Here is a 72089-nt window from a genome sequence, read left to right on the forward strand (position 1 = left end):
ATAATTAGACAAAGTGAAATCATTACCAAAACAAATAGATCAGTGAAACACATGGTCTTTCTAAACAAAATACACAGTAAAGTGGGTACCACATATCAATGGGAAATGACGAATGGTTAGTAAGAGTTGAAAACCTTACTATAATTTTTTAAAAACTGGATCTTTACCTAAAGCCACATTCAAGGTAGACTTCAATGGAGGGAAAAAGAACTAAATGAAAAAAGGAGAAAATACAGGAAAATATCTCAGGAAAGGAAGGAATATAGTAAGCAGAACTTCATATGCAAAACTAGTGATGACTTTTAGCATATCACAATTAAATATTCATGTCCTGTGAAAGATACTGTGATCCAAGTTAACAGATAGATGACAGACACCAACAAATTATTTTCAGTGTCTTAAATTAATAATGTACTAATAATCTACACTATGTGAAAACTTCTCTTTAACAACAAAAAAAAAGAACAGAAAAATTTACAAAACACTCTAATGGGAAAATTGCGGAATATGTGGCTTAGAAATACATGTAGAGATGCTCATATTTATTAATTATGGAAATACAATAAAAAATCAGAAGCTAGGTGATTCTAGGTATTTCAGGTATGTGGGCTTAGGAAACCTCAGGTACTTGTAGTAGAAAAGTAAAACAGTTCTGAAGAGTGACTAACAAGTCAGCTATGCCACCTAGTAAGTCTACTTTATGAACTCTCAAAATACATGTCCCAGGCACTAAGAACTGATATATGGAAGAGAATTATCACCACAGCATAGCCAGAGAGTACCTAGTCATACTGGGCATATTCACAATGGCACAGAAGCAATGAGCTAGAAAGACATAAAGCAGCATGAAAAAATAGAATACTGGTATATGGTACAATGAGTGATGGCCAGTTCAAGTCAGCAAAATGTTTAGAGCTGAAGTCTCTATGAATAGCTCATTTTGCAAGAAAGAAAAAAACATCTTGGGAGAAGGCACAGGAGGCAGTAAAAGAAAAAAGACCTAAGTACAAATGAGTTCTGGGACACTGACTTCAGATTTTTTTGTTAAAGAAATACAAAACTCTGTCCCTGTCCTGAGTTTCCTCAAGTGCCAATCTCTGAGGTACTTGAAATGGGTGGGGCCAATGGGGAAAGGAGTAGAATAAAGAAAAGGGGGGGAGGGGAATACAGACCAGAATCCAATGTATATCCTACAAAATTAAGCAGAGTGAATGAAGGAGTGCGTAGGGGAGGGATGGGTGGGAATGTTGAAAGAGGTGACATTGATCAAGATAATAGTGTATTCATAAAATTTTTAAAATGACAACCCCTATGTATAACTACTTAAAGATGATATAAAAAAGGATAGAAAGGGTAATACAGGAGAATATAAAATCATTTCCTAAAACAGGAACCACACAGAGATAGTTAGATGATTTATAATGCCCACCTGGCAGGGGTTGGCCAGAAACATACATTCTTCTTTCCACATAAGTTGATGGGGACAGACTTCTAACATCCTCAAATAGGGTCCTGTCCTTGCCTCCCAAAGGAATTCATCTTTAAAATATATGCAGTGCCTATCAACAGGTAAATATATAAATAAAAGGTGATATGTACAGTTCAGCCATAAGGATTTTTGTCATTTACAGAATATTGGATGGAACTGGAAATCATTATGTCAAGTGAAATAAACAAAATCCAGAAAGACAAACACCACAGGTTGTCTCTTATATGTGGAAGCTATATCTAAAAAGAAAAAAAATTGCATGAATATACATGGGAGAGTACCTGTTGGGGAACCAGTAGGAAGTAGGAGGGGAAAAGTAGAGAATATGATTTTTAAAAAGTACACTGTACATATGTATGAAAAAGTCACAATCAAATTAATTTTTAATTGCAAGAAAGATAAAAAGAGAGGTAAAGATATGGGGATACAACAGAGTAACAGAGGGAGTGAATGTGATCAAAGTATATGCATATGTGGCAATGTCACAACAAAACACCCCACACTTTATAACTAATATGAGGTAAAAAAAAATGTGGAAACAAAGTTCCAACTAATGAAAACTGTATACTAACCCTTTGATTTGGAGGGAAAGGTGACATGATAAAACAGAGAAGGGCATGTTACTTTGCCTCTTCCCCTTTTCTATCATCACTTTCCTTAACATGTACCTAGTTACATATTTTATTTTTATCTTTCTATATTTCATATAAATGTAGAGCACAGGAGAAATAAATAATAATTCTATTTTTTATTTATATTTTGGAGGTATTGAGGTTTGAACTCAGGGCTTCACATTTGCTAGGAAGTCACTCTATTTCTTGAGCCATGCCTCTAGTCCTGCATTTTTACTAATTATTTTGGAGAAGGAGTCTAGTGAACTTTTCTGCTGGACTGGCCTCAATCATGAGCTTCCAGAACTCAGGCTCTTGAGTAGCTCAGTAGCAATTATATTAGTTCTACTTCTATTGCAAGTAATAGAAAAACTCAAACTTTATTAAAGCCAAAGTGAAAACTATCGGCTTAGAATACTAAAAGGTATTAGGGTGTATCATATTCTATCTGAAGCTCGAAACATAGCATCAAGGTTGAGTATGTCTCTAAGTCTCCTGGCTCTGCTTCCTTCTCTATTGCTTCTATATTCAGATAGACTTTTGAAATAGAGTTGTGGTATGATTGCTTGTCTCAAGCTGGGAGGTGGTGGCGCGGAGAGACAGGGGAAGAATTCTGTCTCTTTGCTGATGGTTCCCTTAAGAATCCTGAACTTCCACTCTGTCTTAGACATGATGTATTCCCACCTACCCTTGCCCACTAATCTCATAGCAAATCTCTTCATTTTTAGTCAAAGGTAGATCCCTTGCCCCACACCAACCACATAGTAAAAATAGGTAATCAGTAAGCATCAAATGAACAGCAGGGACTGTTGCTGCAAGAAAAGGAATGTGTGTGATGGAAGTAAGCAATACTTGTACCAAAAGTAATTTTCACCATTTTTGTGGAATGTATATTTTTGTCATTTACTGTTCCCCTAAAGTTACACTTTTCCTGAAATAAGAGGAAACCTGCTTTCTGGTCTTCTAGAGTTAGCAAAAAATATTGCACTTTACAGGATCTTCAAAAACTTCACAATCCCTCATGAAAAAAAAAAAGTCCTTGAAAAAGTAAAGGGCGTGTATTTCTTGCTTTTCTCTCTCAGGAGAAACATACAAACACATATGCAAAAGTTTGATCAAGCCCAGAGTGCCTATATTGGGTTTAACAATTCTGTAAGAGTTCATAGTTGTGCAATACTAATAATTATCATTTATTGAATATCTGCCACAATGCCAGGCAAAGTGCCAGACCATTGACATACAATTCATTTAATACCCTCAAGATCCATGCAAAGTAGATACTATTACCCTCCCTTTACAGATGAAGAAACACACAGATTAAGAAATTGGATCTGTTACAGAGCTGACTGGAGGAGCCAGTAGTCAAGGCAAGCCTAGGGGTTTATGAGACTATGCTGTCACCGCTGTACCATGGTGGATATTGTGACCTTGGCATTAATTAAGGGAACAATATTCCGTAGTCTTATTTGAATCCAAACCCTTCATGTATTTTATCTTAAAAGTTTTTATAATTATGGATTTTATGAAGAAAATGACATGATCACTAAAGGACTACTAAATCCATACCATGCAAATCATTTTCTATGAATTATTTTAAATATATGTATGTATATCTGTACATTTGAAATGCCAGAAAGTACTTTGCAATAATAATTAACTGAAAGCCTGATAACAAAAATGATAGAATGCTGTAAAGTGGGAGAGTCTGGAAAATAAATGACTCAATAAAATTTGAGAGCAAAACCAAATTAAAATAAAACAATTAAAAACCTTGACTCAAATATTTTGTCACAGAAGGGTAGAGAAATCATCCTGGGTAAAAAAGACAAAGACAAAGTACCAGGCACTGGACTTGACACATCAGCTTGATAAACCACACTGTGAGGTGGCACAGAAAGTTATTTGAGCCATCCTTGTTGGACAAATTTTTGAAACAAATTCTCTAATAGTCTGTGAAAAATCCTAGTTTATGGGATGCTGATATAGTAGATACACCTATTGGTAGGATGTGGTGCTGTCCACCTGTACCTCAAAGAGATCACCACCGTTACAAAACTCTATGAACTCAACACAAAGAGCATCATTAGCCTTACCAAGTCACATCTGAAAGACTTTGAAGCCTTGGATCTCAGTAGATTAGAGTTCTGAATGATTGTTTTTACCTTTGTAATAGGCAGAAATTATAAGTGATATGCCCGTATAACTCCAAAGTGGTTCTGAACTCATCTAGTTCCTAGATTATTAGACTGCACAGTCCTTCTAGCCCACAGCTAAGCCATATAGACTATTTGAGCCTTCCTCTGACTGCATCTGTGTGAGATTGGTGTAAGGTAGTCAAAATCTAGTGCTGAGATATGCCAATAATTGTGGAAATTATTCATCAAAAATTTGTTTACCTACAAGGTATAGTCAGCAAATTATAATAGATAAGTAAGCAAGAGGTGTGTGCTAGGGAGTAATAAAGTCCAGGTTGAGGAAAAAGAAGTGCAAAGCCGGGTGCTGGTGGCTCAAACCTACAATCCTAGCTACTCAGGAGGCTGAGGTCTAAGAATCCCAGTTCAAGGCTAGCCCAGGCAGGAAAAGTCTGCAAGACTTTAGCTCCACTTCCCTACCAGAAAATTGGAAGTGGCTCGGTGGCTCAAAGTGGTAGAGTGCTAGCCTTGAGCAACAAGAGCTCAGTAACAATGCCCAGGCCTCAAGTTTAAGCCCTATGACTGAATTTTAAAAAGCAAGTGCAGGTCCTCCCTGAGTTTAAGAAAGGAATTCTGGGGCTGGGGATATAGCCTAGTGGCAAGAGTGCCTGCCTCGGATACACGAGGCCCTAGGTTCGATTCCCCAGCACCACATATACAGAAAACGGCCAGAAGTGGCGCTGTGGCTCAAGAGGCAGAGTGCTAGCCTTGAGCGGGAAGAAGCCAGGGACAGTGCTCAGGCACTGAGTCCAAGGCCCAGGACTGGCAAAAAAAAAAAAAAAAAGAAAGGAATTCTGTCAGAACAGTTTTTGAGGGGAAAAAAAGTCACCTCCCTATAATAAAAAGGATTGGTATTGGAGTATCTTTCACAAAGGTTTAATTTACTCTCCTTTAAGTGCTGAATTTGCTCATTACCTGTACTTGGTCTATGTGTTTTCCATTGCTCCACTGGTACAGAAGACAATGCTAAATGAATTTCATTGGTTATATTTGAAGTATTACAAAAGGCAGCTTGCTTTTTTAATCTATGCATCTTCAGGAAATTTGAAGAAGAAATTATATTCCTTGATGTAAAAAGGAACTGTTGTATGAGTTTGGAAACTCTGCACCTGTATATATATAATGCTTTTAGCAATAAAGCAGCATGAGCTGAGAACGCACTGAAAAAAAAATTTTTAAGATAAAAAAAAATTTTTTAAAGCAAGTGCAGAATAGATATGTATATCTTCAGGTACTACACTAGTAGTGAGGGTCTCCTTGACCCAATATAAGTGAGTGAATTCCCTAAGCAAAAGGAAGTTAAAGATAGAAGCTATAGCTGGACACTAGTGGCTCATGTCTGTAAGCCTAGCTATTCAAGAGGCTGAGAAATGGAGGGTTGTAGTTTGAAGCCATCCCTGGCAGAAATGTCTCAGAGACTCCTTCTATAATTAACCCTGGGCTAGAGTCATAGCTCAGGTGGTAGAGCTCCAGCTGAGCAAGCTGAGCCAGTATTAGGCTCCTGAGTTCAAACTTCAATATAGGCAATAATTAATAATAATAATAATAATAATAATAATAATAATACAAGTTACCTAAGACTCAAGAATAAACATCAGGTCACCTATGCATCTTATCTGGCTTTAATCCCTCTCAATTATGATAACAAAGTCTATGTATCTCTATCTGGTTCCCTGTCCTTCAGTTACTGATGATAGGAATTCTTTTTCTCTTCATTCATTTCTCTATCCAAAATTAAAACATTGGCCTGAACTCACTGATATGATACTGTTTATATCAACTCAATATCTGCTCATTTAAATCTCCTGTTCCATCATGGAATTGTATCCACCTGCTAGATTCTATTTTATTGAGTTGACCCTCTGTAATCTGCCCCAAGTTTCCTAACAGGACTGTAATGTATTTTCTCTTCTTCACTCTCTCTCAACACCCACTATACACCCAATATGTCACCAAGATCTACTGGAAATGTCTCCTCCCTTCAGACCACTGTCAGCTTGAGACATCACTATCTCCTCTTTTTTTTTTTTACTTAAATTTGTCTGTGTCCAGTTCATTCCACTATCCACACTCCCAGCAGTTATTCATTTTACTGAAAAGAATGCCTCCTATTACTTTTCCACTTTTAAAAAAATCCTTCAACTGCCACCCAATATAAATAAGGCAATATCAGTATATGATACACATGGTTTGTCATGGCTCTTTCATCTTCCTCTGTTCTTTCCCATACAATCCAATAAATGCAATCCTTGAAGGTCAGATCAAATATCACCTCCTACTGATCTGTCTAGAAGATAGAGAAGAGCTTATGCATCTATCTCATACTATTCACAGATACCTTTATGATAACAGTATTTACTTATCTGCTTTTCCTCATTAGATCATGAACTCTTCAAGGAAAGGGAGCATGCCTTCTTGATTTATATCCCTGTGACAAGCATGGTGATTAGCAAGTAATTAGTTGGCAACATATGTTTGTTGAATGAATGATCCTTAATATTGTGACTTATTTTAATGTGAATGACCTTCAGTTATTCATGGAAATTCTCCCTCCAGAATATATTCTTATCTGTCTATTTATTCACCTATACTATCCCTATATATAAAAGGAAAGAGTGAGAAAAGAGAGTAGGAATATATTTTAAATTCCAACCTCTCTTGACTCTCCACATTCTTCTGTAATTACTCGCCTCTGTAAGGCCCTTTCTGAACATTTAACATTTTTGAATCTTTGGTCAGAAATGACTATAATGCCTGTGTCCTAGTTTGATCCTAAATTCTTTTTTCCAGTTTTCTGTTACTGCATTACTGACACCAATCTTCACTGTTTCTATGGGACAGCCACCTCAGGAATCTTACAATCCCTCTTTTTTCTTATCATTCAAGAACCAAGTCAGAAAGGCCTTTTTCCTTAACTATATTGGGTTACCAGTTGCTTTCTAATTCGTGTCTCTTCTGAACTTTTCCTTTAACTATTAGAAAAAAATTCACATCACACAATTATTGCATAGATTAACACCCCCTTTATACTCAACAAGACCACTAGCCATCTTTGTAGTTATGCTTGAAGCACTTTATAAAATACTATGACTTACTCAGGAGGTGGAGATCAGAAAGGTGGTACGAGGTCTGCTCCAGGAAAAATATGAGGTTGTATTTGAAAAATAAAAACTAAAGCCAAAAAGGAGCTGCGAACATGGCTCAGGTAGTAGAATGCCTGTCTCCCAAGCATGAAGCTCTGAGTTCAAACCCAAACACTACCAAAATAAATAAAATAAAATACCATGACTTCTGGGAAAACAGGCTTAGTGATATAAACACTTAAGATTAATCTTTGAATATTGTTTTCTCTCTGTCTTTGACTCTTACTCTTATATTCTGGGGGGGGGCGGGAAGATGTTTGTGTCTCAAATGGATTCTGTATCTGTACTAGCTAGAATAATATGTGACTCAGAGCATTGCCACCGCCACCACCATTACAAACTTGCTGCTTTCAATGATATTTAATTTCCAACTTATTAGCCATTCTAATTTCCTCTTTTCCATGCCTCAGTGAGTATCTAGGGATTGATTATTGAACATGTAAAAAGAAAAACCTGAGAATGATGGGAAATGTCTGTAATCCCAGCTCTCAGTGTGGGAAGGCATGGTAGGAGGATTGCAAGTTTGAGGTAAAGTTAGACTACATAGCAAGACCCTATCTGTTGTGAGGTGAGCACCAGGAGGAGGAGGGAAGGTGAATGAAGAGGGTAAAGCAGGGTGAACATGGTCAACATACTTTATATACACACATAAGAACAGAACAATGAAACCTACTGTAACTGCTTTAGGAGGGAAGAGGGGGGTGGAGAAAGTGATAGAGGTTATAGATTTGACAAAAATACATTGCACACATGTATAGAAATGTCACAATGAAACTCCTTTGTCGGAACCAGGGAAGAGAAAGGGAATACCAAAATTGAGAGACTAAGGATAAAAAGACAAACCATTGCAATAGCAATACTTGCAAAACCAATTAGTGTAAACCCACCATACAACTCATGGGGGGGGGGAGAATACTGGGGAGGGGGGAGATGGGAGAAAATGAGGGAGGAGGTGACAAGTTGAATAAGAAATGTACTTGGCTTACATATGAAACTGTAACCCTTCTGTACTTCACTTTGACAATAAAGAAAAAATTAAACAAACAAATAAATGATTGAGAAAATAAATAATGATATAAAATGTCTTGTACTTGTCCAGAAAAGGCTTTTTCTCATACATACTCACACACAGAGAGGGGGTACAGAAGGGAATGAAAAGAGAGGTCAAAAGGAGGAGGAGGAAGAGGGCTGAGAAGAAGCTAAAGAAAGCATATCTGAGAGCACAGATGGAAATGACATTTTTGCCCTGGATCAACATCATTTTCATCCCCCATTGTTCTGAAAAATTCAAGCACCACATAAAGCTGTTCTCACCAGTTACTGCTCTGCCAATGTACAGCTAAGCAGAAACAACAGCTTCAACTACTCCAAAGAACCAGAGAGAATATTCAACCTGGAAAAATTCTAACCCCAAAAGAGCACCTCCCAGGAGATGACTACAGCTCCTATAGGAAATCACTTAACCACAAATTCCAACTCCCCTTCACTCCTACAGCCTCAGTCACACATCTCACAGGGCTGATCCCATGAATCGTGACAACCTGACCCACATCAACAGCCCAGAGGCCATATGGCAACATAATGCCTTTCCAGCCCAGTGGGCAGGAAAAGGGAGGGACAACCACTGAATGATTGTGATTGAAATCCTGTAATTTATGATTTGTCAATATATCCTGCCTTTCATGGAGTTCTCTCTATCCTTTACCAAATCCTAGAAGCTACAATGCATAACCTCAGACACTTGAAACACCTTTGGAACCATTTCATTGCATGGTAATGAGAAGAAGAAGGAGAAGGAAAAAGAGAAGGGGGAGGGGGAGGGGAGGGGAGGGGAGGGGAAGGAGGGGGGAGGAGGGGAAGGGGGAGGAGGAGGAGGAGGAGAAGGAGGAGGAGGAGGAGGAGGAGGAGGAGGAGGAGGAGGAGGAGGAGGAGGAGGAGGAGGAGGAGGAGGAGGAGGAGGAGGAGGAGGAGGAGGAGGAGGAGGAGGAGGAGGAGGAGGAGGAGGAGGAGGAGGAGGAGGAGGAGGAGGAAAAGAAGAAGGAGGAGGTGGAGAAGAAGGAGGAGGAGGAGAAGGAGAAGGAGAAGAAGGTCTCTCTGGGTTATGTTAGGCTTATGGGGGAAATCTTTTGCAATTCTGAAGGTTAAAAAGCTAGCATGAGGGCTGGGGATATAGCCTAGTGGCAAGAGTGCCTGCCTCGGATACATGAGGCCCTAGGTTCGATTCCCCAGCACCACATATACAGAAAACGGCCAGAAGCGGCGCTGTGGCTCAAGTGGCAGAGTGCTAGCCTTGAGCGGGAAGAAGCCAGGGGTGCTCAGGCCCTGAGTCCAAGGCCCACGACTGGCCAAAAAAAAAAAAAGCTAGCATGAAAAGAAGACCCACTGTGCTGGCATGAAATAAGGCATAGAGACCCAAATACTATCATATTGCTCATACCTATAGCCTACCTTAATAGCCATTATCCCTGTAGTTGTTAAGCTACATGAATCAAACAGCTATAAACCAAGCAAGCAAAGAAATTTGCTTGAAGCATAGGATGATAGCTCCTAAATTGACAAAGAGATTTGTCAGACATGCATCTAACATCCCTACACTTAACCTCCCTCAAGAACATCCATATCTCATGCTCAATTTCCAGTAAGTGATATAACCTGGTGTAATATAGGTAGGATTTGGGACGAAAAGTTCTAAGTTGAAGGCTTGCAACTTTACTTTTTATTTACCAATTAGGCAACCTTGTCCTCTTAGTCCTCAACTACAGCATGAAGATGCTCAACTACTTGGTTGCCAAGGTCCAATCCGGTTCAGAATTCTCTAGACAGACATAGGGCACTACTATCTCCAAAGATAATTACTGTCATTTTTGGAAAATTCAGACTTTACAAAGTTCTTCCCTAAACAAACACAAAATAAGCCTCCCTATAGTTTCGATGGGTTCTACCTTCTCTGGGATTATATAGCTTGAATATAATTGCTTTTCTATACAATGGCCAGCCACATAACTGACAACAGATATTGTATCACTCCTCTATCTTCCATTCGTCCATCCATCTCACTGTTCTGTTTACCACCATGCAGCCAATCATCCCATTTAGTTTACTCAGAGCTCATATCATGTTGTCCTGAAAAGCAATTATCAGAACTGAAAAAAGAGATACAGAAACAATCTCATAAATGAAGAACATCACCATGGGTTTTGTTCCAGTTAATACACCTCTTTTAATGTAGCCTAAAATGGTTAGCACATTCTGAGCTATGGAATCACTGCAATTGCTAAAATGCCACGTAGTTACTCATAGTTTCCAAACTGTCCCTGTTAATTTAGAACAAAGTCATAATTTATTTTTGTTGCAGTATAGTTCATTTCATTACACTTAAACCACTCATGCAACATGTTAAAGTCTTCTTGGATCCTTATTCTTAAAAATATTTGCTACCCATCCATATTTTCATTCAAGTTAATAATAAAGTATAATTACCATAACACAATCAAGAAAGTAGTCCTGGAGTAGGCAACTGGAAGCCTCCATATTCATATGAATCTACAAGATTTAGGGCTTTTAACCATTAAAATATCAAATCCCAAACTGCCCTTCCTTACCAGTCTCTGCAATCCACATTCCTCAGCTCATGATCAAGTTTTTGTTATTAGTGGTGGTAGTAGTGTTACTTCAGTGATTTCCACAGTTTACCCAGGACTCCAATTTTGAAAAAAATAAACTTACTATTTTGAAAAAATAGGCCAGTCATGGTGACTCATGTCTTCAATATTAAATATTCAGGAGTCTGAGATCAGAGAGATTACAGTTTGAGGGCTGACTAGGCAAAAGTTTTCTAGACTGCATCTCAACAGAAAAAGCTAGGAATGGTGGTAGGTGCCTGTTATCCTAACTAATAGGAAGCAGAAATAGGAGGATTATAGTCCAGGCCAACTTGGGCAAAAAGGGAGAACCTATAGCCAAAGCAAAAAGGGCTGTAGACACTGTTCAAGTAGTAGAGTGCCTGCCTACCATACATGGTCCTGAGTTCAAAATCATAGTATGAGTGGAAAAAAAGGCTAATCAGAAAAAGGAGAAATTTTCATAGCCAAAGTAAAATGGTATAATGAAATTATATGGAAAGAGGAGTATGAATGACCTGAGATTCAATCCTAGTTGCTCACTTTATCACTATCAGTTCTTTCATCTCTTAAAGAGAGACAATGACCTCATAGGATTGCTCTGTGTATTAGAGTAATGCATGCAAAATCTTAGCACATTATCAGTACATAGTGACTACACAATGTAGATTACTATTATGATTGCAGCATGGTAAAGACAAAAACACACTAATTAATGACACAAAAGAAGAAAAGGGAAAATAAAGATCTGTGTTGTATATTAACTGATGTTATGAAAAGAAAGACTTGATAATCTAATGAGGTTAGGAATGAGGACATTAAATTTTTAAAACTCAGGCATATTTTTATCTTTTGGGATCTAATCAAGATTGTCAACTCCCTTACCTTTCTTATTTGCTCAGGTGCCAGGTACTGTTATAGAACACAGGGATTTAAAAAAAAAACTCATTAAGACCCAGTTAGTGCCAAGGTAAAAAGAAGCCAAAATTGGGTGAGCAGGGAAATAGACACATAAATAGATAAGTAAAATAAGATAGCAGCATTTCTGTAAAAGAGGTATATATTCACAATGTGTGAGGGAACAACCTAGCTGGAGATGTCAGGTAAGGCTTTGTACGATGATTCAGGAGGGTCTCAAAAATGAAGAGAAGTTAAGGACAAAAAACTCTCTAAATTATAAAGATAGCATGTGGAGACATGGATTCTTCCTAGAATAATGAGGGTTTTAGAGTGACTTGTCTATAACATTTTGGAAATAAGAGCAACAGACAGAAAGATATGGATTTGTGTGTATTATAAAGAGATAGTATTTCAAGTAAAGAAAGCTGGAATTCTTTAAGCAAGAATAAGCTAACAGAGACAATGACCTAATAAGGTTGGAAGATGAATTCAGGAATCTAATAAAAGAGGCTAGTTATAATATTTTTTTGTAAATACCTACTTAAAAGTTAATGTAGTCTGGAACTAAAACTATAGTGCTAGAGATACAGGATAGACCTACATAAAGAACATAAGTCTGGTAAGAACTGATGTTATGTCAGCATGAGGAGTAAAGAAAGGGAAAAATGAAAAATGTCTTTTTCTAACTTGAGGTGCTCAACTAATGGGGATGTCAGGAACCAATATTGAGTACTTCTAGGGAAGAGTACATCACATCACATAGCACAAAAATGAGTTCTGTTTTAAACAATATTGGCTTAGGTAATGAAAGGACAAGTTACAAATGCATTCTGTTTGACAATGTGAATATCAAGGGAGAGACCAAGAATAAGAGTCTCCCATATATTTTCAGGAATAGAAAATCCACAGTTCAAGGGGAAGACTGTATAGAACGTCTCTGGTGCCCCAATGTAGTAACTTGAAAAACAAGGTAAAACTTGATTAATGATTCTTGCTTGATTCATTCATACTCCTAGTGATCACTACTTCTAGCTCTACTTTGGAAAGTCAAAATTAAATTTGCTTATCTTCTCTCTACTTATTATAATTTCTAGATACACACTCGTCTCATGGAAAATCCTCCCATTATCCAGAGAAGGAATTGACAGACAAAAAAAAAACTCCATAAAGGTCAGTACTTGTGATATCTTCCTGGTATATGCTGATCTTTTTAGCTCCTTATAAATGTGCATGGTCTATTCTCCTAGATACAAGGTTTTGGAAGTGGATTTATTAACAGATATTTATTGAGCACCACTCAGGTTGAAATGAGAGCTGCAAAAAAGCTGGTACAGATCTTACACACAAAGAACTTGCAATAGCCAAACAGACCCTTGAGTAAAGTTTCTAATATACTGAGTTTATGTTCATCTAAATCTGTAGCTGAATAAAACAGATGAGTACGTGAGCAAGTTGGGAAGTAAACACATGTCACTAGAGGTGAAGATATGGGTGGACCTGGGTTTGGTTAGGAATGAATCAGACCATCCCACAGATGGTGGCTCCTCCCTGAATGGACTTGATATAAAAAGGCCTTTAGCTCAGACTTCAGTACCTTGCAAGCTCCTTCAGCTGCATTTTATTTGCTCTTCCTGAGAACAAGGTAAGAAGGAATATGTCTACTTTTGCCTATACAGTGTTAAGCAAAGTAGGAATATGGATAGGTGCATTATTTTCTAAGACAGAAAGTTCCAAATGTGGGATTTTCCATTTATTTGTAAGGACATCATCACTAAAGCTATCATTTCTATATAGAAAGAAAACAGGACATAATTTTTTTCCACAAAGCTACTCAATACTCTCTATTGTTAAATTACCCATTTATTCTTTCAACAAGTACTTATTAACTTTTTTCTATTTGCAAGCATTGGTCTTAACACTGATTTTACACTAGTGAACTCCATAAATGCTTAGAAGCTTATGTTTAGTAGGAGGAGACATTTAATAATAAATGAGGAAGATAATTTCTAAGAATGACAAAAATAATGCTGAAAACAAGAAAGCGATGTAGTAGAAATGATGGGAGACAGAGAGTATTTTTGCATTAGATGGCCAAGAAAGCCCTCTCTAGAAAATCATGTTTCTTTTTCTCTGCGTTTTAAATCTATGTCCTTTTATCTGTGTGCTTTTAACTGTGTTTGCTACCCATGTGTCTTGCCTTTATATCACACTGACTTATCGCCAGGTCCAATCAATCCTGCCTAAACAACATGCCAAAGTCAGTCTCATCTGTTTCCCTCTCTACAATGAGCATGCTAGCTGTAACTCTAATCTCTAAACTCTGGATCTGATGTTACATAAAATGATTCAGTTTGTTTATCTATTTTTGAATGATAAATAGTTGGATTACTTTTATCCAAGGATCTAGAGTAAGGAATGGGGCTATGAGCAGTTTTGCATAAATTTGGTTACATACATGTACATATTTCTGTTGGAAATAACCTGAGTAAACTGCAGGGTCTAACATACTGCTGGGCAATTTCCTGAAGAGCTTCTTGCAAGCTTATACCCCTTCTAGCAGTATATCAAAGATCTCAAATCTCTGTAATTGGTGATATCAAAGTTCCTTTTTCCTTCTTTTCAGACATTCAGAAATGTGGTCTAACACCGCCATTCCAATTTACACCTTCCCTAGTGACTAACAAGGTTGAAGCTTTGGATACATTTACTGATCATTTGATACTTTTTCTGAAATTGTTGTAGGAGAGACCTATTTTTCTTATGGGTTTTATTGGTTAAGTGGGTTGTAAATATTCTATTCTGGGACTTTTCCTATCTTTAATGACATCTTTAAATAATCACACATTCTTATCTTCAGTGAAGTTTAACTTATTAATCTTTTTTTATATGATTTGCAAATTTTTTTGAGACAGGATCTCACTCTGAAGGTAGGCCAGCCTTGAATTCATACTCCTCCTGCCTCAACTGAGATTAGAGGCATGTCTTGAAACTCCTACTTCTTCTACTGAGGTTATGCTGCTTTCATAGATGAATGTTTCCTATGTTTCATTTCTCTAAAACAATCTGTGATGGATGGCAGTATTGTTTCTTTCTTAGACAGTCAATAGGATTCTCCAGTAAAGCCATTTTGCCAGAAGCTTTTCTCCCATTGGAAATGTACTCATTTAAGAGTCAATTTCCTCAATAAAAATTGAACTGTTTAGGTTTTCTATTGGTGATTGGTTCAGTATGGGTAAACGCTTTTTATAGAAAGGTGTCCATTTCATCTAAATGTTCAAACTGATTGCAACATTTAATCTTTTCATGCTGGTTCTGAGCTTGAACTTGGGGCCTGAGCACTATCCCAGAGCTTCTTAGGCTCAAGATTAGTTTTCTACCACTTGAGCCACAGCGCCACTTCTGGCCTTTTCTGAGTAGTTTATTGGAGATGAGAGTCTCACAGACTTTCTTGCCCAGGCTGTCTTCAAACCATGCTCCTTAGATCTCAGCCTCCTGAGTAGCTAGGATTACAGGTGTTAGCCACCATGGCCGGCTGCAACATTTTAAAAAAAATTGGCTCTTGTACTGGGGCTTGAACTAAGGGCCAGAGCACTGTCCCTGAGCTTTCTTGCTCAAGGCAAGCTACCACTCCACTTCTGGCTTTTTTTTTTTTTAACTTTTGGTAGGTGCTTGGAGACAACAGTCTCATAGACTTTCTGCCAAGGCTAGGTTTAAACCAGTATCCTCAAATCTCAGACTCCTGAGTAGCTAGGATTACAGACATGAGTCACCAACACTGGCCTGCAACTTTTTTTTTATTCTTTGTAATGGTTGTTCCATATAAAGCAATGTTTCCTTTTACTGATATTGGTTTCTTATACTTTTGCTCCTCCATTGTTTTCTTGATTAATTTTGTGAAGGTTATCCATTTTATTAGATTTTTTCAAAGGCTGAGTCTTGGTTTTATTGATTTTTCTAGTTATTTCTGGTGTCACTATTATTTCCATCATAACATTTCCTTGGGGCTTAATTTTTTGTTCTTTTTCAGATTCTTGAGATAAATGCTTAAGTTAATGGTTCATTCAACCCCCCTTTTAAAAAAATGTATGATATGCATTTAACCTCAAATCATCTCTAGGCCTGGAATTATTAAATACTACAAGTTTTATCAGTTCATATTTTTCTCACATTCATTTACTTCAAAATATCATCCAAGTTTCATTGCTATTTATCCTAGGATGTGCTGGTTATTTAGAAATTAATTGCTTAATTTCTTCATCTTTCCATTATTGAATTTTAATTAACCAATACTCTTGGGTTTCAATACTTCAAAATTTCTCAAAACTTGTTTTATAATCCAGCGTATGTATAAGCCTGATAGCCTTCTCTCCCATAGCTTAGCACACTCCTTTCCTAAGCAACACTAGGCCCATGTAGTAAAGGCAGCAAATATTTAGCCCCACCCCCACTTCCTTGAGATGGCATTCCTTAGGGCATTTATGACTATATAAGGTAACAAGATCCCCTTAGAGTGACCTCCAGGTCAGGGCTGCTGCAGGACCCCCTACCCATTGTTTCACAGCAGCCATAACCCTAGCCTGCCATAATGAAGCCCCTGATCCGCACGTCTACACAAAGGCCCCAGCCTCTAAGACCTCCTAGGTTATATATGTCACCGCAGACAATAGGCCACACTTCTTCTCACTCCTCCCTGGTGAGAAGGGGTCTTGCCAACCCCTTTGCTGGAAATAACCTTTTCCTTTGTTCTTTTGTACCTGGATGCCTGCATAGTTTCTGGCGATGTCTAATATATTCTAATAATATGGTTAATTTAAGATCTTCATGTCCATTTCAAAAGGATGGGCATTCTGTAGCTATTAGGTACAATTTCAAATATGTATTAGTGTTCACACTAATAATTGTACAGAAACTATCATTTCTATTTGTTTTATAAGTTTCTGGAAGACATGTATTAAAATCTTCCAGTATGATTTTAGATTTATATTATCTATCATTTTTATTCATATGTATTGAGGTAATGTTAGACACATATCAGTATAGAGGTTTTTTTTAATATCTTCCTAGTGATTTAACCTTTTATTGCTACAAAATATACTCTGGAAATGCTTTTAGTCTTAAAGTCTACTCAAAGGACATAATGCCTTTTTCTTAGTGTTTGAGTAGAATCACATTTTTATGCTTTTACTTCCAACAGTCACAGTTATACTTAAAGTAGAATGCAGTTGTCTTTTTAACCCAGCTTCTCAATCATTGTCATTTAATTGGAGAATCTATCTCATTTATATTCAGTCTTATTACAAAACTACTTACTTTAAATTTACCATTTTAAACTTGGTTTCTGTTATTCTACCAAATCTACATTTCTCTTACAATCTTGACTTTTTGGATTAAGTATCTGTCCATTGATTCTCTTCATAAGATTATTAATTGTACATTATTTTATTATTCTTTTCATGCTTAGCTCAGTAAGTGTAGCATAAATCCTTACTTATTAGAATATTATTGTTGTTAAAAGCTACTACCTAATTTTTTTTCCTTTTTTGTATATTCTTTTTCTCTTTATTGTCAAAGTGATCACTACTTAATAATTTAATTGCCCTACAATAATTAAATTCCATTTACCTCTTCCAAATCTATTTGCTATTTTTACAAATTTAAATTATATCTACTCTATACCTCTAGAAATAGAGTATAATCATGTTATGCATCTAATATTTATAATTGTGACACAATTTTTTCCAATATCCCTCATTCTTTCCTGTTTTTCTATACTTCCAAACAGTTACCCTTAATTTTTCTTTCACAACATGCTTCTGTTGGTTAGTACCTCTTCTGTTTACTTAAAAATATTTCACCTAACATTACTTTGGATGGACATTTTTTCTGGATATAGAGTTATATGACAGAAACTAGTTTCCTACATAAAGATGAAGATATCATTTCTTTGTCATTTGGCTTCCATTTCTTCTTTGAAAAACACAAGTGTCATTTTGTTGCTACTTTAAAGAGAGCATGTGTATTTATCTGGATGTTTATGTGATCTTTCCACTGCCTTAGTGTTCATCAGTTTTACTATCACTTATTTAGTTTAGATCTGGCTTTCTTTTGTATACCCTGATTAAACTTTTTAATATCTTTAACCTGGTTATCTTTCATAAATTTTACAATATTCTCTTAACTTCAAATAGTATACTTCCAATCTGAATGTATGATCTTCGTATCTCACTTATACAAACACACACACAATATGCACAATAATCTTCTCAGCACAGAATCATAGCAGATCATTCTGAAAACCATCATTATTGATCCATACCTACATCTCTATCTTGTATTATTCCTAGAGGCTTTTTTCTCTATTATCTATAATGCTTTTAAAATGTATTTTGATTTATTTTTGTTTTGTTTCGGTTGCTTTGCTGCCCATCCTAAAGCTTGAACTCGGGATCAGAGTACTGTCCCTTAGCTTTCCTTATTTGCTCAAGGCCAGTGCTCTACCAATTGAGCCACAACTCTACCTCTGGCTTTTGGGTGGTGAGAATCTCCTGGACTCTTATCTGCTTTGGCTGCCTGTGAACAGTAATCTTCTAATCTAAACCCCTTGAATAGTTAGGATTATAAGCTTGAGTCACTAGCACCTGGCATAAAATGTATTCTTTTAGAAGATACCCTCAAATATCAAAATGTAGATCTGACTGAATCACAGCAAAAAATTAGGATCCACATATTACCAAAAAATATACCAAGTCTATAATGCTTTAGTTCTAACTACTATAACTGTATCTTGCACATTATTGTTCTTATAGTATATGGTTTCATCTGGTTTTGTAAGATCTGAAGTAGTCATTGGAAATCTTTTTTATCCTTATATTCTTAGTTATTGACTGATGTACCTAATCACTGAAGAGATAAATTGAATAGCCCTTAAATACTGTACCTTAAGTAACAAAATAAAAAGAAGCCACACCAAAATATTTTATAATATCAAAAAGCTATTAAAACCATTCTAATTAAAAACTACAAAGTTCATAAAATATTACTTAAAAAGTAAATTAATTTTCATTTAGTTTTCATTTTCATTTTCATTTAATTTTCATTTGACAATTTAGCTAAAAAAAAATTTCCTCAGAGCTACTGGATCTTTTATAAATTTGCTCTCAAGAAGTGATTTCACAGTACTCATTTTCCTAAATTTTCTAATGTCTAGATAAAGAGATTTTCTATAATCCTCAGAGTGAGCTCAAGGCCTAGGAATGGGCAGATTTAGTATATGAGTCAAATTCTATGCTCATTTTCACTGTGTATTTGTAGAAAGAAGTTTGTCGTGGTCAGCTTTCATGAGAGTATTAAGAAAAAGATAAACTTTTAGTGGGAAACATCACTATGATGAGCTAAATATAATGTAAAAATAAGAAAGTATAAAGATTTAATAATATTCTCTTTCTAGGTTCATATATACAACCAAAATATGTCCACTCTCATGGAAAACGTCATTGCCATAACTGAACTTTTTCATCAATATTCAACAAAAGACAACAAGACCGAAACACTAAGCAAAGAAGAGCTGAAGGAGCTATTGGAAAAGGAATTTCGAGCAATCCTAAGGGTGAGAGAAAACTGAAAAGCTTAAAAAAAATTTTTCTCTTCTTCACAAATGAGATAATCAAACACTATTCTAAATATTCTTTAAAAAAATTTCATCTGGAATACAAAATAGTGTTATTTCAAATCAAATAGAACCTATTTTCCTCCCTTAATGTATTAATGAACATTTGAAGACATGACAATGAAACAAAAATTAATATAACCAATTGCAAAGAATCTAGTAACAATGAGCTCATTCTAACATTATTCCTGATATCAACATCTGAGAAGATATATTTAAAGACAAATAAAGAATTACATAAAAACATGCACTTGAAGTAAGGGAAAAGGCACCACATGAAACATTTTTCTCATTCACAACTACACTATAAGGATTATTTGACCATACAACGAATTGGTACAAACTGACACATGAAAGGGCAAAAAAATTACAAAGATATAGACAATAAAGACACTGGTTCCACAACTTAATATAAGATAGAAAACAATCTGAATTAATTTGGAGGTATTTGGTAAGAATATACATTTATGTGAAACATTCATACTCTTTAATTTTAACTTCCAGAACCCAGATGACCCAGACACTGCTGATGTCTTCATGCAAATTCTAGACGTAGACCACGATGACCAAATAGATTTCACAGAATTTTTGCTGATGGTATTGAAGTTGGCTCAAGCATATTATGACTCCACAAAGAAGGGGAAAATCCAAACATCAGGACTAAAGCACAAAAGACATGCTCATCATAAGGAAGATGCAGCAGAAGAGACAGAAGAAGAAGGAGGAAGAAGGAGAAGACCTGCAAGTCAATCTGAAAGCGATGATGGAAAGGTGAAAAGGAAACACTCAAGAAGTCCATCAGGGAAAAGAAGACGTAACACAGGTTCAGAAACACGAACAGACAGAAGCCAATCAAAATCAAAGAAAGGAAAGGGTGAGCATCATAGAAATCAACATGATTCAAAGAAACAGAAAAAGAGAGGATCTCATTCTCTTGATAGAAAACAAAATAAGAACAGGAAGAATAGACATGAAAGTGATGGAATTGAAAGCGACAATGAAAGGTGGGAAGAAACGTACTGGTCGAACGCAATCTATACAGAGGAGGAAGACGAACAAACAGTTTCCAGAGGGGCAAGCGCACCCAGGTCAGGCCGGGAGCAGTCCAGAGACAGTGCCCGGCGCCCCGCCTCTCGCCACGGAGAGGCCTCCGCTGACAGACAGCCTGGGTCCAGCCAGCGGCAGCCAAGGGAAAGCTCCAGGAGACCAGGAGAATCCCGCCACCCTGAACCATCAGCAGACCGTGCCAGACACCCACAGGCTCATCATGAGCAGTCCCCACCCCGCCCCCACCGACACCACGAGCCAAGCTTGAGCCAGGACAGCGAGAGCGAGGCCCAGTCAGAAGATTCCGCCAGACCACCCTCTCCACCCCAGGCCAGGTCCGCACACAGCCCCAGGGAACAACCCAGACGGGCCTCTGGCCAGAGCCCAGACCGTGCCAGGCACTCAGGGTCCCAGCACAGACAGCCGGCCGGGCATGAGCATCAGGAAGACCCTCGGGGACAGCCCGGATCCGGCAGGAGACAACACCAGGGCAGCCGGCCCAGGGAGGAAGCAGACAGCCCCAGGCAGGCCGGTGCTGGACACAGACACAGCGTCCCAGAGCCCAGGCAGCCCAGGCGTCGGGCACCCAGCGAGAGTCAGGCCAGTGACAGCGAGGGACACTCAGAAGGACCCTCCCAGGGTCGCCACCAGCAGGACCCCCACGCCCAGTCCGAAGAGAGGCCAGGACACTCCGGCGCCTACGTGTACCACACTTACTACGATGAGCACAGCGACTCGGCCCCCAGACAGCGCCGCTCGGGCGCTCCAGCAGCCCAGGAATCTCACCGAGAGCAGGCCAGGGACAGCTCCAGACCACGGGCCTCACAGGAAAGTCACAGCTCCGCTGGCAGACAGGCCGAGTCCTCCGGAAGGAGGTCCCGGCAGGCCGCTCAGGCAGGTCACGCGTCCCACCACGAGCAGGCCCAGGACAGCGAGGGTCCCTCAGGGTCCCGCCAACACCACGATGGCCGCCAGGCACGCTCCGAATCCGCTCAGGGTCACTCAGGATCCAGAGGGGCAAGCGCACCCAGGTCAGGCCGGGAGCAGTCCAGAGACAGTGCCCGGCGCCCCGCCTCTCGCCACGGAGAGGCCTCCGCTGACAGACAGCCTGGCTCCAGCCAGCGGCAGCCAAGGGAAAGCTCCAGGAGACCAGGAGAATCCCGCCACCCTGAACCATCAGCAGACCGTGCCAGACACCCACAGGCTCATCATGAGCAGTCCCCACCCCGCCCCCACCGACACCACGAGCCAAGCTTGAGCCAGGACAGCGAGAGCGAGGCCCAGTCAGAAGATTCCGCCAGACCACCCTCTCCACCCCAGGCCAGGTCCGCACACAGCCCCAGGGAACAACCCAGACGGGCCTCTGGCCAGAGCCCAGACCGTGCAAGGCACTCAGGGTCCCAGCACAGACAGCCGGCCGGGCATGAGCATCAGGAAGACCCTCGGGGACAGCCCGGATCCGGCAGGAGACAACACCAGGGCAGCCGGCCCAGGGAGGAAGCAGACAGCCCCAGGCAGGCCGGTGCTGGACACAGACACAGCGCCCCAGAGCCCAGGCAGCCCAGGCGTCGGGCACCCAGCGAGAATCAGGCCAGTGACAGCGAGGGACACTCAGAAGGACCCTCCCAGGGTCGCCACCAGCAGGACCCCCACGCCCAGTCCGAAGAGAGGCCAGGACACTCCGGCGCCTACGTGTACCACACTTACTACGATGAGCACAGCGACTCGGCCCCCAGACAGCGCCGCTCGGGCGCTCCAGCAGCCCAGGAATCTCACCGAGAGCAGGCCAGGGACAGCTCCAGACCACGGGCCTCACAGGAAAGTCACAGCTCCGCTGGCAGACAGGCCGAGTCCTCCGGAAGGAGGTCCCGGCAGGCCGCTCAGGCAGGTCACGCGTCGCACCACGAGCAGGCCCAGGACAGCGAGGGTCCCTCAGGGTCCCGCCAACACCACGATGGCCGCCAGGCACGCTCCGAATCCGCTCAGGGTCACTCAGGATCCAGAGGGGCAAGCGCACCCAGGTCAGGCCGGGAGCAGTCCAGAGACAGTGCCCGGCGCCCCGCCTCTCGCCACGGAGAGGCCTCCGCTGACAGACAGCCTGGCTCCAGCCAGCGGCAGCCAAGGGAAAGCTCCAGGAGACCAGGAGAATCCCGCCACCCTGAACCATCAGCAGACCGTGCCAGACACCCACAGGCTCATCATGAGCAGTCCCCACCCCGCCCCCACCGACACCACGAGCCAAGCTTGAGCCAGGACAGCGAGAGCGAGGCCCAGTCAGAAGATTCCGCCAGACCACCCTCTCCACCCCAGGCCAGGTCCGCACACAGCCCCAGGGAACAACCCAGACGGGCCTCTGGCCAGAGCCCAGACCATGCCAGGCACTCAGGGTCCCAGCACAGACAGCCGGCCGGGCATGAGCATCAGGAAGACCCTCGGGGACAGCCCGGATCCGGCAGGAGACAACACCAGGGCAGCCGGCCCAGGGAGGAAGCAGACAGCCCCAGGCAGGCCGGTGCTGGACACAGACACAGCGCCCCAGAGCCCAGGCAGCCCAGGCGTCGGGCACCCAGCGAGAGTCAGGCCAGTGACAGCGAGGGACACTCAGAAGGACCCTCCCAGGGTCGCCACCAGCAGGGCCCCCACGCCCAGTCCGAAGAGAGGCCAGGACACTCCGGCGCCTACGTGTACCACACTTACTACGATGAGCACAGCGACTCGGCCCCCAGGCAGCGCCGATCGGGCGCACCAGCAGCCCAGGAATCTCACCGAGAGCAGGCCAGGGACAGCTCCAGACCACGGGCCTCACAGGAAAGTCACAGCTCCGCTGGCAGACAGGCCGAGTCCTCCGGAAGGAGGTCCCGGCAGGCCGCTCAGGCAGGTCACGCGTCCCACCACGAGCAGGCCCAGGACAGCGAGGGTCCCTCAGGGTCCCGCCAACACCACGATGGCCGCCAGGCACGCTCCGAATCCGCTCAGGGTCACTCAGGATCCAGAGGGGCAAGCGCACCCAGGTCAGGCCGGGAGCAGTCCAGAGACAGTGCCCGGCGCCCCGCCTCTCGCCACGGAGAGGCCTCCGCTGACAGACAGCCTGGCTCCAGCCAGCGGCAGCCAAGGGAAAGCTCCAGGAGACCAGGAGAATCCCGCCACCCTGAACCATCAGCAGACCGTGCCAGACACCCACAGGCTCATCATGAGCAGTCCCCACCCCGCCCCCACCGACACCACGAGCCAAGCTTGAGCCAGGACAGCGAGAGCGAGGCCCAGTCAGAAGATTCCGCCAGACCACCCTCTCCACCCCAGGCCAGGTCCGCACACAGCCCCAGGGAACAACCCAGACGGGCCTCTGGCCAGAGCCCAGACCGTGCCAGGCACTCAGGGTCCCAGCACAGACAGCCGGCCGGGCATGAGCATCAGGAAGACCCTCGGGGACAGCCCGGATCCGGCAGGAGACAACACCAGGGCAGCCGGCCCAGGGAGGAAGCAGACAGCCCCAGGCAGGCCGGTGCTGGACACAGACACAGCGCCCCAGAGCCCAGGCAGCCCAGGCGTCGGGCACCCAGCGAGAGTCAGGCCAGTGACAGCGAGGGACACTCAGAAGGACCCTCCCAGGGTCGCCACCAGCAGGACCCCCACGCCCAGTCCGAAGAGAGGCCAGGACACTCTGGCGCCTACGTGTACCACACTTACTACGATGAGCACAGCGACTCGGCCCCCAGACAGCGCCGCTCGGGCGCTCCAGCAGCCCAGGAATCTCACCGAGAGCAGGCCAGGGACAGCTCCAGACCACGGGCCTCACAGGAAAGTCACAGCTCCGCTGGCAGACAGGCCGAGTCCTCCGGAAGGAGGTCCCGGCAGGCCGCTCAGGCAGGTCACGCGTCCCACCACGAGCAGGCCCAGGACAGCGAGGGTCCCTCAGGGTCCCGCCAACACCACGATGGCCGCCAGGCACGCTCCGAATCCGCTCAGGGTCACTCAGGATCCAGAGGGGCAAGCGCACCCAGGTCAGGCCGGGAGCAGTCCAGAGACAGTGCCCGGCGCCCCGCCTCTCGCCACGGAGAGGCCTCCGCTGACAGACAGCCTGGCTCCAGCCAGCGGCAGCCAAGGGAAAGCTCGAGGAGACCAGGAGAATCCCGCCACCCTGAACCATCAGCAGACCGTGCCAGACACCCACAGGCTCATCATGAGCAGTCCCCACCCCGCCCCCACCGACACCACGAGCCAAGCTTGAGCCAGGACAGCGAGAGCGAGGCCCAGTCAGAAGATTCCGCCAGACCACCCTCTCCACCCCAGGCCAGGTCCGCACACAGCCCCAGGGAACAACCCAGACGGGCCTCTGGCCAGAGCCCAGACCGTGCCAGGCACTCAGGGTCCCAGCACAGACAGCCGGCCGGGCATGAGCATCAGGAAGACCCTTGGGGACAGCCCGGATCCGGCAGGAGACAACACCAGGGCAGCCGGCCCAGGGAGGAAGCAGACAGCCCCAGGCAGGCCGGTGCTGGACACAGACACAGCGCCCCAGAGCCCAGGCAGCCCAGGCGTCGGGCACCCAGCGAGAGTCAGGCCAGTGACAGCGAGGGACACTCAGAAGGACCCTCCCAGGGTCGCCACCAGCAGGACCCCCACGCCCAGTCCGAAGAGAGGCCAGGACACTCCGGCGCCTACGTGTACCACACTTACTACGATGAGCACAGCGACTCGGCCCCCAGACAGCGCCGATCGGGCGCTCCAGCAGCCCAGGAATCTCACCGAGAGCAGGCCAGGGACAGCTCCAGACCACGGGCCTCACAGGAAAGTCACAGCTCCGCTGGCAGACAGGCCGAGTCCTCCGGAAGGAGGTCCCGGCAGGCCGCTCAGGCAGGTCACGCATCGCACCACGAGCAGGCCCAGGACAGCGAGGGTCCCTCAGGGTCCCGCCAACACCACGATGGCCGCCAGGCACGCTCCGAATCCCCTCAGGGTCACTCAGGATCCAGAGGGGCAAGCGCACCCAGGTCAGGCCGGGAGCAGTCCAGAGACAGTGCCCGGCGCCCCGCCTCTCGCCACGGAGAGGCCTCCGCTGACAGACAGCCTGGCTCCAGCCAGCGGCAGCCAAGGGAAAGCTCCAGGAGACCAGGAGAATCCCGCCACCCTGAACCATCAGCAGACCGTGCCAGACACCCACAGGCTCATCATGAGCAGTCCCCACCCCGCCCCCACCGACACCACGAGCCAAGCTTGAGCCAGGACAGCGAGAGCGAGGCCCAGTCAGAAGATTCCGCCAGACCACCCTCTCCACCCCAGGCCAGGTCCGCACACAGCCCCAGGGAACAACCCAGACGGGCCTCTGGCCAGAGCCCAGACCGTGCCAGGCACTCAGGGTCCCAGCACAGACAGCCGGCCGGGCATGAGCATCAGGAAGACCCTCGGGGACAGCCCGGATCCGGCAGGAGACAACACCAGGGCAGCCGGCCCAGGGAGGAAGCAGACAGCCCCAGGCAGGCCGGTGCTGGACACAGACACAGCGCCCCAGAGCCCAGGCAGCCCAGGCGTCGGGCACCCAGCGAGAGTCAGGCCAGTGACAGCGAGGGACACTCAGAAGGACCCTTCCAGGGTCGCCACCAGCAGGGCCCCCACGCCCAGTCCGAAGAGAGGCCAGGACACTCCGGCGCCTACGTGTACCACACTTACTACGATGAGCACAGCGACTCGGCCCCCAGACAGCGCCGCTCGGGCGCTCCAGCAGCCCAGGAATCTCACCGAGAGCAGGCCAGGGACAGCTCCAGCCCACGGGCCTCACAGGAAAGTCACAGCTCCGCTGGCAGACAGGCCGAGTCCTCCGGAAGGAGGTCCCGGCAGGCCGCTCAGGCAGGTCACGCATCGCACCACGAGCAGGCCCAGGACAGCGAGGGTCCCTCAGGGTCCCGCCAACACCACGATGGCCGCCAGGCACGCTCCGAATCCCCTCAGGGTCACTCAGGATCCAGAGGGGCAAGCGCACCCAGGTCAGGCCGGGAGCAGTCCAGAGACAGTGCCCGGCGCCCCGCCTCTCGCCACGGAGAGGCCTCCGCTGACAGACAGCCTGGCTCCAGCCAGCGGCAGCCAAGGGAAAGCTCCAGGAGACCAGGAGAATCCCGCCACCCTGAACCATCAGCAGACCGTGCCAGACACCCACAGGCTCATCATGAGCAGTCCCCACCCCGCCCCCACCGACACCACGAGCCAAGCTTGAGCCAGGACAGCGAGAGCGAGGCCCAGTCAGAAGATTCCGCCAGACCACCCTCTCCACCCCAGGCCAGGTCCGCACACAGCCCCAGGGAACAACCCAGACGGGCCTCTGGCCAGAGCCCAGACCGTGCCAGGCACTCAGGGTCCCAGCACAGACAGCCGGCCGGGCATGAGCATCAGGAAGACCCTCGGGGACAGCCCGGATCCGGCAGGAGACAACACCAGGGCAGCCGGCCCAGGGAGGAAGCAGACAGCCCCAGGCAGGCCGGTGCTGGACACAGACACAGCGCCCCAGAGCCCAGGCAGCCCAGGCGTCGGGCACCCAGCGAGAGTCAGGCCAGTGACAGCGAGGGACACTCAGAAGGACCCTCCCAGGGTCGCCACCAGCAGGGCCCCCACGCCCAGTCCGAAGAGAGGCCAGGACACTCCGGCGCCTACGTGTACCACACTTACTACGATGAGCACAGCGACTCGGCCCCCAGGCAGCGCCGCTCGGGCGCTCCAGCAGCCCAGGAATCTCACCGAGAGCAGGCCAGGGACAGCTCCAGACCACGGGCCTCACAGGAAAGTCACAGCTCCGCTGGCAGACAGGCCGAGTCCTCCGGAAGGAGGTCCCGGCAGGCCGCTCAGGCAGGTCACGCGTCCCACCACGAGCAGGCCCAGGACAGCGAGGGTCCCTCAGGGTCCCGCCAACACCACGATGGCCGCCAGGCACGCTCCGAATCCCCTCAGGGTCACTCAGGATCCAGAGGGGCAAGCGCACCCAGGTCAGGCCGGGAGCAGTCCAGAGACAGTGCCCGGCGCCCCGCCTCTCGCCACGGAGAGGCCTCCGCTGACAGACAGCCTGGCTCCAGCCAGCGGCAGCCAAGGGAAAGCTCCAGGAGACCAGGAGAATCCCGCCACCCTGAACCATCAGCAGACCGTGCCAGACACCCACAGGCTCATCATGAGCAGTCCCCACCCCGCCCCCACCGACACCACCAGCCAAGCTTGAGCCAGGACAGCGAGAGCGAGGCCCAGTCAGAAGATTCCGCCAGACCACCCTCTCCACCCCAGGCCAGGTCCGCACACAGCCCCAGGGAACAACCCAGACGGGCCTCTGGCCAGAGCCCAGACCGTGCCAGGCACTCAGGGTCCCAGCACAGACAGCCGGCCGGGCATGAGCATCAGGAAGACCCTCGGGGACAGCCCGGATCCGGCAGGAGACAACACCAGGGCAGCCGGCCCAGGGAGGAAGCAGACAGCCCCAGGCAGGCCGGTGCTGGACACAGACACAGCCCCCCAGAGCCCAGGCAGCCCAGGCGTCGGGCACCCAGCGAGAGTCAGGCCAGTGACAGCGAGGGACACTCAGAAGGACCCTCCCAGGGTCGCCACCAGCAGGGCCCCCACTCCCAGTCCGAAGGGAGGCCAGGACACTCCGGCGCCTACGTGTACCACACTTACTACGATGAGCACAGCGACTCAGCCCCCAGACAGCGCCGCTCGGGCGCTCCAGCAGCCCAGGAATCTCACCGAGAGCAGGCCAGGGACAGCTCCAGACCACGGGCCTCACAGGAAAGTCACAGCTCCGAGGGCAGACAGGCCGAGTCCTCCGGAAGGAGGTCCCGGCAGGCCGCTCAGGCAGGTCACGCGTCCCACCACGAGCAGGCTCAGGACAGCGAGGGTCCCTCAGGGTCCCGCCAACACCTGGACGGCCGCCATGCACGCTCCGAATCCCCTCAGGGTCACTCAGGATCCAGAGGGGCAAGCGCACCCAGGTCTGCCGAGAGTAGGTCTAGAGATAATGACCTCAATAACCCATCCCATCCTGAGGTAAATGCACCCTTCTCTGCAGGTGTCAATCATGATAGTGAAAATGGTCTTTCTTCTCATTCTTCAGTTGTGCAACCTTTGTCTAGTTCTGGAGGTCACTTTCTTAATATCCGTGGTCAGTCAGGTATGGGATGGAGACATGGTAGCTATGGTAGTGCAGATTATGAGTACGGGCACTCTGGCTTTGGAAAATCTTATTCAGGACATATCTTTCCACACAAATATGGAAAAGAATATGTGAGATCTAATGTGACAAGTAGCAATCAATACCCAGCTACCCATGGCCATTCAAGTGATACCTTAAAACATTTGGGGTTCTGCCAGTCTCAGAGATACTATTATTATGAGTGAGATATTAGTGGAAGAGCAATAGTGGAAGAGCAATAGATATTATTAGTAAGAACCAGTAACCCAACTTTTAATCTAAGACGTTTTCTGAATGGTTTCAGGGATATTATCTTTTCTTTTTTTTTCAATGTACTATGTCCTTCCTTTGGTGCTGGTTTCTTTTTATTCTCTAGTAGCAATCTTTAATTGTTTGTAGTTAGGAGTCATTCAGTAGAAGAAATCAATATTTTTGCAAGCTTATTTCAAAAATCTGTTAGTGTATGGCATTTGAATTATGGGTTTTTCTTTGTATGGTTAAGTTTTCAATCCACACACTACTATTCTTGACAAAAATATCAATGACATCAAAGTATAAAATCATTATTCTAAAGGATAAAGCTCTCATTTATGATCCTGATTCTATACATCTATCTATATTTCCTTTCTTTGGGTTTATGTTTTCTTCAGCATTGAACAAAATATAATTGGACATAAACAATTAAAATAATGAAGTGTATTAAAATTGACAATAAACAATTGGCCATATATAACACAGTTTGTGTCTTTTATGTTACTTTTTCATCAATTCCAAATACAGACCTCTCCTTACACATAGTTGAATCTTTTTCATGTGTCATCGGAAAGCTAGATGCTCATATAAAATATATTACCATATAAAATTAGTAAAAATTTAAATACTGTATTTTTCTCCAACAGTCACTTTTATCAATCAAAAGAGCTTTTCTCAATCAGAAATATCATCATGATTGATATTAAAGTATTAACTCAAATCATTATTACTGCTGTGAAACCAAAACACAAAACAGAAATTACTGTCAATAGGTCCTCTGTCAGACATAGGACTATGCTTTTCAATGGAGACCAAGAGAATGGAGAAACTGTACTGAAATATCCTCACAAAGAAAATGCAATGAAGATATAGGCTGTCTTCCCTAGAAGTAAAACACATTTGCCTTTATAATTTGGGAAGAAAATTAATATAGGGAAAAGTAGAATAAAAAAATTGTGTGTAAGATTCTACCATTAGGATGTAGCTCCCTCTGTGAAAACTGTACCCAAATTGTATTTTCAGTATCAAAGAGATACTGTGTTCTCATTCACAGATGAGTGTATGACACAATTCACACCAACATGCCAAGTCAATTTCAAGTCTCTGATCTCTGAGTTCAGTGGATTTCTTGCAACACTTATAAGAGCTGCCTTTCTTGAACATGTACTTGAATAGTCACCCTGGAACACAACTGACTGTCCAAGTTTAAATGCTATCTAATGGGGGGGGCGGGGGGGTCAAGAACTGAATGAGAATCAACAAAGTTTATTTTCTTAGCCTCAAAATGTGATAAATGTTTGCCTCTAGAAGCCCCCTTCTTGGTATCCCTGTAAGAAAAGAAAGAAGCCAAATTATGCTCATTTGCATATAATATGATCCTATACTAGAAAACTCTAAAGAGTCCACTAAAAAACCTCATAGATGTGATAAACTTTTAGGAAAAGAGCTTTGCTCTGGGCTAGTAATAAACATGCAGAGAAAGAAATAATCAAAACAATCTAATTTTTAAAAACACTTAAATATAACCTTTAGGTGGTGAGAGACCTCTACAATAAAAACTCTGAGGCATTAGAGGAAGGAATTGACAAAAACACTTACAAGATGGAAAGACTGTAGAGTACCAATGGCTCACATCTTTAATTCTAGCTACTTGGGAGGCTAAGACCAAGCACATTGCTGTTTGAGGTCAAATCAGGCAGAAAGTTCATAAGACTCCTTATTACTCATAGCTAGGTGAAGTAATATATGCATGTCATCCCAAGCTACTTGAGAAGCTGAGACAGGGAGGGCTGAAGTTCCAGGCCAGCCAAGATGGAAAAGTCTGTAGACTCCCTATCCATGGAGGGAATCTGTATGCGGTGGTGTGCACTTGTGATCCCAAAAACTGTAGAACGATCAGAGATCAGGCGTGCGGTTGGACAGGAAGTAAGGCTCTATCTCAAAAGATAACTGGCAAAAAGCATGGCTGGAGATGTGGCTCAAGTGGTAAAGCAGTAACCTAACAAGTGGCTGGCCCTGAGTTCAAATTCCAGTGCTACAGGCGGAAAAGAAGGATGGAAAGGCTTTACATGTTAATCGATTGGCAGAAGAATATTGTGAATGTGACTATATTAACAAAAGCAATATATAGATTCAAATGTCATTCTTGACCTAAACAAAAAAAATCAATCTCAAAAATTTATGTGGAAGGGCTGGGGATATTGCCTAGTGGCAAGAGTGCTTGCCTCACATACATGAAGCCCTGTGTTCAATTCCCCAGCACCACATATACAGAAACTGGCCAGAAGTGGTGCTGTGGCTCAAGTGGCAGAGTGCTAGCCTTGAGCAAAAAGAAACCAGGGACAGTACTCAGGCCCTGAGTCCAAGCCCCAGGACTGGCTATATATATATGTTTGTATATATATATGATCCCAAATAACAAAAGCAATTCTAAGCAAAAGGAACAATGCTGATCATATCAGAATACCTGAATTCAAATTATGCTGCAGAGCCATAGTAACAAAACAATATGGTCTGGCACAGAAACAAATAGACCAATGGAATAAAATGTGAAGCCCCAAGATAAGTTCATAAGTTCAAGGTGGCAAAAATATACATTGAAGGAAAAGCAGCCTCTTCAACAAATGGTGCTTGGAAACATGGACATCCACAAAAAGAAGACTGAAATTATATCCCTGTCTCTTACTTTGTACAAAACTCAATTCAAAACCTTACTGTAAGGCCAAAAGTGTAGCAAAGAACAAATAGGGAATGATGGTTTAAACCCAGAATTCAAGGTATATGAGAAGCAAAGATAGATCCAAGGGAACCCCCAGGCTAAAGCATGAGAACCTATCTGAAAAATAAAGAAAAAGGACTGAGAGTTTATATAGCTCAAATTTCTGCCTAGTAAGTACAATGTCCTACAGTCAGATTTGAGTAACACACACACACACACACACACACACACACACACACACACAGAACGAGAGAAAAATAAAACAGAAAACACTTGAAGACATGGTTAGAGGCAACATCTCTCTGAATAGGACTCCAATAGCTCAGGAAATAAGAACAAGAATTGAAAGACAGGTTTACCTCAAATTTAAAAGCTCTGTAGTCTTGACACAGTGATGCAAGTGTGAATACAAGCTTCTTAGGTAGTAGAAATAAGCAGAATTGCAGTTAGAGACCAGCCCAAGAAAAAGATAGTAAGACCTCATTTCAACCCACAAGTCAGTTGTGATGGAGCTCACTTTTTACCTAGCTCTTTGGGAAGCACAGGTAAAAGGATCAAAGGCCAAGGCCAACTCCAAGAAAAAACCATGAGATCTTATCCAAAAACTAACTTGACTTGATAGCTAGAGCCATCACTGTATGGAGATTTTGCCTGGAGAGGAATAATTCAGACAGCCTGCTTAAGAAAACAGATTTGAGGGGAGACGGAAGAAGATGGCGGAGGAGCAGCAGAGCCCTATCTAATAAGCTCTCTCCAAGAACCCAGTTTTTCTTCTACAGGGAAACTTCTAACTCTAGGAAGAGAGCCCAAGTAAGGTATAACAACATAGAGTTTCAAGTCAGAAAGGAAAGAAAACAAGACAGCAAATCCAAGAATCCAGATTTCAGCTACAGGTGGCATCACGGCCACCAGCCCGCTGCTTACCCAGTGGGACCAAATCCACACCCACTTCCAGCACGCAGCAGCAGCAAGAGGGAGAGAAATGCGCCAGAGGGCAGCAAGCAGAGCGGGAAAGCTCCCGAGAACCAGAGGAAGCGTGAGTACTCCACAAAAGACAGTCTTGCTCCAGTCTGCACCCACAGAATGCCATTCGGAAAGTAGCCCTTGCCCCCACCCCCATCCACCATAGTGAATCTCCATCTTTGTCTCTGGCATAGATGGCCAGAGCACACCAGAAATAAAGCTTGCCAGAGGAAAGTAAGGTCAAAGGGGCCATCTTTGAAAAGGGCAAAGTTGCCGGGAGTAGCAAGCCTCAGCTCCACCCAGGGGAAGGAGTCCCTGCCCAGACAAGAGGAACCTCTGACCTGCCAGCGGCCCTGCAACACCAGGAAACACAACAGGAAGCCTGACTCCAGGCCGTCATCACTGCAGCTACCGCTGAGACAGCAACAGACTGGTTTCCCAGTCAAACATTGTCCACCAGTATCTGGGGGCACCCAGCCTCTACCCACAAACCCCAGCGAACGACACAGCCAGCCCCGCCCAGAAGGGAGGAACTTCCCTGCAGGCAGATCCATCAGTCCAGCCAGAGCCCTTCAGCATCCCCTAGGTCACACCCAGGGCTTCCCAGGCAGTTCCGGCGTCTGAGTCCGGGCTCTGCAGGCAGTTTGGGTGTCCAAGCCAGGACTCTGCAGGCAGTTCGGGGGTCTGAGCCGGGGCTCTGCAAGCAGTTCGGGGGCCCACCCAGGGCTCCACTTGCAGTTCAGGGGTCCTACCCAGGGCTTCACTGACAGTCCAGGGGTCTGAGCCAGGACTCCACAAGCAGTCCAGGGGTTCCGGGCCGGAGCGTCACAGGCAGTTCAGGGGGCCCACCCGGAGCTCCGATGACAATTCAAGGCTCCCATCTGGAGCTCCACCCACAGTTTGGTGATCCCACTGCTCTGCCAGCAGTTCGGGAGTCCCAGCCAGGGTGCTGCAGCTCAGGGGTCTCAACCGGAGTCTGCCACCCATGGTCACCAGCCTAGGGGTTCCATCTGTGCTGCCACAGGCAGCCCAGGGGTCGCAGTCAGAGCCTGCCATCCACCCTTGGCAGCCCAGAGGTCCCAGCTGGGTGCCACAGGCCCCACTGCCTCCGAGGTAGAGCGCTGCCACTATCAGCGCCTTAAGAACAACAGACTGGTTCCCCAGGTAGACCATAGTCCCCCAATTACTGAGGGCACCTAACTTCTACCCGCAATCCTCAGAGAACCACAGAGTCAACACCGCCCAGGACCTCCAGATTCCATTGAGCCCAGGTTAACGGTAGGCAAGATAATAGGCATCGGGGTCAATCTGAGTGGATCAAAGGGGTTCCTAGAGGAATTGTGTCAACCCAAAAAGAAATAACAACAAGACTGTAATGGTATACAATTTACTGGATATGGGGCTCAGGGTTGGTTTTTACTTCCAAAGTGTAATTTGAGGGGAAACCAAATCTGCTGTTATATGCAAAAAAAAAAAAAAAAAAAAAACAAGAGGGAACTTACCTGTCTAGGCTTGTATACCTATAAGAATAGCACAACAGGACCTGGTAGGGTCTGGTTCAGGTCCTAAACAGTGCCAAAGGGGGCTAGCAGACTAGCATTCCAAATCCAAATGGGCAGAAGAAACACAAAATATATGGCAAGACAGGGAAACTCATCAACCACTCAAAACAAACAGGAAACAGAGCATTCAATGAAATCCCAGAGGAGAGCCCTCAATATGCTCTGCCAACTATGCTGATAAAAATGATAAACGAAAAGTTTGAGTCTCTCCAGACAAGTATCCTAGAGCATGAGGTGGTGAACCAAAGAATAATTTGTGAACACGATGAATCCAATCATAAGTTAATAGAGGACTTCATGGCCTCCACAAACAGAATGATACTCAAAAGACAACAGAAAAAAAAGTCCTATGAAAAGATAGCTACTCAGCTAAAAAGAGATCAGAGACAGCACCCAGAACCAAATTAATGAAGTAAGGAAGTCCTTACAGGACCTAAGAGAGAATTACAGAAGAGATATGGAAGCCATCAAGAAAGATCAATCAGAAGGTAGGGAGATAAGAAACCAAGTTATAAGTTTAGGGAACAGACTGGATGATGCAGAAGATCGAATCTCAGGAATTGAGGACAGCCTAGACTTTCTGGAGAAAGAACAACAACAAAAAAAAAAATACAAAATCAATCCAAAAAGCAAGACAGATCACTTCAGGAGCTTCAAGACACAATCAGGAAGCCCAATATAAAGCTAATAGGTATTGAAGAAAACGTAGAGAAAGAAGTTAATGGAATAGGCAATATTAGCTGAGAACTTCCCAAACATCCAGGAGGATAGGCTCATCCAGATACAAGAAGCATTTAGGACCCCAAACAGACCAGAACAGAACAGGACTTGCCATTGACACATTGTAATCAAAACATGATCAATAGAGGCCAAAGAAAGAATCCTTAAAGCTGCTAGGGTAAAGAGAACAATCACATATAAAGGAAAAGCAATCAGAATTACCCCAGATTTCTCAGTGGAGACCATGAAAGCAAGCCACATCCTAAAAAAAAAAATAACTTTCAACCAAGAATTCTGTATCCAGCTAAGCTCTCATTCATAGCCAAGGGTCAAATAAAAGTCTTCCATAGCAAGGAAAAATTGAACCAATATATCTCCACCAAACCAGCATTACAGAATATCCTCAAAGATGTCCTCCACATTGAAAACCACAAAGATCACAATCCAGACAGGGAAAGCATCCCTAAATAAAACTCCAGATTAGTAGAGCAAAAACGGAAGACACAGCCCATACAAAGATAGATATGATGAAAGGAACAAGCAATCACCTCTCAATCCTAACTCTCAATATTAATGGACTTAACCTCCAATTAAACATAGATTGAAAAGTTGGATCAAAAAACAAGATCCATCTTTCTGCTGCCTCCAAGTGACTCACCTTGCCAGCAAAAGCAAACATTTTTCTAAAAGTGAAAGTCTGGAATAAAATCTATCAAGCAAATGGCCCCATAAGTAGGCCAGTGTCACAATCTTAGTATCAGATAAAATTGACTTCAAACTAAAGACAGTAAAAAGAGACAAAAGAAGGTTACTACATACTAATAAAGGGATCTCTCCTACAGGAGGACATAACATCTACACACCAAATACAGGAGCTCCCAACTTCATTAAAAAAAAAAAAAAAAAAAAAAAGCACTACTGACTCTAAACTCTTATAGACCCAAACACATTGTCGGAGACTTTAACATACCACTCTCACCTCTGGGCAGATCAAACATGCCAAAAACTGAGCAAAGAAATCTCAGAGCTAAACAACTACATAGACCATCTAGACTTAACCGACATCTACAGAATATTCCATCCAACAACATCAGAATATACATTCTTCTCAGCAGCACATGGAATATTCTCCAAAATAGATCACATCTTAGGGCACAAAGCAAACTTGTACAAATTCAGAAACATTGAAATCATCCCTCACAGTCTCTCAGACCACAATGGAATAAAATTAGAGCTCAATACCAAAGCCCACCAAAGAAAACCCCACAACTCATGGAGACTCAATAATACATTGCTGAACCACCAATGGATCATCGAGGAAATCAGAACAGAATTTCAAATGTTTATGGAACTAAACCAAGAGAAACACACAAATTACCAGCTCTCTGGGACACAGCAAAGGTAGTACTCAGAGGAAAATTTATAGCCCTGAGCACCTGCATCAACAAGTTGGAGAAATCTCAATTCAACCACTTAACAAAGCAACTCAAACTCCTGGAAAGAGAGCAACAAGCCAAACCCAAGCCAATAGAAGGAAGCAAATAATTAAAATCAGAGCAGAATTAAATTACTTAGAATCCAGAAAAAAAAACATAGAAAGAATCAGCAAAACAAAGAGTTGGTTCTTTGAAAAAATTAATAAGATAGACAGACCCCTGACCAACCCTGACCAAAAAACTAAGACAGCACACCCAAATAAACAAGATCAGAGATGAAACAGGTAACATCACCACAAAAACAATAAAGATCCAGAATATACTAAGGGACTATTTTGCAAACCTATGTGCCAACAAATTTGAGAACCTGGAAGAAATGGACAAATTCCTAACAAAAATTGATATGCCCAAACTTAACCAAGAAGACTTAAATCTACTGAACAGACCCATATCCAGTAATGAAATTGAAACCGCAATAAGCGATCTCCCTTCCAAGAAAAGCATAGGTCCAGGTGGATTCACAGAGGAATTCTACAAGGCTTTCAAACAGATCTCACACCAACACTCCTCAAACTCTTCAATGAAATAGAGAGTAAAAGCTCACTACCAAACACATTCTACAATTCTAGCATAACGCTAATCCCAAAACCAGACAGGGACACATCAAGGAAAGAGAACTATAGACTCATCTCCTTGATGAACATCAATGCAAAGTTCCTCAACAAAATTCTGGCCAACCAACTTCAACAAGTCATAAAAAAATCATACACTATGATCAAACTAGATTCATTCCAAGGATACAAAGTTGGTTCAATATATGCAAGTCAATTAATATAATCCACCACATCAATTGGAGCAAGGTAAAGAATCACATGGTTATATCCCTAGATGCAGAAAAGGCATCCAATAAAATCCAGCACCCATGTATGATAAAAGTCCTGGAAGAACTGGCATTCCAGGGAACATTCCTGAATATAATAAAGGCTGTCTATGACAAACCAACAGCGAGCATAGTACTAAACAGCAAAAAGCTAAAGTCATTCCCTTTAAAGTCAGGAGCAAGACCAGGATGTCTGCTCTCTTCTCTCCTCTTCAACATAGTACTAGAATTCCTATCCAGAGCAATTAGGCAAGAAGAAAACATAAAGGGGATCCAAATAGAAAACGAAGCTAAACTTTCTCTCTTTGCAGATGACATGATCCTATACCTAAAGAATCCCATAGACTCTACTCATAAGCTACTAGAGCTGATCCAAAACTTTGGCAAAGAAGTACCATATAAAATAAATCCTCAAAAATCAATAGCTTTTATATATGCCAACAACCTGAAGAGTGAGTCTGAAATCAGAAAAGCAACACCTTTTGCAATAGCCTCAAAAAACATAAAATACCTAGGAATGACCTTAACCAAAGAAATGAAAGAACTCTACGATGAGAATTTTAAAAACCTGAAAAAGGAAAATAAGGCGGAACTTAAGAAATAGAAAAACCTCCCATGCCCCTGGATTGGGAGGATTAACATCTTGAAAATGGCAATATTACCAAAAGCTTTCTACAAATTCAATACAATATCCATCAATATCCCAACATCATTCTTCAATGAAATAGAGGAAGCAATTCAGAAATTCATATGGAACAATAAAAAACCCTGAATAGCAAAAACAATCCTAAGTAGAAAGAACAGTGCAGGAAGAATATCAATACCAAACTTTAAATTGTACTACAAAGCTATAGTAATAAAAATAGCTTGGTAGTGGCACAAGAACAGGCCTGGGGACCAGTGGAAAAGAACTGAACACCCAGAAATGAACCCATAGACTCTGGCTACCTAATCTTTGACAAAGAAGCTAAAAATATAGGTTGGAACAAAGACAGCCTCTTCAACAACTGGTGCTGGCAAAACTGGGTCAAAGACATCCTCACTCCTTCCCACAGAACATCTTATGGAAGGTAGCTCTCCCTTCCCAATACACACACACACACACACACACACACACACACACACACACACACACACCCCTGAGAAGAATGCCATCTTTGAAACTGGCAAAGACCCTGACAGAGCAACTGGCAGGTAACTTGGGCCTGAGAAGCAGTAACTGTGGCACCATTGTTTCAACAGTGCAAAGGAATCTGACCAGTGAGAATCAGTTCCACCCGGGGGAAGGTTGCCCTGCCCAGGAGAAGCTCCTCCTCAGGAGGGACAACAATCTTCAATGTGTAAACTCAGAAAGAGGCAGCCCCACCCCTCTGCAGCAAACAAATACATTACATTCAGATAGCAGCTGAAACTGCAGCTTAGCCAGCTACAGGAATTAAAAAGCCAAAAAGTCTGTAAAAAATCTCACTGGAAAGACATTAAAAAATAAAAATTGGACAGGCCATAAGCTTGAGAGTGGCTCCAGCTCAGGCCAAAAGAGAATATCAGGAGCTAACCCCTCTGGGAAAAGCCACTGATTCCAGACAGGCCATAACCCCACCCACACTCAAGCTCACTGGCAGCAACAACAAGCTACAGAAACCAGCCACCACCTCCCTGCGGTTCTCACAAAGCAGATCACACTGCCACCAAATTAGTCAGGGAGGAGGGACACAAAGGCCCCAAGTCTGTATGGCAGAACTTTTTTCTGCCCTCTCAAACAAACTGATTTGAGAAACAAAGCAAGCCACAGGGAATACTGACCACTGCAAGGAGATCAAAGGCGCCATCAAGAGACTGGCTAGCGGCAACTGGGGAGGTACAATATCCCCTTGAATAAACGGAAAATTTTGTTTTTTCTAATTATATTTTTTCTATATTTTTATTATTTTTTTCTTTTTTTAATCATTTTTCTCTTCCCCATTTTGCTTTTCTTCCTCATTGCTGCTCTGTTCATTCCTACATACATAGCCTACAGTGATTAGTAGGATGCCTCCTTAATTGTGTGAATTCTTAATTCAGACGATATCTTGAATACTCAGTTCTCTATTTCACAATCGAATATTTTTACTTTATGCATATATAAATTTTTACTTTATTTTATGCTTTTTTTCTTTTCTTTTTACCTCTTTTCTTTCTCTTAGTTTAGGTCTTAATTTTCTTCTTTCTATTTCTTTCCTTCTCTACATCGCTCTAGTCTTATTTCCCTTCCTAGTTTTCATTACATCTTTTAATCTTCTAATTTCACCTCAACCCATTTTCCTTAATTTCTCATTCTTTGCCCCGTTTTCTTTTGTCTGTTGATCCCTAGTTGTATGTCATTGAGCTAGACTGTATTTGTATCCATTGTATCTGTGCCAAAGTGATTCATTGTGTTATCCTTCCAGTCTAGATTGCTTTAAACCTTATAACAGAGTTGTCCACTGATTACAAGTATATATAATCCCCACTCCTGATACACAATGCCCCTCCTATAACAAAGAGGTAGATAGACAGACAGACAGACAGACAGACAGACAGACAGACAGACAGATAGATAGATAGATAGATAGATAGATAGATAGATAGATAGATAGATAGATAGATAGATAGATAGATAGGGGAATACCTATCTCTTATTTTGAACCTCTAAAATTGGTGCAAATACATGGCTGGGGGTTGGTTTTTATCTTAAAACTGTGTTCTATGTTGATATTGGATCTGTTTTCATATCCAAAAAAGGAGAAATAGAGTGTAAAATACAAATTTTTGATTGTGAAACTCTAAAGTCTGTGCAACTACAGGGCTCTGGGTTTTCATAAAATTGTGCTCTGGTGTGGAATTGGATTTGCTTTCATTTCCAAATGGGCATAACAAGCCACAGAAACAAGAAAAATGGCAAGTCAAGGAACGCCACTCCTATTCAAAATAAACAGGAAATCGAGCAGCCAATGAAAAACCTAGAATGTAGCTCTCAAAATGCTCTACAAACACTACTGGTAAACATACTGAATGAAAAGACTGAAAGCCTGCATATGTGTGAGCATGATGAGGCTAACCAAAGATTAGTAGAGGAATTCATGGCATCTTGAAAGTTGAATGAAATACAATAGAAGGAAAGGGAATCTATTGAAAGTACAGCCACTCCTCTAAAAGATTTGATAGAGAACACTGAAAATAAAATCAAGCAATAAAGAAGTCTGTAGAAAATCTAAAACAAAGTTTCAACAACAACAACAAAATGAAGCCATTTAGATGATAAAGAAATTAGAATCTCTTAAGTTGAATCTCTTAAGATAGCCTAGACTTTATAGAACAGACAACTCAAGACAAATCCAAGAAACAAGATAATCTATACAACAGATAGAAGACACAACCAGAAGGCCTGATTTAAGGCTAATAGTATTGAGAAGGGCCTAGAGAAAAAAGCTAAAGGACTAGGATATTCTAGCAGAGAACTTCCCAAATGTCCAAAAGGATAGACCACTTCAGACACAAGAAGCCTTTAGAATGCCAAACAGACAAGACCAGAACAGAGCATCCCATTGCCACATTGTAATCCACATAGGATCAATAGAGACCAAGGAAAGGATCCTTAAAGCTGTCAGGGAGAAAAGATCAATCACCTATAAAGGAAAACCAATCAGAACAACTACAGACTTTGTAACAAAAATCATGAAAACAAGAAGAGCCTGGAATGAAGTATGCCATACCCTGAAGACAAACAACTATTAACTAAGAATTCTTTATCCAGTTGAACTCTCCTTCATAACTGAGAGACAAATAAAAACCTTTCACAGCCAAGAAAAACTGAAACAACGTATCTCCATCAAACCAGCATTATGAAAGATACTTAAAGACATCCTACACATAGAAAATCAACAAGCACACAATAACAGCAGAGAAACAGCCCCTAAACCACGAATCAGATAATGATAGTAAGATTTGAAGAGGCAAAGCCCCGAAGAAGGTAAGTAACATGGCAGGAACTATCAAACACTTCAATTCTAAATCTCAATTCTAACTACCAAACACCTCTCAATTTAACAACATAGAGTGACTAGTTGGATCCATCTATCTGCTGTTTTCAAGAGACACAGCTTGCCCGCATAAATAAATAAATAAATAAATAACACATTCTGAAAGTAAAAGGCTGGAATAAAATCTATCAAGCAAATGACTCCCATGAGCAGCCTGGAGTTGCAATCCTAGTATCAGATAAAATAGACTTCAAATTAAAATTAGTGACAAGCGATAAAGAAGGACATTTACATACTAACATAGGAATTTCTTCTACATGAGGATATAACAATTCTAAATATCTATATACAAATACCAGAGCACTCAAATTTATCAAACAAACACTACTTACCCTAACATAGATCCAAATACATTGATTGTTGGTGACTTTAACACACCACTGTCACCTCTGGATAGATCAACCCCACCAAAACTAAATTGAGAAACCTCAGAACTAAACAGCATAGACCAATTAGACTTAACAGACATCTACAGAATATTTCACCCAGCAGCATCAGAATATACATTCTTCTTGGCTGCACATGGAACATTCTCCAAAATAAACCACATTTTAGGTCATAAAGTGAATCTGTACAAATTCAGAAATACTGAAATTATTCCTTGCATTCTCTCAGACCACAATAGAAGAAAATTAGAGCTCAACACCAAAAGCCACCATAGAAAATTCTGTAATTCATGGAGACTGAACAACACATTGTTGAATCACCAGTGGGTCATTGAAGAGACCAGAAAGGAAATTCATATGTTTATGATATTTAACAAAAACAAGCATACAAAATATCAGCTCCTCTGGGACAGCAAAGGCAGTAAAATTCATAGTTCTGAATTCTTACATCAATAAACCAATAATTTAATGATGTACCTAAAGCTCTTTGAATACAAGCAACAAGCCAAGCCCAATCCAGTAGATGGAAACAAATAATTAAAATTAAATCAGAATTAAATGAACTAGAATCCAAAAAAAGAGAATCAACTGTTGTGCCAAGTCATGAGACCACCACCAAGAAGACCACCGAGACTCAGACATTCCGAAATGCAATAGCAAGGCAAGACTTTATTCAAGCGGGGCCGGCCCGGGCCTTGTCCTACCCACCAACACAGCAGAGGTTAGGAGGCAGCCCCGAGCTACGATTACACAGGGCTTATAAAGGCAAAAGACAAAGTTACAGCAATCAGGTGTTTAAGCAAGCAAGATTACGGGTACCAATCTGATTGGCTCAGGGCTCAAGGCATTCTAGGGGCAGTCAGAGTTAAGCATTTCCAGCAGTTAAGAGTTCTCCACCCTCTGGGCCCTAATAAGCTGGTCCTGGGTCTGCTCACAGAGCCTGCTTATCTCAGGTTCACGAGGTAAAGTGGGGTTCGTGTGGTAAAGTGGGGCCTGACTTCAAAGTCTGGCACTTCATAACAAAACAAAATGTTGGTTCTTTGAAAAAATTAACAAAATTGACAGACCCTTAGCAAATGTGACCCCCCTCCCCCAAAAAAGAACACAGTCAAATAAAAAAATCAGAGATGAGAATGGGAGCATCACAACAAAAACAACTAAGATTCAGAACATTATAAGGGAATGGTTTGCAAACATTTATGCTAATAAATCTGAGAATTGGGAAGAAATAGAAGAATTCCCAGCAAATATTGATATACACAAACTAAACCAAGAAGATCTAAACCAAATAGACTCATATCAAGTATTGAAATAGAAATGGTAATAGAAGACCTCTAGCCCAAGAAAAGCCCAAGATGGATTCACCGCTGAATTCTATAATTCACTCCTCAAACTCTTCAATGAGATTGAAAGATAACTACCAAACTCATTCTATGAAGCCAACACAACTCGCATCCCAAACTCAAATAGGGACCCATCGCAGAAAGAGAATTATAGACCCACTTTTTAATGAACATCAATGCAAAACTTCTCAGAAAAGTTATGGCCAACCAATTTCAACAACTAATCAAAAAATTCATACACTATGACCAAACAGGATTCATTTCAGGGATCCAAAGCTGGAAGTCAATTAATGTAATTCAATACATCAATAGGGGCAAAGATGCAGAAATAACATTTGACAAGATCCAGCACCCCTTTATCATGAAAGCTCTGGAGAATGTAGGAATCCATGGAACATTCCTCAATATAATAAAGGCTATATATGACAAACCCACAGCCAGCATACTTCATGGTGAAAAGTTAAAACCATTTCCTCTAAAATAAGGAAGAAGATAAGGATGTCTGCTGTCTCCACTCCTCTTCAATATTGTATTGGGATTCTAGCCAAAGAAATAAGACAAGAGACAAACATAAAGGGAATCCAAACAAGGAAAGAAGTACAACGCTCCCTCTTTGCAGATGGCCTTATCTTATACTTAAAGAACTCCATAGACTCCTCTGCCAAGTTACTTGAGCTGATCTGAAACTTTGGTGAAGTAGCAGGGTATAAAATTAACCCACAACAAACAGTAGCTTTTCTGTATGCCAACAATAAGAAGAGTAAGGCTGAAATCACAAAAGCAACGCTTTCTGTAATAGCCTCAAAAAAAAAAAAAAATAACCCACCAAGATATTAACTTAACCAAAGAGGTGAAGCACCTCTAGGACAAAAACTTTAAAAACCTAAAAAAGAAAATTAAAGCAGATTTAAGGAAGTGGAAAAACCTCTCATTCTCCTAGATTAGGTGAAAATGGCAATACTGCCCAAAGCTATCTACAAATTCAGTGCAATACCATCAATATCCCAACAACATTCTTTAATAAAATAGAAGAAGCAATCCAAAAATTCAAATGGAATAATAGAAGACCCTGAATCGCAAAAACAATCCTTAGCAAGAAAAACAGTGCTGGAGGGATATCAATACCGAACCTCAAACTCTATTATAAAGCTATAGTTATTAAAAAAAAAAAAAAAGATTGGTACTGTCACTGAGGATCAGTGAAATAGAATCAAAGACCCAGACATGATGCCACAGACCTACGGCCACCTAATCTTTGATAAGAAAGCTAAAATTATCATGTGGAAGAAAGAAAGCCTCTACAACAAATGGTGCCGGCAGAATTGGCTATACACATGTAGAAAACTGAAGTTAGATCCTGTACCAGAATAAACTCCTACACCAGAATAAATTCCAAATGCATCAAAGACTTAGAGGTAAGAGCAGATACACTGAAAATATTACAAGAATGGATAGGAGATACACTAGGGCTCTTTGGCACAGGTCGAAACTTCCTGAATAAAGATCCAGAAACACAACAAATAAAAGAAAGGCTAGATAAATGGGATTGCATTAAACTGCAGAGCTTCTGCATTGCAAAGGATATAGCTAGCAAGATAAATAGAAAGCCCACAAATTGGGAGAAGTTCTTCACTAACTATACAACAGACAGGGTCTTATATAAAAAAAATACACCTAGAGCTCAAAAAAAAAAATAAAATAACCCTCCCCAGTAGAAAATCCTCAAAGAAACAACCACCCCATAAACAAGTGGGCTAAAGAATTAGAAACTTCTCTGGAGAGGAAATAAGAATAGCCAATAGACACATGAAGAAATCGTCAATATCTCTGGACATAAAAGAAATGCAAATCAAAACAACATTGAGATTCCACTCCACCCCAGTTAGAATGGCCATCATCAAGAAAACAAACAATACAGGGCTGGGGATATGGCCTAGTGGCAAGAGTGCTTGCTTGCCTCATATACACGAAGGTTCAATTACCCAGCACCACATATACAGAAAATGGCCAGAAGTGGCGCTGTGGCTCAAGTGGCAGAGTGATAGCCTTGAGCAAAAAAAAAAAAAAAAGAAGCTAGTGACAATGCTCAGGCCCTGAGTCCAAGACCCAGGATTGGCAAAAAAGAAAGAAAGAGAAAGAGAGAGAGAGAGGGAGGGAGGGAGGGAGGGAGGGAGGGAGGGAGGGAGGGAGGGAGGGAGGGAGGAAGGAAGGAAGGAAGGAAGGAAGGAAGGAAGGAAGGAAGAAAGAAAGAAAGAAAGAAAGAAAGAAAGAAAGAAAGAAAGAAAGAAAGAAAGAAAGAAAGAAAGAAAGAAGACAAATAATACTAGATGGTAGCCAGGATGTGGCCAAAAGGGAATGCTACTACACTGTTGGTAGGAATGTAAACTAGTTCAACCAGTCTGGAAAGCAGTATGGAGGTTCCTCAAAAGACTAAACATAGAACTACCCTATGATCCAGCAATCCCACTCCTGGGCATTTACCCAAATGAACACAACCAAGGCCACATTAAAGCCACCTGCACAACTATGTTCATTGCAACATTATTTACCATAGCTAAGATATAGAACTAACCCAGATGCCCCTCAGTAGATGAATGGATCAAAAAATGTAATTATACACAATGGAATTCTATGCTTGTATCAGAAAGAACATCACCACATTCATAAGGAAATGGAAAGACTTGGAAAAAAACATATTAAGTGAAGTTAGCCAGACCCAAAGAAACAAAGGCTCCATGATTTCCTTCATTTGTAATAATTAGTATATGCCTAGGACTGGCCAAGCAGAGGATCACAATAGCTCAATAGCTATGCATATATGACCATATAAAGTGATGCTAATTGAAATGTACTCCAAGATACGGAAACAAGAGGTTTTTCTTTGTTGTCCTTATTTTTAATGTACTATGTGAAGTTATTTCTTCTTTCTTTCATTTTTCCCCTTTGGTTTTTCCCCTGTTGTCACTGTTTTTTATTTTGGCACCCTGTGTCTTACATATACATGGTTATCTGATTTGGGGAAGGAGAGAGGAACAACAAAATGGTGAGACAAAGGGCAAAGCATGAACTAATGCAACAGTGATACTCACAAGACACTATGTTGGAAATGAACTTTACAACTTGGTGTCAGGGGGGAAGGAAAGTGGGAGGAAAACAAGGGGAGGAGGACACTGTTAGAAAACAAATGTACTCATTGCCTTATGTATATAACTGTAACTCCTCTGTCCATCATCTTGACAATAAAATAAAAATTTAAAAAATATATTAGAGGTCAGTAACATCAGAACAGTCTTGAATGTCAAGGACTTGAAGATAAGATGGCTATCATTTGTTGTTTCTTTTCTTTAAAGTCCAACCAGCTGTTGTCTGTATCTCAATGCATAGTTTATAAATTAATCCATAGAGAAAAATTTAGACTACCTATAAGGCAAAAGAGATTTAATTTTATCATGTTATATCAAGTGTTATGAATGTATTTTAATTGGTTAATTCCACATCAAAGCCCAGAAGCTGACTATCGTTTAAAAACTGCAAGCTAAGCATCACTAGATAACCATATCCTTCTAAAGACAGGCAATACAAGAAGTAAGACTGCCACCTTCTGGCTGGCCAAATAACAGACAGTTCATTCAGATCCATCAGGCCTAATAGCCATGAAAACTGCCCTGTTTGATTGACGTACATTGCATGCATGGATGAAAATACTATAATGAAACCCATTTTTTGAAAAGACATTCTAAAAGGTTTAATTTTTTATTTTCATTTAAAGTAAAGAAATCTTCCTTACCTGTTTAGTATCTACCTGCTTGTTCTCTTTAAGCATAAGGGATATGAGCCCTCCTGTAATGGTCAAAATACACTGAATCTCCTCTCATCACCACCAACCACATTTCACTCTACTAGGCAGTCAGAGAAAGCTGAAGTCACTCAAGTGAAGCCAGTGAACATCAACCAAATGAGAATAAGCAAAGGCTTATTTACAATCTACAAATATTAGCCCAACTCCAACTCTGTACTGGGCCTAGTATCAGATATAGACCATAGAAAACACAAACATTGCAGAAAGAAAATTTTTAAAAGATGAGAAAAGGATCTTTGCATGGAAAGGCAAAAGGAAAAGAAAGAAAGAGGGGAGGGGAGGAGAGGAGAGGAAAGAGGAAAGGGGAGGAAAAGGGAGGGGACAAGGGAGGGGAAGGGGAGAAAAGGGGAGGAGGGCAAGCAAGCAGGCAGTATGAGGAGGAAAAAAGCAGGAAAATGTTTCCTTTAGGACCAAAATTTAACAGTATATTTGAAGAAAATTAGGTTATCTCCTCGCAATGAAATTTAGTAGCTATCCTTCTCAAAGCAAAAGCCTTCTAAGCTCTGTGAAAGAACCCACTAACTCCTGAGGAAAGAGATCCAAGGACATTTTCTGCATGCTTCTGGCAGCAAAAATGCTAAGGGATTGGGGACAGTTTTCATACATGTTTAGCTATACCAAACCATCATGTTGCGCACCTATGTACACACGATTTGTCAATTCTATCTCAAAAACGTTGAAAAAATCCTTTACAGAAAAATATTGGCCCTGACAAAACGCAAAGTAGCAGCCTGTGGATTCTGGGTGGGTACGGGCATTTGTGAAACTTGAGCCAGAGGAGAATAGGAAGGCCCATTTTCTTCCCCACAGTCAGAAATGCATTACAGCTCCTCTCACTGGTTTCTGTAGGCATCAATGGCAAATCAACTGAATTGGGATGGGATCTGGGAGTGTTATGGAGCACTCCAAAGTCTGTGAGTTGCCAGAAATCTTTCCAGCTTTGCTTTTGTTGAAGTTGAAGATTGCTAAGATGTAGCTAATGCTGCCCAATAATTACAGCCTAAAAATGTAACAGTCAAATTGGTTTTTGTTTGTTTGTTTGTTTGTTTTTCTAACTTGAAGTCATCACCTTTTGGGGGAGTTGTTGCCCTCAAGATGATTCCCATAGATGGAGTCCTCCACCTTTCCAAAGATCTCCAAGGAGAACCCTCTCTCACAGCTGAAGGAGGTCCTTTTTCAAAGAGAGAAGAAAGAAAGAACTACCACAGAGAGAAACCACATGCCTTCCTGATTCTTTTTTAGGTCTTGTAGATAATATAGATTAAATTAAACGAAGTAAAATCCGGGTTTGCAAGATATTGGTACACATGAAATAATTTTATTTAACAAAAAAAGGTACAGAAAATGCAAGTTTTGTGTGAGACTTCCTAAGCCTGGTGCATTTTTTTTCTTTATTGTCAAAGTGAAGTGCAGAGGGGTTACAGTTTCATATGTAAGGCAAGTACATTTCTTATCCAACTTGTCACCTCCTCCTTCATCCCCAACCCCCATCTCCCCCTTCCCCAGTTCCCTCCGCACCCCAGGAGTTGTACGGTTGGTTTACACCAATTGGTTTTGTAAGTATCGCTATGGCAATGGTTTGTCTTTTTATCCTTTGGCTCTCAATTTTGGTGTTCCCTTTCCCTTCCCTGATTCTAATACATGTCTACACAGCATCTGGGGTACTAAAATCCGTTACAGTAATAGTTGGAGTAAAACCACAGGAAGGGAATACAATGGTTTAGATGTTCAAATGTGTCTCTTAAGACCATGGCACACAAAACAAAGTAAACCTCTGCCATTTTAAATGGATTGTAGGAAGCACATACTACTAAGAATTGTTTCTTTACAATGTTTCCTTAAGCTAGACAGGACTTGCTTTGACTTTTGTCTTTCACAAACAGAAATAACTCACCATCCTGTATAGCTAAAGTTTGATACCCTAATGTTATAGAAACAAGATTGGCAGAAATTGAACTAAGATCTACTTTCTTTCATAGACAAGATACAGTATTCAACTGTATATGAATAAGCAGTCTTTAAAAGCCACTTGAGCACAGGAGAAAATGGAAAGATTTTTTTAAAAAAAAAAGAAAACTGTGCCACTTAACTAAATTAGAGGATTTTGAAAATTTCAACTAGTTTTTCCAAGGAAAGGACTGCCCTAGGTAGTACAGAATCTGCTAAGTTTCAAGAAGGCCACAATGTGCTTAGATGGTAAGTTCCTTATGTGATTGCTATGTATGAGTACACAGCTATTTCATAACAGTCTTTATTTGGAAACTTAAGGTTTCAAAATATCAGTGTCCTTTCAGCTTAAGGGTACATGCTAAAGCTGAACTTGCAGTTATTGTGCAAGATTTCTTTTATGTTGCTATTTGTAATATGTATTCTGCAAGAATCCTTGGTATCAAATTTTGGTTACAAATTTTTGTTTCGTTTTACAGACAGTTTTTCTTGCAGGCTCAAACCTATGATCTGATACCAAGTCCAGGTATACTATTCTGTTGGAAGCCAAACTTCTGTTTTCTTGTTAAGCAGTCTTGAATTAATAAGATGTCACATAGCTGTGTAATAAAAAATAAAAAGATAAGCTAGCTCTATGTTTGACTGGAAAATATTTATTTTATATATGTAAACAACAACTATCTCTGAAGAGAATTTTTGTTAGCTCTTCCTAAAATGCAGTTGCATTCTTTGACATTAGCTATTTTATAAGTTCTTGATTCTCTTGAATAAAAATAGTGGAAAACAGAAAACTATTAACCTGTCTAGAGCTAAGGCAAAAGATTTTGAGATTCAGCCAAAAGAATTTTTAATCTCTGAGCTAAAGTTTCTGGGTACTTTTTCAAATGTTGTAATTACATAAAAGCTAACATTCTCCAAGGACTTAAACCACAGTTCAAACACTGCTGTTACTCTTATAGCACATTCCAGCAGTGCTTTATATATCTTGCTTCCTCATTATGTGCCAAGCATTATGCTGAGAACTTTATAGGGATTAATTCACTTAATCTTTAAACAGAACCTACCCTTGAGGTACGTACTGTTATGGAAATGAGAAATCAAGGGATAGAAATGTGATTGACTTGACCAAGGTCATACAGGAGCTAAGGGTGAAACCAAATTTTAATTCTAGTTAGTAAAAATAATTCTGTCAATTTATTTAGACTTGTTTGACTTTGTGGCTTCTCCTATTAATAATGAAATGATGTTTTTATTAAGAATTTATTTAGTTGTTTGAATCATATCTTTTATCTTTTTCCTTTTCTTACTCTCTTTTCTTTTAATTTATTTGCTATTTGGGAGGGGACCTTATTGCTTTTATTTTCTACCTTACACCAGCTTTCTTAATTTTCTTTTTTCTACTGTTCTTTCCCTTTCTCTTTCTCTCTTGTTCATTTTTGGATTCTCTTTTTTAGCTCTTTAATTTATTCTCTGTTATTAGTTTGCTTCAATAAGTAGTTCTGTTTATTTAGGAGACTCAGGGAAATGACTAAAATGTATAAATTATGTAATTATAAACTAGTGAGAGGTCCACAGATCTGTGAGCTTTTTCTTTGTTTCTTTTTTTTAAATGTTTTTATTATCATCCTTAACTAGATGTATAAAGGAGTTGCCATTTAACAGAGTAGTTTATGAATACAATATATCTTAATCAATATTACCTCCTTTATCTTCTATTATTTTTGCTCCTACTCTCCTATGGTTGGTAGTATGTAGGTGTTCTAGTCTTTACTTGGATCTGATTGCTCTCTCTGGTTTGTTTGTACTGGTGGTTATTATTGTCATCTGTGTTTCTCTTACACGTAGCACTAGAGATCAAGATTGATACTTTCAGCACACTGGGTAAATGCTCCTTGACTGATCAACATAGAAATCACACTTTATTCTACCCATGACCCAGCTTTGCTCAACATCAGCAAATATCTTGATCCAAAGAAGGCAACAGATTAAAAGACCCTAGCTGATAACCCAGCACCAAGTAGGCATGACTTTGGGGTCCTGAAATCCTACTCATGGACATGCCCTCCTGTACCATCAGGAGAGATTTATTTTTTTAAATACCAAGATTGTGATCACCATGCTAATGCTAGAACTCAGTATGAGGTTGCTCCCTCCCCTTTCAGACTGTCCCTTTCTGACAAAAGCACAGTGAAAATATCAGGGGGTAATATTCAATATACTCTGCTATCTACCATTCAATTGCCTGGACTAGTAGAGGGCCCCCCTCTCTTATGAGGCCTACAGAGAAAGCGGGCCCCTCACCTGTCAACATGGTATGTTCCATGTGAAAAGCTACCAACCAAAGAAAGGAAGAGGGCAACTGCACTAAAAAGTCCAGTTGGAACTAAATTAAATACTATACAATGAACTGAGAACCACAGGACACACCAACAAGAGATAGCTAGTCCCTAATAAGGCTCTCACATAAGAGTTTCTGGATACCCAAAAAGATCCAACACAGAATATATGAAATATGAAAAACAAGGCAACATTAGTCCCCTAAAAGTTCCTTATTCTCTAGCAAGTATAATGTCCCAAGATCAATCCCTAATACCAAAAAGATGTGGGAGGGCAGGTATAGAGAGACCTTGGTGACAGAGACTGATTACAGAGTTTTAAAAAACAATCTAGGTGTCAGATTGTTATGGTAGGCTTGGGTCCTGCAGATTAATCTGAGCTAGAGCTGGCAGGATGTGTGGTCATCTGAGAGTAAGGGTAAAGAAAGGGGGGCAGGAATGAAGACTGACTAAAGTCCTTAGCCCAAGAACTCAAAGATGATAATTGTTGGCGTCAGCTGTGCCTTTAGGAGGCCACAGCTGACTTGGCCTGTCCCCTCCCCTCTTCTTCCACCTTTAACAGGAAGAGAAGCCCCTGCTCCTCGGGCGAGCATGTGTGCAATGGCGGGGGAACCCCAGAAACCCAATCCTTGGGGGGCTGGGCCTCCGCCCACAAGGGAAGTCCCCTGCCATCACTTGATGGACACCCCTCGTGGCCAACCTGTTCTCCCTCTCTTTTGCCCGCCTTTCGGGGTATATCTATGCCTCCTCATTTGAATAAAATTAGAATCATCCCAGAGACGGTCTCGGAGACCCCACACGCCTGTGTCTTCCTTGGGCTGGCGGGCAAGGGGTTCTCGCGACCCACGAGGCACCCAGGACCCGGCTCCTGCGTCTAAACCCTACCGGCCGGGGGGACGTGAGAGAGTGAGTATGGATCCCACACGGAAGAGATAGGGCGAAGCCCGGCAATTGGCAACCCGAACGTGGAGCACAGAACCCACTCGAGTAAGCCCATGGCTTCCGGTAGCCCTCTGGAAAATTGGAGAGAAGGAATTGTCCGGGAAGTGTCGGTCCCCCACCAAAAGAAAGAGAAGGTGGGGCAAAACTGATCGTGTCCAAATTTTGGCAAGGGCCAAGGGCCGAGAGATTTCTGCAGCCCTCGGAGATGGGCGCCAGGCGGGGCAGCAGCCACAGTCTAGTCCAGGCCCCCCCCCTCTCCCCCCCCACCCCGCCCGCCCGCCCGGGACTTTTAAAGTCCCGACTTGGGAGCGGCTGTGCGCACCGCACGCAGGCCTCCAGGGACTCGGGACCCAAGGCAGCGACGCAAATTCCGCCTCCCGCCGTGAGAGATCGCGGCCCCAACAGGGTTGAGACTTTTGGCGAACATAGAGACTGGACGGGGCGTCTGGAGCACTTGCCCTCATACCGGCGCCTGCTTTTCTTCCCACTTTTGGGGACCGCCGAGAGGGGTGGCGCCGCCGAGCGCCTAGCGTAAAAATCTCTGGGACTGCTGAAGCAGCAGTGGCGTGACAGCCGAGAGAGCGGCGGGGCCCCAACAACTGTGGGCGGCCTAGCATGAGAATCTTTGGGCCGCCGAGAGCGGCGAGTGCCCGCCGGGGCACAGAGCTGTGCACGCTCTCCCAAAACCGGCCCCAAACCCACTGGATTGGATTATGTGGCCGCTGAAAAGAGACAGGATCTTAGGTTTCTGTTATCAGTGCTTACTAAGGCGGGTTGGTCTTCTCCCCGCCCCCACCCTTGCTGGTGGGCCTGCGGAGGCTTTTGTGGCGGAAACTGCTTTGTGCTCCCTCCCCCACCCCGCCTCTAAGGCCTGGGAAGGCCGGCTAATCTGCTTTAAAGGAGACAAAAAGGGGTTCTCAGTTTTTTGTCAATGTTTGCCGTTAGGAGACTCGTTAATTCTGAGTTTGTGGGCTAAATTCTAATCTTGGTTAACAGACAAAGGAGATTCCAAAATTTTCCCGCCTGCAGCTGGGCGGGGCCACCACCTGCATCTGTGAGAAAAACCCCCGCTGTGTTTGCTTTGCAGCTACAGGCAGAGAGAGAGAGAGAGAGAGAGCAAGAAAAAAAAAAGCCTCAGACTTCCGACAAAAACAAAGTAATTGGAGGTATTTTAAAAAGGCGAACAATAGTTTTGATACAGCAATAAATAATTTGGTTGGATTTCCTATAATTACCAGCTCAGAGATACCAGAAATTGAAAGTTTTTCGAAATGGTTAAAAGGTTTGCTTGCCTAATGTGATTGATCCTGCGATACTCTTATAATTTGGAGATATTAGAAAAAGCAAAATGCTGAGGCCAAAATCCCTTGTGTTTAAACCCTGGTAAACACGATTAGGTTATCTTGAATATTAGTCCGATGATTCGGATACTGAATTTCCATGTGAGACTCCTATCTTAAGTTATATATAATCAGGCAAGAGTTTAAAGTATGTTTGATTAACTATAGGGATAAGAGTAAACTCGTTAACCCTGTATGTATAAAAAGTATGGCACAATAAGCTAATGGTTCTCACTAATTTATTAAAAAGCTAAATGAATAAGTGCCTCTAAATTTGTAATTATGATTCCTGCATTAAGAAAAAAATTGTCATTTGAGTTCAAAGTCTTTTGGATGCAAACAAGGCTGAGACAAAGGCCTGAAAGTACATTCCTAAATGGAAAATTTAAACAATCAAAGTGCCAACAATTGCCAGATCAAAGGCACCATAGCTGTTAAAAGCTATGGAGTTATCTGGGGATTTTATAACTAGGAAAATCTCTTACAATTATCACCCTGCTTAAGCCAAAAGGGCATCTGCCTACAAGGCCAGGGAATACTCAGCAACCAACCAGAATATGCTGGAGGATTTAAATGTCCTTAACCAGTCTACTTTTCTGGCTTATGCCCAGGATATATTTTATGCCATTCATGCCAACCAGCTCTGAGAACTTGTCAATACTTTGCTTGATCTTTTCAAAAGTCTCTTTTAACAGAATAACATCTCCCTAAAGTCACCACTTGGAAACTTGCGATTCAAGGCCATCGTTCTTCATACTGCTCGCCAAGCTACAGGGTGCCCAGATGAGACCAGGACACCCATTGGCCCGGATGGCCATTCCATTCTCGTGGTAATGATAAGAACTTTTGCCAGCAACACTGGATGGTGCCAGGCTAGGCTGACCAGGGGCCCTTGACCACCTTGCCCCCTTACAGCAGGAAGTAGCTCCAGAAGAAAGACTGCCGCCCTTATTCCCAACCCAGCCTGGTGCCCTGCCATGTCATAAGAAAAATAATAATAATAAAAATAAAAATAAAAATTGAAAAAAAAAGGGAGAGAGAGGGGAAATAGCCCTCATGATAAGTAAGGATGATAGCTATGCTTATATTAAATATCTTAAGAAATATCTTAAGAAATTTTAAATCTTCCCAAAACAGTGGGAAAGAGCCTTATAAATGCTTTTACAGATTGGAAAACTAAACCCAGAGCACTCACTCTGGAGAAATGTCTCTTCTTGTTCTCTTCAGGAAAACAAGGACCATACTGGAATTCTTCTGCTCTCTTAAGAGAATACAGAAAACCTGCCTGCATACAACAGTGGTAGCGGTAAAAAAGCAGCCAGCTTCCCTTCCCTATTTGTTTGCTTTCTAAACTCTTCCTTGAGCGCTTCTTGAGGCGCAATATTTAGCTGTGGCAGTGTCGCTTGCAGTTTCATACAAAAACTAAAGAAATTTTGCACCATGTTTCTTCCACTCCTCTCCCCCTACTATTTGGTTTAGGGGAAGTCCCATTACAGGAAAATAGGAGCTGAGGGTTTGACACCCAACTTCAATGTTTCATGATAAAAATGTTTTTAAAAAAGTAAGCACAAAGGTTTAGCACCTTCGCTTCAATGTTTATATAAAAAGAATGTTTTACTAACCACATATGTTTAAGTCACCAGTGGTGGACTACCAGGGATACCGGAACTTAAGCCTACTTCTATCTCACCGCCAAAAGAGGAATGAATGATGTCTGCACTTCCTGCACTTGGCGCAGAAACCAGCTGAGGACTTCAGCTTCTCTGGACAAAACCAGACGGATGGCCACCACTTTACCTACCCCTTCCCTTTGTGGAAGAGACCCTATATTTATATATATGTCTTATGTCAGCATTTGCCTTATGCCTACATATGCCATATGTTACAACATCCCCTATAATTTAAACAAAACAAAACAAACAAACAAAAAAGAGTAGCAGATGTTGGGGTCAGCTGTGCCTTTAAGAGGCCACAGCTGACTTGGCCTGTCCCCTCCCCTCTTCTTCCACCTTTAACAGGAAGAGAAGCCCCTGCTCCTGGGGCAAGCACATGTGCAATGGCGGGGGAACCCCAGAAACCCAATCCTTGGGGGGCTGGGCCTCCGCCCACAAGGGAAGTCCCCTGACATCACTTGATGGACACCCCTCGTAGCCAACCTGTTCTCCCTCTCTTTTGCCCACCTTTCGGGGTATATCTATGCCTCCTCATTTGAATAAAATTAGAATCATCCCAGAGACAGTCTCTGAGACCCCACACGCCCATGTCTTCCTTGGGCTGGCGGGCAAGGGGTTCTCACGACCACACGCGAACCAAGGCACCCGGGACCCCGCACCCGGGACCCCGCTCCCGCGTCTAAACCCTACTGGCCAGGGGGACGTGAGAGAGTGAGTATGGATCCCACACGGAAGAGATAGATAAGCCCAGGACCCCTCCCCACGTGGATGGGGAGGAGTGGAGCGAAGCCTGGCAGATAATGACACTGACTAGTATATGATAGGAGATAAGAGGAGAATAGACATGATAAGGGTCCAGTTTGAAATTCCTAGATTTGGGGCAATAGAGATCTACTAGGTATTAAAATTAAGAGATTATATATAGGAAATTATATAGATTATATTATACAGAGAAACATACAAGTACCAAGTCCAGGGTTGAGAGCTTTCTGCACAGAGATAATAGTGCTACTATAGAAATGAGTATATTTCTTTAATGGATTACCAAGACAGAATATCTGCCACATATCTGAAATTATAAATTATTTGTGATTAAAGGGAGAACAGTAGACTTCACTCTTAATTTGGGGTGATATAGGAACTACGTCCACCTCTAATATTCTTTCTGTTCCCATTCATCACACTATATCAAAACCTACCAATAGTGGTTCACTTATCTCTTTGGTGATGTTTTCAATGGAATTCTGGTAATAAACCAGGTGAGATGAAATACTAGATGAACATTCTTCTATGAGCTCTCCATCTCAGTTGAAGAGACCCCTCTAACAAGTACACATTATACTATTCTCAGTTCAAGGACCACTTTTGTTCAGCAAATATGCATTAAGCAATTGTCAGGTCAGGTGGGAGAAATGAGAAAGTATGAAAGATACAAGGACAAATGCAAAGAACCTGTGATTTCACAAGGGACTCTGTAAAGTTTCTGATAGACAAGAATGCTGTCAGACTCAATCTAGTATAGGGAGAAATATGTGATATGTACTTTAATAAGTTGGGAAATAAATTCTAGAGAAATAAAGGTGGAGATATGGGAGGATCAGAGTATGACTATGAATCAGATTATGTCATGCTTCTCCTAAGCATGAACTTTGACAATATGAATCTTGGGCAAGATGTACATGTGAAAGGGAATTTGCCTAATTATTACTACTTAGTGTTAAACAAAGTGCAAATGTACCAATATACCCTAAACCATGAAACTATTGGATGTGTAGTACTTATCTATTACTTTAGGTCTCCTGTAACTGTACAGAGAAGGTAACTGGGGATAGAAATATACCTTTTTGAGATCTTTGCATCACTGAATGATACAGCCCCAAAACATAGTTAGCTAAAAAGAAGGAAGGAAGGAGAGGGAGGGAGAAGGGAGGGAGAGAGAGAGAGATAGACACAGACAGACAGACAGACAGACAGACAGAGAAAGCATTCTTTTTTTTCAGCTTGTGAAAGTAAAAATTTGGGGCTGGGAATATGGCCTAGTGGCAAGAATGCTTGCCTCATACACATGGAGCCCTGGGTTCGATTCCTCAGCACCACATATATAGAAAATGGCCAGAAGTGGTGGCTGTGGCTCAAGTGGCAGTGTGCTAGCCTTGAGCAAAAAGGAAGCTAGGGACAGTGCTCAGGCCCTGAGTCCAAGCCCCAGGACTGGCAGAAAAAAAAAAAAAGAAAGAAAGTAAAAATTTTTATTACTGATTGATTTCTCAATGTATAGTTCAATATAATGCCAGTTTTTAATGGCAAAAATTTGGTTCCACTGAAAGTCCATAATGCTACAGAGAGCTACTACTTTTCCCAGGGAGTAGGTAAACAGCTGGAAAGAGAAAGTACAACTTTCTAGCAGCATTGCAACTTAAACCATAGACCTTGTAGGTCTGCAACTCTGACATAGAAAGTGGCACAAACATTCATCACCTGGTGACGGAAGTGGGAAGTGGGGAACACAATGTAGACACTCAAGGGAGCACTAATGGAAAGACAACAAACAAACCAGATATATCTATGAGGGTTTTAAAGGATAACTATAGAAAAGGGAATCAAATATTTTACTCAAATGCTTTTTAGAGCCTTTCTGTAGATATATATATATATACATATATATACATATATATATCCAAAAATATGTTTTATACAGATAAATGTTTCTCAAAGATGGGACCAAAGCTATAGGTATGACATAAAGCACTGTCTTTTGTAAGACTCTCCAACCGAATTTGCAATTTCCTTAAAGTTAGTGAATTAGTTTTCCAAATAGAATTACCTGACATCTTTTATATATATAAATCAAGTAGGCATTATTTTTTAAAAGGGTTTGCAGGCTATACAATATTTTTCTAAGATGCTATGCATATCAAACTTATGGCAAGCCCCATTAAGAATCATTATTTATAAACATATCAAAAAGGGCTCTTCATAGTAAACATTTTCTGATTGCCCATTTACACGTGTTGAAAATGCACAAGAAAGGTTTACTTCACAAGCACTTTTATGTTAATAAGATATTCTTATTTAATACATATGGCAATAAATCTTCACATGTTGTAACCATTACTATGTTCTCTTTAGATGGGGAGGTAACACTCACAACCAGTACACACAAAACATAGCACACAATTATTTTGGTGATTTTATAAATCCTCTTTTCCAGGTGCAAAGGCCACAAAAATTCCTAAAAATTAGAGAACACTGAAAACATATTAAAGTTTGACATCTGATTTTATAGTTACTCACTTTTGGGTTTGGCCTTGCAAGAGCAGAGAATCAGAAGCTGGATTTCAGTGCTGGAAACTTCAATGTACTGGCTGTCAGAATTGCTATTTTGGCATCCATTTGTATTAGTCAAGCATTCATGATGTGGAAGTTCATTACTTTCAGCTTCGGAGGTGGAGGGAGCACTTGACTTTCTAGGCACCACCTGTGAAGAAGAAACCAACAGTAACCAAAGGCAGGTCTTCCAGAAAAGGAACAGAAAATGGTGTAAATGGAACAGTAACATCAAATGGAGCAGATTTTCCTCATACTAGAAAAGAGAAGTCTTCATAATGAATTACAAGCTAACTGATTGATGTCCCCAAAGAAATCTGCTTTTTATCTATCAGCACTAGAGATTTTTTTTTCTGTTCTTCAAAATACAGTTTGTGCTCTTTGATTCTTGCCATTGTACTGTTTCATGCGTTTAAAGGGCATTTTAGGGGAGCATGATTACTATGAGTGGAAAACTATTGTAGCTTAGACTAAGCTACCTGCCTTCAGAATAGTTTAGGGACCACCACATATTTTATTTTTGTTTTTGTTTTTTTATCTTTGAACATTTTTCTAATGTCTTGGGGAGACACCTCTTTGCAAAACCCCACAAGTGATAAAATCTCTTGCTCTCACCAATTGGTGTTTTTTTTTCTTTTTTTTTTTAATATTAGCAAGGTGACCTGTTCCAGCAGGGTCGGGTTTTTTTAAGTTATCTTTCAGGGTAAAATGAAAATAACTATAAAATCAGATGTCAAACTTTAATATGTTTTCAGAAAGCATTCTTAATACTATTTTCAGAGAACTTTCTCTAAATAGCAGAGACCTTTACTATGGAACAATGATTAATACTGATTCCTGCATTGTTGAATATAGATGCAGATAATATCTAACCTACATTGTTTTAGGTAGATGATAAGTTTGATGATATCAGAAAGACAAATTTATATCTATATTAGCAAGGCAAAATCTGATCCTAGGATACAAATTAATTACAAAATAATTATGGCTGAATTATAATCTGGTGATTCATCCATTTCTCTAGTAATGTTGACTCATAGGTAAATCGGTACATGATAGAAAAACAATGAATGAAACGTGATCACTAACCTCACACAGATCACTTACCACATGGGACAATCACATAAAATGCCAACTATAATTAAGTATAGCTCATGCAGTATGTAGAATGGTGTGCTAATTAAGCAAACAAAATGATGTGAACAAAGGAAAGAGACTTTACAAAATGAAAATACTCATTTGTTTGTTCGTGCAACAAATATGAACAAGCATCAATGAGGTCCCAATCTAGATTCTGAGTTTATAATATTTAATACACAATACCCCCACTCTCAGAGAGGTTATACATTTTGTATGGAGATATTTTTAAAAACTAAATAACTTTCAAATCGATATAAAGTGCTACTAAGAAAATAAATATGTCAAGAGTTTCCAAGTGGGAAGAAAGTTACTCATAGGAAACACCATTTGAACAGAGTCGAGAACTTAAAACAGAGGTCAGCTATGTAGAAAGAAAGAGATTAAGAATTATACTGAAAGTAGGTGACTTGAGGGGTTAAGTGGAGTTGGGACATATGGGGGTGGAGGAGAATGATGGAAGGATGACACTGATCAAGCATACTGTACTCAGAAACTGACATGTAGAATTGAAACTCCTTTATAAAACAACGTAAAATAATAAAAATATAAACTGAATAAGAAGAAACACCAAGTCTTTAAAAAAGAATAAGCAAAACAGACATAATATTCTTTTTATTTTTTTGGAAGGTGGGGGTACTGGGATTTGAACTCAGGACTTTGTACTTGCTAGGCTGATTTTGTACCACTTGAGCTTGCTTCCTTCCAATCCTATTTTAGTTCTTGTTTTTGTTTTTGAAGGATTGGAGATGGAATCTGGTGAACTTTTCTGCCCAGGTTGGCCTTAAGCCACAGTGCTCCAGATTTTAGTGCCTCCTGAGTAGCTGGAATAATACGCATGAGCCCAGCAAGACACCACATTCTTCTGAGCTGCAAAGCCACTGTGTATACAGACTGGTGTGAAGGAAAGCAGGTAAAAACTGAAAGAGATAGATGGGGGTCAAATCTCAAAGGAGTAACAGTGAAGAATAGTTTTCTATTCTAAGTACAAGAAAAAAGGCTTGGAGTTTGCAGAAGAGAAGTCAAATATGCTGATTCACATTTATGAAACTTCATGTTGATGCTTTATGGCTGTGAAATAGCACAAAATGGAAGAAAGAAAGCTAGTTGTACTAATGTAGTTCAGATGATGCTGCTATACAGGAGAGAGGTAAGCTGGATGCCCATGGTTCACACCTCATGCTTTATTTAATCCTAGCTACTCAGGAGACTGAGATCTGAGGATCACGGTTTGAAGCCAGCCCGGAGAAGAAAGTCTATGAGACTCCTATCTCCAATTAAGCACTAAAAAATAATGAACTAATTTAGCAGTGATACTCACTAGACACTATGTTAGAACTATATATACTTGTGGGGATAGGGGGCCAAAAGGCAAAAAAAAAAACAAAAAAAAAAACACCTAGGAGAAAATGAGGGAGGAGGTGACACTGTTCAAAAAGAAATGTACTCATTACCTGACTTTTGTAACTGAAACTCCTCTATATGTCACCTTTACAACAAAAATAAATTTTAAAATGTATTAAAAAGAAACAAAGAAGACAGAAGACCTGTGGCTCCAGTGTTAGAACACTAGCCTCAAGCAAAAAAACTCAGGGACAGTGCCTAGGCACTGAAAAAAGAAATGGAATGAGAAATTTTTACTGGCTGATTTTTGGTTTGTTTTTTGTTTGGGTTTGGTTATGGTAGTACTGGGGATTGAGCTCAGGGCTCGTGTTTAATAGGCAAGTGCTCTCCCCCTTCTGCCATACCCAAGCCCTTGGACTGAAGGTGTTTTAAAGAGAAAACTGGTATGACTTGCTGGGAAATGTGCATAAAAGGTTAGGAGAGAGAAATCATTGCAAAAAAAATGAGGAAAGATGAATGAATGATGGCTCCTAATATGTTAGTTTAAGCAACCCAAACTTGATAGATAGTAATAGCTTTTATGTTTCTATTTATTTGAGTCAAAAAGTACAGTAAATTTCAGTGAAAGAGAAAACAGGAGTTCTCCTTTGGTCATATTCAATTTGAAATACCTACAAACACCCTATCAGGGATCAAGTTATAGCCAGTCTAGCCATAGTAAGGACAGTTAGATTGATCAACTGCCATCTTTCATCCATAGTCATCCTGAGTATGATCCTAAGCAATCATGGTTCAGCACAAAAGGAAGATAGGATTTTAGCCATAAAGAGTTATAAGACAGCTGGGAATATGGCCTAGTGGCAAGAGTGCTTGCCTCATATACATGAAGCCCTGGGTTTGATTCCCCAGCACCACATATGTAGAAAACGGCCAGAAGTGGTGCTATGGCACAAGTGGCAGAGTGCTAACCTTGAGCAAAAGGAAGCCAGGGACAGTGCTCAGGCCCTGAGTTCAAGGCACAGGACTGGTAAAAACAAAGCATTAGAGAAGACATTTCTAGACTTTCAGGATGTCACTATGGTCAAACATCTATTCATGAATATTCTGGATCCACTCAAGGAAAAAATGAGTCCAGTATAACAGGAAGCCAGAATATTTCTGTAAAAAAACAAGGAGATAGCTCTAGATATTTCAGATCTGCTTACAGACAATCTACATCTACAAGATCTGGATCAAGGATACAATTATAGTAGTGATACCAACATATTATCAGGAGACTTGTATATAAAGTCAGCCTCAGTCCATGGACAGTCTGAGATAACTATGAATGGCTGAGATAAGAGGTATGAAACAGATCTAAATACTCAAGAGTCTTATCAGTGACAGATACAAACTGGTAGGCAGTCTGGACCTACCCAAAGACAGCCAAGATCCAGTGCCAAAGACATACAATTTAGCCATGCACAAACAAGAGACAGTTCAGGATACTCAGAATCTTTCACATACAATCATTTATATAATATGGGTACAATATAAATATAACGAAGGATCCAGCTATGGTCCAGTGACAGTGAAAGACAATCAGGAGACAGTGAAACAGTTTCACTTCACAATTCAAGTCTGACTATGTTCATGGAGAGCCTGGTAAAGCACAAGAAGAAGAGATGACTTCAGTTATGGAAAACCAGAAGGCAGTGTGAGCCCCTATCAGAGGTAGTCATTGACTTAGCCTCTACCCATAGACAATTTGCATCCAACACAAGAAAAAGATTGAGTCTATTTGTGGATCTAGGTCATTACAGGCACTCATCTGTATGGATTGAATCTATAGCCACAAAAATAACTTAGCAAGCATCCAGTTTAGTCAAGCTAGAGATAGAGAAATACAATTGCAAGATTAGAGAGACAATCAAAACCAATACATGGATGGTTCAGATAAAGAAGACAGTATGAAACCACTAAGAGCTCATTGGGGATCAGATTTATACATTTAACATCTCATAAAGGCCTAAGAGCCACTAACTGACAATGCAAGTTTGCCTATGGACCTTCAGGATCCAGTAGAGGAGAATAAAGGATCCTGCCAGAGCAGCTCTGTCTGGATTCTGCTATCTTCCACTTATACTTCAACTCTTTTCAATATGATTTTCACAACTCCTTGCAGGTTTTTTGAGGGTCTCCTCCCATTTATGTGCATTAATGTCTCTCTTGAACATTTTGTTCTATAAATCTCTAGCCTTAGTTCCCTGCCTACGTAAACCAGTTTGTAAACTTGTCATTTATAAAATATCACAGCTGAACAGAAGATGTAACATGGTTAGTTCATAAACTTTCATTAGCAATTTTTGTGCATTTAGATTGTGTGAAACCAGGGCCTCAGAAGTTCTGTCTATAGAGTATTCCAATCAGTGACAGTGATCTCTATAAAACTTAATTCAGGGGGCTGGGAATATGGCCTAGTGGCAAGATTGCTTGCCTTGTATACACAAAGCCCTGGGTTCGATTCCCCAGCACCACATATATAGAAAACGGCCAGAAGTGGCGCTGTGGCTCAAGTGGCAGAGTGCTAGCCTTGAGCAAAAGAAGCCAGGGACAGTGCTCAGACCCTGAGTCCAAGGCCCAGGACTGGCAAAAAACAAACAAACAAAAAAAAAAAACTTAATTCAGCTTGCATAAGAGTCATGTCTGATTACAAAACTTGGCAATATCTATAGAACTTGAGCCTCCATACATAGCATTCTGATCACCAAATAATAGAATTGTATAAAATACTTTAAAATTTAAACTTATACCTTGTACACCTAAGGAGGACAAGTATAATACTCTCCTTTAATCTTGGCCTTTTTCTTCCTGTATGTGTGACCCTATTTTGACATTGTTTACTCATTCATAAAGACTAAACTACCATGAATTGCCAGAAGTAACATGAAGAAGTGAGGGTAGAGGGACAAAAGAACTGGAGAAGACAAAGAAACATGGACTCTATAGTCTCCTTCATAGGGAATAATTAGCACAGGTTTAGGCTAGTCACAGCAGAGGATCACAAGAGCCTAATAGCTATGCCCTTATGAATGCATAAGATGATGCTAAGTGAAATGAACTCCATGTTATGGAAATGACTGTTATATCACTGTTGTAATTACTTTCAACATGCCATGTGAAACCGTAGCTTCTATTGTTGATGATCTTCTTGTATCCCCTTCCTGTGGTTGTACCCGCACTATGACTGTATGTTATCTGAGTACATTGGAAACTGTTTATACTGGTATTAGAACTAGGGAAGTGAAAGGGAATATCAAAATCGAGAGACAAAGGATAAAAAGACAAACGACTCGCCGTCCCAGCTCCCGAGTCTGGGCCCTGATCCTGCACACCTGGTCGGCAGTTTCGGCTCCCGAGTCCGGGCTGCAACCAAGGCCGGTCGGTTCACTTTTTGTTCACTTTTTACTTCCCCAATAAAACTGTCTTTTTGTCAAAAAAAAAAAGACAAACGACTACAAAAGCAATACTTGCAAAAATGTTTGGTGTAAACCAACTGAACAACTCATGAGGGGAGAGGGAAAGGGGGAGGGGAAGGGGGAATGAGGGAGGAGGTAACAAACAGAACAAGAAATGTACCCAAGGCCTAACGTATGAAACTGTAACCTCTCTGTACATCACTTTGACAATAAATAAGAGAAAGAAAATAAATAAAAAGAAAAGGATGTTACAGGCTTAGGGAAAAAAAAAAAAAAAAGAACTGGGGAAGAAACTTTCCAGACAATTTCCCTAAAACCCAGCAGGTGGCGCTACAGACCCAGCACTCTGCCTTCCAGACAGGCAAGAAAGAATGAGCCCTCAAGCGCCTTGGGAATTTCTGTGTAACCTTGCCAGGTTTTTAGAGAGAGGGGAAGGAACTCTTTTTCAGTGGAGCATTTCATTCTTCACAAACTAACCCCAAAACACTGCCTACTTTTGCCTAGCTACTGTTAAGAAGATTTGAGCTTTCACTTAATATATCTGAAGCAAGAGACGCATTTTATCTGAGTTCATGTTCTTATTTGCAGAATGGAGGTAATGGTACCTACATCATGTTGGGTGCAGTAACACCTACCTGTAATCATAGCTAGTGTGACAGCTGATTGGGTTTCAAGGTCAACCTAAATTTTACAAAAAGAAAAGGTTCACAGCTGGGCACCAGTGGTTCACACCTATAATTCTAGTGACTCAGGTGGTTGAGATTGGAGTATCACAGTTCAAAGCCAGACCATGAGACTCTTATCTCCAACTAGTCACCAAAAAGTCAGAAATGGGGCTATGACTCAAGTGGTAGTATTATAAAAGTTCAAGGAACAGAACATAATCCATCTCTGAGTTCAAGCCCCAGGATCAGCACGCACACGCACAAAGTTCACAATACCACATTTCAATCAAGCTGGGTATTATAGCATGCATCTATCATCCCAGCTAAGCAGGAAGTCTTAATAGGAGGCTTTCTGTCCGGGCCAGTTCAGGGGAAAAAACAAGACACTAATCTATTTGAACAATAATACAAGCAAAGGGAGCTGGAGACATGGCTCAAGTTATAGAATGAGTGCCTAATACATCCCAGGCCCTGAATTCAAACCCTCCAAAAAAAAATCCTACATCATGGACTGTTACGAAGATTAATGAAACAATGCACATCAATACACAGAGAACTGTGATTGGTATAAAGAACATATTTTTTTCCTTATGTGAACACATGGAGAGAAGTGCTCAAAAATCTAGATTGTGATTGGGTACAAAAGCTCTCACCTGTAATCCTAGCTCTTGGGAAGGCAGAGACTAGAAGGATTGCAGTTTGAGACCTGTCTGGAAAAAGTTTTTGAGACTACTCTTAACCAATAAACTGGGTGGGTTGGCATGTCTGTCATTCAAGCTACATATGAAGGGTGTATAGGAGGATCATAGCCTCAACTGGTCTGAGAAAAATGCAAGACTCTATTGAAAAATGAGGAAAAAGGGCTGCTGGTATGGTTCAAGTGGCAGAAAGCCTGCAAGGGCAGGCTTCAAAAGGGCAGGCACTGAGTTCAAACCTCAGTACCACCAGAAAAAATATCTAGATCACAGAACATACCATAAGAAGTATTTTCTCACAAAATCCATTATCTCTAAAATAGAAAAAAAAAGACTAACCAATGTTATAATAGAGGGATCTTTATGTACAATCTTGTCACTGCATAGTAAAGATAAGGTAAAACCATAGGCCCATTTTAGAAAGAATTTCAATGATAAGCAGGTCCAACTCTCACATTAGACATACTCAATGTAAAAAGAAAAGTCCAAAACACAAATTCAGCAAGACTCTTGTTTACCAGACACGGGAAATAAACCCTAACATAATTCCGGCTGACTGAATATTAAGAAAATAAAGCACTAAAAAGACTAAGTACCTTTTAAGAAAAGGTTAAAGTTACTATTTAGATAACACATGAAAACCTTTACAATATCCTTGACAACAAATTCAATAGTCTCACAAAAATATCACTGCATTTTCAGCCAATGCAGGTGTTAAAATTTCTTCATTATCTCAAGCCAAACTATCCTTCCCTTATCCAAAGGTCAAGCATCCAAAGGTCCATTGTTCTGTTCCTTTCTCTACAACACCACACATGCTGGTAACTACAGACAGGCACTTGTCCTTCTCACAAAAGGCAAGGGCTCTGATGTCCCACATTTTCCAACCCCTTCTTTTTCTTGTGAGATTCTCCTCTCCTGGAGAATCTTCCTGACAAGAAAATCAAAAAGCAGATGATAAGCTACAGCAATTGGCCATATCAAATCTATCACAGTTGTTGTACAGTCCAGCAAGCTGAGGGTTTTTTCTATATTTGTAACTCAAGATCAGTGTTTGTAAATAAGTTTTATTCAGATACAGCCATGCGCATTTGTCTATGTATCAGCTAATGACTGTTCCCATCCTCTAACAGCTGAAGTGAACAGCTGCAACAAAAATCATCCACAGGCATATCCATTGTCTATACCCTTAAAGTTTGCTGAGCCCAAGTTTAGGAGAACACTGACTTCAAAGGCATGTTCACCTGGAATAGTCTCTCCTTGCAACCCTTTCCTCCCTCTGAAACAGCTGGCTCCTGCAGGAAATTAATCTTCAAGTCAGCAAATTCCACCTCCCCTTAACTCCCACAGTCTCAGTCACACCTTTAAGAAGGTCATTGCTCTGACGAAGCATGACAAACTGGCCCAAATCAGGTATCCAGATGGAAACACAACTACAAGATAGACATTGACTCTATAGCCTCTAGGTAGTGTTTGGGGGGGAAAAATGCGGCCTAATGACAGGTGAATTTGGAATCATATAATTTATCATGTGCTAATAATTACTACTGATCAAGTCCTGTTGACTATATTACACAAGTGTAAGTGTAACTTCACATGTCTCCAGTTGAAATTTGTGTTATCTGTGCACAATGGATAGAATGCGGAAGCAAGGTTCTCAATAAGCAAAAAGTCACTTGCTGACTCACAATATTAAGACTCAGTTTATATGCAGATGGATTCCTATCTTCTAAGACAAAGATAGCAAGAAAGCAAGTAGACCTTAGACCAAACTAGAGAAAAGGGGAAGCTGGTCAATGCAGATGACACTAGTTATTATACCCTTGCTTCTCTTTCCAATTAACTCAAACTGACATTTATAGAAGATGTTTATGTGGAAAGTTATACCCTGGGTTTCTAAGTGACTTAAGTATGAATAATGCCCATTTCCTATTCTCAAGGAGTTCCTAGTCTATAAATTATGTAAAGCATTGACATATGTGTATATAAGAATAATTTAAAAAGTTATTAACAGTACAGCAAATAATAGCTATTTCTGACTAGTGGGCTCACATTACATTATAATTTTCTTTTCTTCACTTAATACTTTCTAATTTTTTTTTTTTTTTTTTTTTTTTTTTGCCAGTCCTGGGCCTTGGACTCAGGGCCTGAGCACTGTCCCTGGCTTCTTTTTGCTCAAGGCTAGCACTCTGCCACTTGAGCCACAGCGCCACTTCTGGCCATTTTCTGTATGTGGTGCTGGGGAATCGAACCCAGGGCCTCATGTATATGAGGCAGGCACTCTTGCCACTAGGCCATATCCCCAGCCCCTCTAATTTTTATATTAAACCTTAACTGCATGATAAAATAACATTAAGGATTACAATAAAGTGTGGTTTGTATAACTATAAAATTATAAACAATGTAGTCAACTATAACTGTACCTGGAATCATCCAAAAATTATTTTTAACAGGAGGCCTAAAGTGGATTCTGAAGAATTAATAGGAATTCACTAGGCAGATAATGAAAAATAGATATTCCAAGAAAAAGATTATATAAAATGGTGTATTTGAGAAGGTTAAGAAGTTAATTGCGGGCAGAACATAAAGAATAATATGGGGGCTGGGGATATGGCCTAGTGGCAAGAGTGCCTGCCTCATATACATGAGGCCCAGGGTTCGATTCCCAGCACCACATACACAGAAAATGGCCAGAAGTGGCGCTGTGGCTCAAGTGGCAGAGTGCTAGCCTTGAGCAAAAAGAAGCCAGGGACAGTGTTCAGGCCCTGAGTCCAAGCCCCAGGTCTGGCCAAAAAAAAAAAAAAAAGAAGAAGAATATGAGCCAGGCACATTTGTGATTTGTGATTATGAGCCAGGCTCATAATCCTAGCTGTATTCCTAGCTACTTGAGAAACAGGATTCATGGCCAACATGGCAAAAAAGTTCATGAAATCACATTTCAACAGAAATAATAACAACAACAAAAAAACACTTTGACATAGAATCATTCACCTGTCATCTCAGCTATGGTAAGAAGCAAATCAGGTTTGTGGTCCAGGGTAGCCTGGGCAAAAACTGAAACCAACTGAAAAATAACCCAAGTAAAAAATATTGGAGGAATGGTACACATGGTTGTACACCTGCCTACCAAATGCAAAGCCAGGAGTTTGAATTTCAATGGCATTAAAAAATAAAAAGACATAGCATACATACAGGGGGGAAATGGAGAGAAGCCACAGCCCAGATCGTGAAAAACCTGCACTCTTCCGAGGGCTAGATAGTAAAAGGAAAAAAACATTGATGAATGGTCACTAAGGTCTGGTAAATTAGGCAAACTGACTTTTTTAAATATAAAGAGAGCCAGCCATTAAAAAAAAAAACAATATGAATGGCATCATCTAAGAAAATCTAAGGCAATTTAGCTTAAAATCAGAACATCTAATTGCCAACCTTTAAGTTTCCTTCTGAACATTAAATTCCATAGTTCTTTGATCTTTAGGCCCTGAGGTCGCTGGGAATGTTTTATTCAACTTCTTTTGAAGTTCACACATTTGTCAGTGCATTATGCTACATAGTTGAGTGAATACAGGAAGAGGCCTTTCTGCAAAGTGTCCTAAGACTTGAAAGGCGGGGCTGATACTAGCCCAGATTTGGGAACTTCTATTGCAATCTCAGGTGAGCATGTAAGGAAGTGAGAAGGCAAACACCCGGGAGGTGGAGATGGAGAAGGAGCTGGACTTGTTTAGGAGTAAATTAGGACATGTCAAAGAGATCAGCTCCTCCCTATGATGGACTATTATTCCTCCTATAAAAAGGCCAGTATCCCCAACTAGCAGCACCCTGCAAGCTGCTCAGTCTTCATCCTGCTGTTCCTCTGGTGCCCTAGGTAAGTAAGCAGGAATTCAGTCCTGCTCAAAGCTACTGGGTTATAATTTATGAAAGTAGAATGTAAGAAAAGAGGTACTGGATATCAGCTTTCTTTTTAGTGTACATCAGGGAACCTCAGCATAAGCATGACTTTACTTCAAAGGGAAATGAAACAATGACTAAATTGTGTAAAGTACCTCTTTTCTTTGGGCTCTTTCCTGAACATTATGAGCTTTTGTCTCTATTGAACAACCAAGGCCTGAGTATTACTTCCTGCTTGGAGAATGAAAACAGAACCAAAAATGCCATGCAGATGATGTATCTGTCCTCTGCATTATGATGATGGGGACCTGGAAAGAAACAAAGGAAGTGAATGGATTTGTACACTCAGGCTTATACGGTTCCAGAACAGAGCTCATATCCCTAGGAGAGGCAAAGACTCCAAAACAGAAAGGTTTTTCTCCTGTTCCTATTCCTATTCCTATTCAGGAATGGAAATAAGACATATGGATACTGATCCTATGTCAGTGCCCTCTTGCTACATAGCTGAACAAGTAAGTCAACTCTGAACTAGTTCTTGACTACAATAGGATGGAATTAATCTTGGATGACAATGATGACAAATGATAAATGACTGGATCTATTTTTATGTGTTTAAGCAATAAAAAGAAATAATAAGATTTTTTTCTTTCTCCCTCCTTTAGGTTAAATTTACAAAAAAAAAAATGTCTAAACTCCTACAAGGCATTGTCACTGTCATCGACATTTTCTACCAATATTCCAACCAGCATGGAGAATGTGACACGTTGAACAAAGCAGAGCTGAAAGAACTTTTGGAAAATGAATTTCGCCAAATTCTGAAGGTAAGAACTCCATGCCATGGGCTGGGATGTAGCTCAGTGGCAAAGCGCTTGCCTAGCAAGTGCAACGTCCTGGGTTCGATCCCAGTACCAAAAAAGAACACACACACACACACACACACACACACACACACACACACACACACACACACAAAGAACTCCATGCCAGAACTGAGTTGTTCAGCCTTTTACTCACATGTCAAACATCTTAGAGGACTCACCTTAGTTGGTACTAGAAAAACAGGGGTTAGCAGGCTTGAGATACCATCAAAAGTTAACCCATAATGATTTCTATAACATAACAAAATTAAATCATCCTACCAAACAACAGACAAAATCAATGGACTTAAAAATGTCCTATCTATGGGAACAAGTCTTAAGGGTTTCAGAAAAAAACTGCAAAGTAGATGAAAACACATCTTTTTCCTTTTGTTTTTCTTCAATCAAGACTGCCCAAATAAATGCCAATTTGGTGCTATAAGGCTTCTGATTTTAGGAAGTTGACATTTACCTCTAACTTACAATAGCAAATAATTAGCACCTTAAAAACTACCAACTCTGGAAATAAAATTCAGTAGATTCAATGTAGCTCTTGAGTTTCAGTCCTTTAAACGGGACTGCTTAATGAATTTATATTCTTATGGCTATGTATTCCCCCCACCCCTCCCCATTTGGCAACACTGGGGTTTGTCTTTTCTTTTTTGGGTACTGGGGATCAAACCCAGGACACTGCCCTTGATAGGCAAGTGCTTTGCCATTGAACTATATCCCAGCCTAGCATGGGGGTTTGAACTCAGGGTTTCATGCTTTCTAGTCAGGCGCTCTACAGCTTAAGCCACACCTCAAGTCCTTTTGCTCTAATTATTTTTGAGATAGGGTTTCACTTTTTGCCTTGACTAGCCTGAATCATGATACTTCCTGTTTCTGCTTCTCACTATGTCTAGGATGAAAGCACAAGCTGCCATGCCAAGTTTTAGTGTTTGTTTATTTGTTTTACTGAGATGTGCTCTCATAAACACCCCACCCCCAACCCCTAGTCTGCAACCATAATCCTCCCAATCAGCCTCTAAATCTAGTGATTATGAATTTATTTCATTTAGATGGCCTATGCCTTCTCTCTTTTAGATCTTTGTTCAAATCATTCCTTCTGCCTGAAAAAAAAATCTTCTGCCCTTCTCCATTTCATTATATTATACTTATTTGTCTAATTCTAATGTATCCTTCAAAAGGCTTCATATTTTCTCATTAAACTTTACTGAACTGTAAGTAGCTCCACTTTGATGCACTCATTTATCATAATAAATTATAATTTTAAGTTTGTGGATCAGATCCTCTAAACTTTAAATTCCATTTTGTCAGAACCAAATGGATTCACTGACCTATCCTTTCTTGCAACACCATGCTAGACAGATAACTAGTATACAAATCTTACCTAAATTGATTAATAAAACTGGCCCTGTCGGGCTGGGGATATAGCCTAGTGGCAAGAGTGCCTGCCTCGGATACACGAGGCCC

The 72089-nt window shown here is 41.8% G+C and overlaps 2 protein-coding genes across 2 annotated transcripts in view; both read left to right on the plus strand.

Annotated features, from left to right (window-relative positions):
• The first annotated feature begins 7488 nt into the window (after positions 1-7488).
• Positions 7489-33387, plus strand: Flg (filaggrin). Its single transcript, XM_048358230.1, has 5 exons — positions 7489-7497; positions 19403-19561; positions 20126-28808; positions 32713-32836; positions 32958-33387. The coding sequence occupies exons 1-5, from the start codon at positions 7489-7491 to the stop codon at positions 33385-33387; spliced, it is 9405 nt and encodes a 3134-aa protein (XP_048214187.1).
• A 37052-nt stretch (positions 33388-70439) lies between these two features.
• Positions 70440-72089, plus strand: part of Hrnr (hornerin) — a 15536-nt gene continuing 13886 nt past the window's right edge. The window contains 1 exon segment of the mRNA XM_048358231.1: positions 70440-70577. Within this exon segment, the coding sequence (XP_048214188.1) occupies positions 70440-70577 (138 nt within the window).

Source organism: Perognathus longimembris, chromosome 11 (assembly GCF_023159225.1).
Source record: "Perognathus longimembris pacificus isolate PPM17 chromosome 11, ASM2315922v1, whole genome shotgun sequence".
Lineage (NCBI taxonomy): Eukaryota > Metazoa > Chordata > Mammalia > Rodentia > Heteromyidae > Perognathus > Perognathus longimembris.

Bases quoted from the DNA above. Each gene is read 5' to 3' on its own strand.
- Flg (XM_048358230.1), top strand. The intron at 19,562-20,125 runs GTGAGAGAAAAC...TTTAACTTCCAG, and splicing joins AATTTCGAGCAATCCTAAGG to AACCCAGATGACCCAGACAC. The intron at 28,809-32,712 runs GTATGGGATGGA...CACGGCCACCAG, and splicing joins TAATATCCGTGGTCAGTCAG to CCCGCTGCTTACCCAGTGGG.